The sequence below is a fragment of the Solanum dulcamara genome, chromosome 4 (assembly GCF_947179165.1).
Source record: "Solanum dulcamara chromosome 4, daSolDulc1.2, whole genome shotgun sequence".
In the NCBI taxonomy this organism is placed as follows: Eukaryota; Viridiplantae; Streptophyta; class Magnoliopsida; order Solanales; family Solanaceae; genus Solanum; species Solanum dulcamara.
The window spans coordinates 19,343,222-19,415,310 of record NC_077240.1 but is presented as its reverse complement, the minus strand read 5'-3'; the positions used below and the strand labels follow the sequence as shown (position 1 = coordinate 19,415,310).

General features: G+C 34.1%; 6 protein-coding genes across 6 annotated transcripts; 2 read left to right on the top strand and 4 right to left on the bottom strand.

The window, feature by feature from the left end:
- The first annotated feature begins 16,736 nt into the window (after positions 1–16,736).
- LOC129884819 (uncharacterized) lies at positions 16,737–17,406 on the top strand. Its single transcript, XM_055959097.1, has one exon. The coding sequence runs from the start codon at positions 16,737–16,739 to the stop codon at positions 17,388–17,390; it is 654 nt and encodes a 217-aa protein (XP_055815072.1). The 3' UTR covers positions 17,391–17,406.
- Positions 17,407–30,391: 12,985 nt separating this feature from the next.
- On the bottom strand, positions 30,392–32,826 carry LOC129886807 (probable purine permease 11). The gene is made up of 2 exons (XM_055961659.1): positions 32,631–32,826; positions 30,392–31,686 (listed from the first exon to the last, which is right to left on the bottom strand). Exons 1-2 carry the CDS (start codon positions 32,635–32,637, stop codon positions 30,599–30,601), a joined length of 1,095 nt encoding a protein of 364 aa, XP_055817634.1. The 5' UTR covers positions 32,638–32,826; the 3' UTR covers positions 30,392–30,598.
- Positions 32,827–36,175: 3,349 nt separating this feature from the next.
- On the bottom strand, positions 36,176–44,875 carry LOC129886805 (ras-related protein RABH1b). The gene is made up of 6 exons (XM_055961658.1): positions 44,468–44,875; positions 43,184–43,254; positions 42,283–42,371; positions 42,022–42,133; positions 36,826–36,916; positions 36,176–36,623 (listed from the first exon to the last, which is right to left on the bottom strand). Exons 1-6 carry the CDS (start codon positions 44,582–44,584, stop codon positions 36,477–36,479), a joined length of 627 nt encoding a protein of 208 aa, XP_055817633.1. The 5' UTR covers positions 44,585–44,875; the 3' UTR covers positions 36,176–36,476.
- A 14,780-nt stretch (positions 44,876–59,655) lies between these two features.
- Positions 59,656–63,788, top strand: LOC129886804 (acyl carrier protein 1, mitochondrial). The gene is made up of 2 exons (XM_055961657.1): positions 59,656–59,991; positions 63,394–63,788. The coding sequence occupies exons 1-2, from the start codon at positions 59,800–59,802 to the stop codon at positions 63,568–63,570; spliced, it is 369 nt and encodes a 122-aa protein (XP_055817632.1). The 5' UTR covers positions 59,656–59,799; the 3' UTR covers positions 63,571–63,788.
- Positions 63,789–66,817: 3,029 nt separating this feature from the next.
- Positions 66,818–67,454, bottom strand: LOC129884818 (putative invertase inhibitor). The gene has a single exon (XM_055959096.1). The coding sequence runs from the start codon at positions 67,393–67,395 to the stop codon at positions 66,844–66,846; it is 552 nt and encodes a 183-aa protein (XP_055815071.1). The 5' UTR covers positions 67,396–67,454; the 3' UTR covers positions 66,818–66,843.
- A 2,060-nt stretch (positions 67,455–69,514) lies between these two features.
- Positions 69,515–70,106, bottom strand: LOC129884817 (putative invertase inhibitor). The gene has a single exon (XM_055959095.1). The coding sequence runs from the start codon at positions 70,078–70,080 to the stop codon at positions 69,526–69,528; it is 555 nt and encodes a 184-aa protein (XP_055815070.1). The 5' UTR covers positions 70,081–70,106; the 3' UTR covers positions 69,515–69,525.
- Between the last annotated feature and the right edge of the window lie 1,983 nt (positions 70,107–72,089).

Genomic DNA, 72,089 nt, shown 5'->3' with positions numbered 1-72,089 from the left:
TCTGACACATATATACATAGATCAGGTGTCACGTTCTGACACATATATAGGATCGGGTGTCAAAGTTTGACACATATATAGGATCGGATGTCACGTTCTGACATATATAGTTTGGGTATGAGCTCCATGAGAGAACCAATGTGTGACTATCATCTGTGAATTGATCTTGAGTATATGTGTGATGATAGAAAAACTGATCAGATTATAACTAAGCATGTCTATCCTATGTAATAACTGATATGAAAGGATCGAAGGTCCGAGTATTATCATGTTGACTGTTGTAATTGAGATTTACCTTGTGAAACTGTACATTTTTTCTGAAATGGTAAATTGATAATGTGTTCATGTATATGCCTGATTGAATTATGTTATGGGTGCTAGATGCATCCGTGTAGTAGGTATAAGGTTGTGGGTAAATCAGTGGAAAGCAGTCAGTGTGTTGTTAAGGGAGATTAATGACTTAAAGACAATTATTGTTGATATACTGTAGGCACATGGGTTAAAAAGAGGAGTGAAAAGTTTTCAAAGATTCTGTCTCCGGACAGGCCGCCCTGGCAAGAGGAATCTCGCTGTGGCAAGGCCGCCAGAGCGGTATAGGTCCTGACATAGCGAGACAGTAGCAGTTAGGAGGTGAGCTTTAGTCCCCCTAATGTTGTCCTCTTCCAAGTGTGATGTTAATTATCCTAAGGCCATGTGATGGTGTGAAAATAAATATAGTAGATAGGTTAGACGGTGGAATTGATCGTGACACAAGATAGGAGGTTTTCTTTTCTAATATCACATTGTTAGAAAAGTTGATAGCCGCCTACGTCTTGATTTGAAATACTAATAACTACAAGACGAAGTTAGCTATGACACTCTTCTCTTGAATTCATATATGCTTTCATATCTAATTTTTGTTCTCGATAATTTAACATGATATATATTGCAAAAGATGACGGTTTTCATTGTTTTGATAGCATAAGCAGTGAAGGAATTAAAATTTTCACTAAGAGGGTTCAAAATATCAAAACGCAACACATGAAGTCAAAAGGGATTTAATATTTACTATATATGCATAATTTTTTTTACCATATATGAACAATATAATTTTCAATCAAAAAAAATCCGAATGAACCTCTAAGCCCTATTTGACTCCGCCCTTAACAAAAGACATGTCAGTCCATATTCACAATTTTGATATATTATTGTGGAAGTAGCTATGACACTCATGATATATTAGTGTTGTGAAAGTAGCTATGCCACTCATGATATATTAGTGTTGTGAAATGAACCTTACTCAAAATCATTCAAGTATCATGCTAATTAATTATTATTATTTTGTAACCTTTTCACATTTTTGATTGGTGATATTCTTGGTGGGTAACATATTTTTTTTATTAATTAAAATTAGATTTCGAAGCATAATTTTCTCAAATGTCATATATTTATTGAATACCCCAAGTCGTCGATATTTTTTAAAAGACATGAAAAGTATTAAGTACTAATTATTATGTGTAGTATTTCGTAGAAAATATATGTTAGATTCCAACTCCTCAAGAAAAGTGACCAGAAGTTTAACTGTCACACATAGCAGTAGGGAAAACTTTGAATTTGCCTGTTTAAAGTTCCACATGTATCTGTATTAATATATATAATAAAATGCCCTTCCTTTACATATTACTCCTTCGATATTATCCGCTTTGAATTCGACTAATTCAAATTCACATTAAAAGTTTAAAATTTGAAAATAAAGGGCTTGCTTCTGCTAAAGACAAATACAATTTCAAGTCATTGAACCTGGAAATTTTGATTCAGTTGATAGTTCAATTAATTATTGAAATTTCGAAGCCTATAGTAGCTTATTTGATCAAGCTTCTAAAGCAGTTTATTTTTAAAAACATGTTTTTAAAAGTTCTTTAAAAATATACTTTTTGTAAAAATCTGTTCGTATTTGATCAATAACACTTTTAACAATAATTAATATTTGATCAAATTTTTTAAAAATACCTCTAAGTGTATTTTTTTTTTCAAAACTACTTTAGGGAAAAAGTATTTTTTTCTAGTTTCTGAAAAATAGTTTCTGCCAGTCCCTATAAACACTTATTTCTCCCAGAAACTTAACCAAACATCTTACTTTTAAAGATAAACACTTTTAGCCAAACATGCTATTAATTTTAAAATTACCTAGCAAGAATTGGTAGTTGAAACTTAAAGCGATAATTAATAACCAAAGTAACTTGTTAGTGCAAGGCACATATGTAATTCACTAGTATACTCTGTGGTCCGATATTCCATCATTAGATTTTGCTTAGTTTATTTAAGTAAACTTTACCTAAATCTCATAGTGAAAAGATCCAATTATAATGTATATTTCTTTTTTTTTAAAATTATCCGATTTCTCCTTTTTTAAAAAAAAAATTCTGATACATTACTTACTATGCTGATACATCAGATTTTTGGTGTAAAATAATTAATGATGTTGGGCTATTTATGGGTAGTAACGTAAATCAAGTTATAATTGGTTGTTTCAATCAATTACCGTGCTAATTAAGGCAAAGAATCCTTTAAAAAAAAGAAACAGTTCTCACTAGGAAGGAAACTCAAAAACAGAGCATAAGTTCTAACAACAAATTCAATCCAAATTTCGAGTTTCATCAAGCGAATCAAGATGAATATCGCGATACTACTGAAACATTCTGGAGTTTGGCAATCCGAGGTGACAAATGAACTATACAAAAGTTCTGACTATGAAGAAAAACTCAAAAACAGAGCATAAGTTCTGGGAAAATAATTCAAAATTTTGCTTTCAGAATGTATCAGATACATAACAATCTCTGTGTATCTGATACAGGTTAATATTTTTTTTTATTTTACCTATCATGATACATCATAACATTATGTATATAAGTCAGTTCAATACTTTTCCGAGATATACTGTTGATTTTGTAGAGTTGATTTTCGTTGGTTAATATTCATGATACATACTGATACATACTACGTATTATGTATCAAGTAAAATAATTCAAAAACTTGCTTTCAGAATGTATCAGATAAATAACAATCTCTGTATATCTGATACAGGTTAATATTTTTTTTATTTTACCTATCATGATACATCATAACATTATGTATATAAGTCAGTTTAATACTTTTCCCAGATATACTGTTGATTTTGTAGAGTTAATTTTCGTTGGTTAATATTCATGATACATACTGATACATAGTAAGTATATCTGATACATGTTAACTTTATTTTTAAAAAAATTAATGGATATCACTAAGAAATAAATATGCAAAAATATAATATTTACTTTAAACTATACAAGTTAGTTAAATATATACAAACATCAATGTGTTTAACAGTCCTTATGCCTTAGCCCGAAAGTCATTAAGACTGATTTAGGCAAGTTAAGATTTTCCACCTAAGGCATAAGGGTTGTTACACACATTGATCAGTAATTCAAGAACTGAACGATACTATACCTAAATTTTTGTGTGTGTTTTGATCCATCATCACTAAGACAAGCTAATATTTCCAGAAGTGTGTTAGCATATTCAATTAGTTGAGAGTATTAGTAAATATGGTAATATAACATGTGTAAATGGGTAATTTTTCTTTTATTTAATTATTTTAGGAAAATGACCATTAACCGTCGATGGTTGATGTTACCACATATAAGTATCTTTACTTTTCTCTAAAATAAAATATGGTTTTAATATATTAACATTTGGGATCAGTGTGTTCACAATTTTTTTTTCGCTCGATATTTAGCTTCATATTTGATCTTAATAATATTGGATTTGCGTATTGCAAGATCTATTTTAAAGAGCAACCGCTTTCAATATGATTTTCTTTGTTCTCATAGATTCGAATTCGAGACTTTTGATTAATGATGAAGAAATCTCGACTATTCATAATAACCTATATTAGTTATATACAGACGCTTTTACTATTTCATTAAATACATATTATGTTTTATTAATATAGATATCGAATAACTTTAATTATCAACCTACATACAATTTCAAGAAAATCATTGACCATCCACGATAACTGATATTACTTATATACACATATTTTTATTATTTCATTAAATACAATTACGTTTCATTAATATTATTATCCAATAACTCTGACTATTAACCTATATACAATTTCAAAGAAATCTATTTCACAGTTTTGGATGCCCTATCACTGTAAGTCGGTGACTTTTTCCCATGTCCACAAAGCTAATTTGGCTCACATAATAATAGCAATTTTGCACCATATATGATATATATGAGTCTCTTCTATAAGGGCAAACTGTTAACCACAAACTGCCCATTCATAATATTCAAAGCTGACTTCCTTTTCAACTAATTATTTCATAACTTTTAGTCTTACTTTTCACATTTAGAGTCTTCATTTCAATAATGACAACTCTATTTCGCTTAAACTTTACTCATAAATCATTTTAAAAAAATTATAATCATGATATCTGGATCAACTTAGTACCTCTATCTATTATCTCCCACTAATAAAAAAATTAAATAATTTAAATTTGTCTAACAACACTTAGAAAATTGGAAGAAATCACTTAATTAGAATTTATTTCATCTTTTTAGGATTTGAAACTCCACACAAGCCTTTATTTATTATTTTGTGCAACAATTATTATCCATGCACTTTTAGATTTGTGAATGGAATGCACTTAGAATATTTTTTCTTCCTTTTGTTTATTTTGAGAAATTTAAACCATTAAACGAATAAAATCAAAATTCTTATATAAAAAACACATGAACTTTTTCTAATCCATTTGTTTCTTTCATTATGAAGTATTTATCCTTTTAAAAGTGCCATATAATAAAGCGGAGAAAACCCATTTAGATTAATCAAATCTTTTAGTTAATCTATATAGTTGGTTCAAATCTTGCATAAATTTGCTAGTTCAACTAATTAACATTCTTCTTGTAACGTGTTCCTTAATTAATCATATCTATATTATTCACAACAACCAAACAAGTAGTGGTAATTGAAAAACTTAACCTCAGGATTAGTTACAAATAGTGACTTGGTAGTGCAAGGCACATGGTTTCCATTTAATTTTAATTAAATAAAATGAATTAAGAAAACTTAATTAGTCGTCCAATATTAGGTGCAGCACCCTTAACCTTCCACATAAACACAGTCCACATATATAGATTTTTTTCTTCTATTTTTTTTTCTCCCCTTTAATTTATTTTTTCAAAGATCCTTTGATTCTAAGTTTGCATAATTAATAGGTGACTTTAATTTGTCCCATGTCCACAATGAGTGTTTTTGTCCCATGTCGACTTTCATATTTTGGAACAAACTTTTAACCAATACATGCATTACAACCATAGTTTAGGGATCTTAATATTTTTAACCACCCTAGCTACTACTAATAGAACATTTTTATCAATATAGCCCTATCATACAGATGAGCTTCTTTTATTTGTTACAATTTTGGGACACGTAAAGTCTTTTACACGTATGCTTGACATTACGTATTATAGTCACACCGGTTTTTCTTTTCTTCTAGTGCACATAAAATGATAACGCTAATAGAAACTATATATACACATCATGGCCACGGGCGGTTCCACAATCATCTGAACCCTGGAAAATTTTACTGAATAAATATGATTAAATTTACGATTTACGTATATATAGATTAAATATTGAATTATCTCAACACAAAATTAGTACACAGTGCAGTGATTAAGGCGGTTAAGATCTAACCATAATAACCGAGATTGAATCTTGGTGGAGGGATTTTCATTGTTATTTTTGCTTTCATACCTGATATTTCTTTTTTAATTTAGAACCCGTTTGGATTGACTTAACAAAGTAGTTTTTAAGTCAAAAATAAAAAGTCAAATTTAAATGACTGTTAAGTCAAAATATAAAGAGTAGGGGGAGACCTACTTTTGATTTTTAACTTACTTTAAGTTATTTTTAATTTACTTTAAGTTATTTTATATTTGTCAAACACAAAAACTAACTCAAAAGTAGTTTGTCAACTTTTGTTTTTGAAAGACTTTGTCAACTTTTTCCAATAGCTTTATATTGTAAATTTATGGATTTCTTTAACTTGTTAAATTAATATATAGTAATATTTCAATCAAAAAATTGATTTTCACGTAAATATTATTATATATTTAATAAATTTTTAAATAAAAATTATTAAATTTAAGCTTCGCTCATATACGATTCGACTCTTTTATATCTAAACCGACCCGCTAATTTGTAGCATAACATTAGAAGCCACCCTCTCCTTTCCAACTTAAAGCTCAGAATAACATCCCCCACCCCGACCCCCATTCCCACCCCGTACCCCTACATTTCATATTGGAAGACTTCATAACAAGAAAGTCGAAAATATTTTAGCTTATGCTTTACGCAAAAATAAGAACTTTTATATTCTGTCTATATTATTTGTGCATAGCAGTTGTTGTCCAAATAATTTTAGATTCGTGAACAAGAAATGCACTAATATTCCATTTACTTTGTTTATTCTATTTTGTTTCTAATTTTTTCCAACTTAAAAATCATGTTTTACTATTTCTTTGTCATATATTACAGTTAATAAGAGGTGAAAGTCTTATCACAAATTGTATTCTTTTAATCTCATTTTATAAAATTAAGCATTTAAATTAACATTAATTCTACATACAGAGTAATTAAGTTCCAACATGGGATGGCTAAGTTGAACAGTAATAACCAATAAGCCACCACGTACGATCTTCACAATTGGAAAGTCACGTTTTGATATATTTTTGAATTTTAAACTTAGTACTAGTTTTATTTTTAAAGGGCCGGGCATAGTTCAAAGAAGCTAAGCGAGTCTAGAGTAGCAACCTATTACCTTTACCTTATTCATTTCGTCATCTCAATTTCTTTTCGTGTAAAAAGGTAATTAAGATAGTGCCACAAATTCATTTTTGTGCTCATTTCTTGCTAGTTTGGTTGCACTTGGCCTGAAAACTGACTTTGCAGTCTTAATTTTAATGCTATTAGTATTGCTTCAAATCAAATAGTTGAGATTTTGCCCTTCTTTCTTCTTCTTTTTCAGTAAAGTCGTCGAACCCAGTTACTATAGTAATTACACCATCATAAGCTTTAGAGGTTCTCACTAGAGAGGATGGCAAAATAGATGTTTAAATTATCCCTCAAATCATACAAAATAGTTACCACCTACCATACAATTTTCTAAATCAACTTTCTTTTCTAATTGCTCCTCACTTTGGGACGTTGTCAGCCATTCACAAAAGAGAAAAGACTTGAAAATTTGACTTCGATCAATCAAAATGGATATGGAGTAACACTGTTGATTGCACTTGAATTTTCACCAATATAATATAAAAACTTATTTGACGGTAGAATTTCACCCATCAATCCCATTCCTTTCTTTGGGACCCCTCTTTTAATACTAGCTATTTTATTTCTAGCTAGGAGTCCCTAGAATCAAATTAATAATCAATAGTAGTACCTCACTTTGAAAATGATGTGGTTGACCTTCAAAAATAAAGGCATGAACATTAGGGGCCAGCAAGCAGGCAATTGTATCGAATTAATGCTTCCAAATTCATAATTCAATAAAACCTTTCGTAAAATTAATCATTATGAGCGGGGAATTTTCTTGGCAAAATATTACATTGTATATATAAGGTATTTTAAAGAATTTTTATGTCTATATATTAATTTTTGAACCTCTTGAATAGAAGATTAGAGATTGACTTAGTGGTTTAAGGATTCCAAACTAACTTTGAAGTTTCAAATTCAAATCTTAAATATTATATTTTTTTTTCAAACCTCTTAATAAAAAATTCTGATTCGCCATTGATTATGAGTTCCACTTTTTATTCTATTGGCAGGTCCAATCGAATGGTAACCTCTCCAAACAACTCGTATAGTCATATTCTTTTCTTCTTCTTTTTCTATTTTTTCTTAAAAAACTCATGTATTCATATTCATGCATCCAATTACGCTTTATCAATAAACACAAGAAGAAAGGGTTAAAGCACACCATTTCACGGGTCAATAAAATATAAAAGAATTAGTTAATGGAATATTGAATGCTATTTTGTTTGTCAATTTCTTCACTATCAAGCATGTTCTTCTTCTAAAAATTATACTAAATCAAAAGGTGAGAAATTTGACAAATCACACAATAAAGTAACCACTAATCAATTAATTTCCAAATTCCAGTGCAGTTTTTAAAAAATATTTTCTTCATGTGAATTCGTTAATTAAACCTTAATGCGGAACATTTAAATCAACAATAAACCTAACAACTTAATATAAGTTTTATTAAATGAAAAATTAATCAACAATCATATATCAGGCAAATTAAACTCTATTCAATTGACAAGTGGCTCACGTTTTTTTATGAAAACAGTTGACCTTTTTATATTAATTTTTTTTCATGAGTTGACCTTTTTGTATATTTTTTCATGGGTTGAAATTTTTATATATTTAGACAAATTTCGTCTAGTTGCACATGAATTAGACGTTGTTTTATTAGAATGACTCATTCAATTTTAAAGTGAAAAAATATAGCATAATCGAGCCTACTAACAATATTGACATATTCAGGGTAATATCATAAATGAGGTTTAGAGAAGACAAAGTGTACCTAAACTTTATTACCCCTACTTTAGTGAGGTAGAGGATTGTCCTCTAGTGATAACGTGAAAAATAAAATATTATAAAAGGTTAAAACGTCCAAATATTATCGTACACGTATGTGAGTTTAGCCCATAAATCTATCATGTTGAAACCTCATATTGGTCTCTCTTCTTTGAATCAAACAAACTTAAGCCAAAATTGTACGTGAAAATAATTAAATTAAGAGAAAATCCTTTTAAAATGACAGAGTATAGAAGTGCAAATAGGTCATTTTCACAGTCACGTCAGAATTATAAATTAGAAATATTAGGTATCAACAATTTAATTAAAAAGTGGCTTAAGCTCAAATTTCATAATCAGAATTATTATTGCTGAATCACGGATTAGTTCTATCATCATCACAATTACACTACTTAATTATTCTTTTTGCTGCTTTTATTAGTTATTAACCATCAATCAATGAAATATTTTCTCCATGTACGTTTTTTCTCTTTAATACTAATTATTTTGTAGCTTGACTTAACGCATATCACTATTGCAAATCACAAAGAAATAATATACATTCCATTTATACTGGAATATTAGAAAGTAGGATAAAATAATTTATGCTTAATAAATGACGGAAATATCAAATGATGTTTTAGTTTAATTGGTATAACCTGAAACCTTGAAGAAATGACAAAATGATCCCATATGTTTGGGATATGTTTGAAATAATCCTTTTACTGTTGAATAGTTTGGGACTTTCGAATTTGTAAAAAATGATCTTTTTAGATGTCTCCCCTACACCTTTTCTTCTTTTGAGTCCAATATATAATTTCCATTGAATATTATTCTTTTTCTTCTTATTTATGTGATAATGTCGTATTTAACATAAAATTGAAAATAAATATAATTGTTGATTGATATATAAGATAAATAAATCTGAAGTATCATGATTTGAGTTTGTCAGGATTGAAAAAAGTCAGCTCAGCTCGTGAAGGAAGATGAACTAGTGCAATGTGAAAATAGTGTATATGAATATGTATACATATTTGATATATGTATACATATATATCAATAAATTACGTATACATACAACCCTAAATACAGCCCAATATAGCATGTTTGATTCCCATTTCTGGTCTCTGTTATTAAGTTAGTTATCCTAGAAACAAATGGGGTTGGTTGTAACTACTGTTTACTTTTAAAAAGTCCATAGCATTTTCCCCAACACCTTGAAGGCCCAAATGGCAATCATATTTTAAGAAATTAATAAAGAAAGTCTTTATTATGTTTATCAAATTGTCTTTATTGAAATTATTTTAGGGTAAAATGGGGATGATGTCATTAAATAGTTGTCAAATAAGGAAATATGACATTATTATGGGGACAACCTTAAAATAGGGGTGTCACAAAAAATTGAGATAGAGAAAGTATTTAATTATCTTTTATTTTTTCTTTATTATGACTTCATATAACATGTCAAATAAAAAATATTTTGATAAGGTTTCTTATTAATTGATTTAGGCTAGCTATTAGTTGAACTTTTAGATGAGATAGATTAGTAGGTTAAAATAAATCGAGTTAATAAATTGGCACCCAAACATAAATAGATTGAGCAGGTCATAATTCTAGCTAATTTTACTAAGGATCCTTATGGATGTGTGATGTGAATGATATAATTGGTGTGCTATCCGATCCAGACTTTACTAATTTCCATGAAGAAGGTGTAACGCTTGGTGTGTCCAAGTTAATTAATTACATTACATTACATTACCTATATATATATATATATGTAATACTGTTAATGAATTATTGTGAGGGGAAAATGTCTGAGAGATTATCCCTTCCTTGGCTCCTCCAAATGACTATTTACAATGTGAAAATTGGTGGTGAAAATGTCATTACTAGAGTTGCTGACCGCGAAGCAACAATGAGCCATGGCATCTCCGAACTGAGTGAATTGAAGTCTGATCCAATTGTTGGAACTGACCTTGTCAATTCTGGCGATTTATTGCTCTTCTGCGTGAAAAAAACATTGCCTAATCATTCAATACAATAGTATTTTATCATTGAATGATAAATATCAAGTCCCGAGTTTTCTAGCCTGGTTTTTGCAAGACAAAAAAAATCACGTTTGTTGGTCCTAGACATATTAACAAGAAGTCTTTCACATGGAGTGGCATTTATCAGATATTCGATTTTAAGACAGTGGTGGATGTTGGGTATTTGGTTGCTCAGGTACAAGGTTTCTTACTAGTACACTAGAAGAGTTGATGCTTGAAGTTGATGTTGAAATTATGAGACCAATCATTGGTAATGGCTTATTGCTTCATAAATGGGAATCGTCTGCGGTTCTATCGGAGGAAGAAGTGAAAATTGCAATGTATGAAGTCTATTCATGCTATCAAATTGCAACCAAGCTTACCGAGGTGATGAAGGTTGGCGCAACTATACTTGGCCAGTAACTTGCCATTTTGGAGTTCAATTCTGTTATGATCCTGTATATGTTGTCCTAAACTGTATGTCTTAAATCTTAGTTCTATGATATCATTTAAGGAAATTCTTAGATTGTCTTTGCATAATGTTTTAGATGCTTTTCATTTATAAATGATTGTTTGGCGCAGTCTATTTCTGGACCTGCAGGTGAATACTTCACTTCATGTTTAAACAGTCTAAACTCAGCAAATGATGTTACTGGTGACTGAGAAACTCCTGACTATAGTATGTACTTATCATTTTCATATGTGATGTGAGATCAACCAGTTTCTCTTTTTACTTTTAACAAGTCCATAGCATTTGCCCCTCACACCTTGAAGGCCCAAACACTATTCTTGTAAGGGAATGGCAACCAAAGTAGCTTTTAGCTGAAAAAAATTATTGAAGCAAAGCAGAAAAGTAGTAGAGAACACATCTAGCTAGGTCTGTGTCTACTGTACAGGTAGTAGTAGCTATATAAACCTTTGGTCTCTCGCTAAATGCATGTGATTACAAAATTATGGACTCTTACAAGTCCTAATGTCGTTTGTGTTGGGTGATACGATTACAATAACTACAAGCGTAAAGAGGGAAAAATGACATACTTGAACACTTACACAGTTACACTTGGAAGAATAAGAAAACTCCCTTCTCTTGTCTCTGCATTTTTTGCCTACTTTATTGTTCATATTGTTACTCTTTTAGTTTCGTTTTACAAAATGTTATCAACACAATTTGTGGAAGTTTGTTTATCAATGCGGAAGGCTGAAAATGATGATGTTCAACTAATTGCATGGAAACTATATTTTGCATTTCTGTAAGTTCTATAACTAGTATCACAATGTTTTAATTTATTTGATTTGACATGAAGTTTAAGAAATAAGGCTTTTGATTTTGAATCGCGTGGTCTTAAATTTAAAATGTGTATAATGTACCAAAATGCTCATTAATCTTGTTGTTTTAAATATGTCAAGTTGAAAATTAAAATTAACGAGCTGCCAAAAAAAGAAAAAAGACGACTAAAAAGGAAACCAAACATAAAAAAAATTGAAAAAGAGGAAGTACAATACTTATAAGGAATTTTAAACAGCTGACCTTACATTATAACATCTGATCCTCTCTTGCATAAGGCCTCAAATGGGTAACATCCTCATGCCAAGCTAACTTACATGCACTTTTGGCTTCTGATGGTACTCAGCAATATTTTCATGCTTGTTGGTCAAGTGGCTGCTGTATTCTGGGGAAATTATGACGATGAGATCGGTGGAAAAACTCTTCTGTCCCCCTAAGCAAGATCGATCCACAATACAGGATTTATTTGCTACCAATATTGTCATATTAATTTGCATTTCCATAAACCCGGAAAGTGTTTCTTAAATTAATCATCTCCAGCTCTTCAAATACAAAGGTCAAAATTAGTATAATTGATTCAGCTATGTATGCTGTCTTGTGATCCGATCCCTCATGCAACTTCCATTCCAAAAGATTCTAAAGGAAGAAACACCTTCCGTGGTTTTGGAAATGCAAATTTGTAAATGAATTAAACTCATAGGAGTATCCATCCATAAGACTGCAAGCAGAACCCGAACCAGACAGACAACAAAGTTCTTGCAACAACAAAAACATATCCACTACTGTAATCTCAGAAGTAAGGTCTGAGGAGGTTAGAATGTATGCAGATCTTACCCTACCTTGTAAAGATAGAAAGATTATTTCCAATAGAACCTCGGATTAAATAAAATAGTTTGAGATAGAGACTACAAAAATGAAACCAGCAACAACAACGAAATAAAGTGAAATGGTGAGCGGTACCCAACATAGAACGAACAGTAATGAAAATAAATATATCTGAACTGCTCTGATCCATGGAAATTCCGAACTTAGGCACTAATTGCAATATGCTCAAATGTCCATATCTTCTCTAATATCACATATCCAATAATAACAAATACCTCATACTAGTATAATTTAATTTCATATCTGTCAAAACAAATTCTTTTAACAAGAACAACAGAGCATTTTAGTCAGTATATGATACTGTAACTATTGTTTTAAGCTGAAAATAATCCAAAAGGACAAGGAAAAAGATCTAATTTACCATTTATCCATTTACAGATTTACTCTTTGAGCAAGAAATTAGTCCTAATAACTTTTCTAAAATTTAGGATTATATTCAAGAGAAACAATAATTCATCCGCATGGAAGCAGAAAAAATGAATCTATTCGATCCCCTTATCACAATTAAGTTGTGTGGCAAATAAGCGGGTCGAATCGAATATGAGCAGGTCACAGTCAGGTGAAAACGAATAACAAGATAATCATGTTACAGAAACCAAAAATTCCCATTTTATCAATTTGAAAAAGCCCATCTACCACAAATTAAGAACAAAAAACTCACAAAATATAATCAAAAGCAAATAAAAAGATCATATCTATTTATATGAAGAGAAGAGAGGAACTGAGGAAAAAGTTAGTGCAGATAGACGAGAGGAACTTCACATAAAATACATCAATAAAATTGTGCATTCCTAATTTATATAAGACAACTTTGGATGATGCGGAAATTTATAGATATTTTAAGCACTCGTTTGGCCACAGGAAATTTTCATTTTTCTCACTTTTATATAAAATAACTTTATTTAATTTTTTTTAATTTTAAATCATATTTCATTTTATTTTAAAATGCATTCCAATTATTAATATTTATTATAAAAATGTGATCAAACACAACTCTAACTTTAAAAATTTCTATTAAAATAATTTTTTAAAAATTTTATGATCAATCATTCACTTAATATATCAGTCATACTTTTAATTTAAGATAAAAAGACTCAAAAGTTCTCTTTGAATTCTTAAATTTGGTAATCAAATTGTGACATGAAAACTCATGGTAAAGTTTAAGTATTTCTTCCTTACATTTAATCATATAATTTTATTATGATTAAATAAAAAAATTAAAATAATAATATGTAATCTCTGCATTTTATTTTAGTTGTCATATTTTTATTTTATATGCTTTTAAAAAATATATAAATAAAAGTATTTTTACTAATTTACTCAGAATTTTTTTAATATAGTTAATATTATTTACTTTCAAACAATAAATTTTAAGGGGAAAATAGATTTTTTAAAAGTAATTTCATTTTAATTTTGCAAATTGGCAAGTGTTTTGGGACAAACATTTTTAGTAATGTTGACAAATAATATGGGACAAAGAAAGTACTATTTAATAATGATTTAGCAGCAAAACTGTATATAAAGGCATGAGTCATATATTAATTGGGTTGAACGAACTAAATAGATTTTTACCGTATCTCTTTGGACATGTTTGGTGTAATGGATAAAGCGAGATAATCATGATGATAACTGGAATAATAATTCTTGGAAATACTTCTCCCGAAATAACATAGTTAAAAATGATAAAAATATCTCCTCAAACCTTTAAATACATCATTTTCCACATTATTTACGCTTATTGAGAATATTTTATAAATAAATAACTCATTCTTAGAAAGTATGCAATGTATATTATTTTTTAATACAATAAATCAAACATCACTAAAAAATAATACTAAAATAACTAATTTTAATATAACTAAATTCTAACATAACTAATTCAATAATAATTTATCTTCAAACTAAACAACCCCATCTTTTAATTTTAATTATTAAACTTCAGTCCTTTTTGTCTTGGTTCTCAAATGACATGTAGTGGTTGGTACAACTGAATTTGTTAGGAATTTGTTAGACTGGACCCATCTCTTGTTAGATTCCACCATTTACTTTAAACTAGAAATTAAAACTTCAAATTTTATGTTAGTACTGCCATTTTGAAATTTATAATTGCTGCGATAAAGACATACTCTTAATGGAATCTGATGGAAATAATGATGAAATGTGATTATGAAATTGGTGTTTTCTTAAAGAATTTCATTTTTTTTATAATTATTTAAGGTTTGGATTAATTCCTCTTATGATAGATAAAATACCATTCTTCAATATTGTCAATTAAAATTAGAGAATTTCAGCGAATTCAATAAATAGAGTATATTACACGACACTTACTTTTTATCTATTAAAAGTGACGGCCAAAAAAAAGGAAAAGAAATAGAAGAATTATGTCTGCTTTTAGGAAGAAGAAAAATAATTATGTATTCATATTTTTTCAGTGTGTTAAATGAGGCGAAGCCTCTGAATATATTATAGCCACTAACATGTGCAAAGGGGAAAAGGAGGTGACTATTTCTGTTTTAAAAAAAAATTCTGCAAACTTTAATCAAATAATTTTTGTGGAAATTAACAATTGAAAGAAAATGCATTAGTGAAAAATGAAAAAAAAAATTGTCCAAATTTTCTCTCTTATCAACTTTTTAAGAGCTAAAAAAAATGCTTCTATATATAAGCATAAAAGTTCACCTCTTCACTACCAATGAGGAGAAATGAAGTTTCTTCAAGTTTTATTTTTCCTCCATTTTCTTTTTTTCAATTTCTCAATTCACATTACACCCTATCTTTAAGGCTTAACCTTAAAGAAATCCAACATGTGTTTCCGCATTTTGCAGTTTGTTAGTTTTGACATTCATTCACTAGTAGATGCTAATAATCAGGAGTAGCGGCTTTGATTGAATTTATATGGATCAAAATAAATTGAGTTAATAAATGATATAGTTATTGATCCGTCTAAAGTTTACTTTGGTTGAATTGGGTTGAGATTGAATGGGCTAAAAAGTGAGACATAATCCAACATGGTCAATTTTTACTAAATTTTAGACTTTTTAGAATTTTTTTTTATAAGAAAATAATCTAAAGACCTAATAAAACTATTTTTTATTACGACTATTATAACATACCAAAAAAATTGCAAATAGCTTCTTAAAGTTTTTTGAATTCCATAAAATTATAACAATTTCAAATAGTTTTTCAAAAAAAGTGATAACTATCCATGATCCAATAGTAGATTTCTTAATATATAAGATTTAGATAAAGCTATTGATTTTGGTGAACCGATGCAAGGGCTTCCAGAATATCCACCCCTGTGACAACAAGTGGGTGCACGTTTGATGATATTGTAAGCAAATGACAATCTCACATGATGAATCTTATTTTTTTCCTAAAATAATTGAGCTACTGCTAGTGTGTACCAATTCATTGTGACAAATGAAGAGAAAGCACTAATTAATGCAGATAATGATGATAAAAGCACAAACAAATTAAAAAATGCGCTAACTAATGCCTCTATTTTTCTCCTTATTTAAAAAGCTACACTAAGCTATGAATTTCAAGTCCTCAAGAGATAGTTTAACATACTCGAAAGGAACTTGGTGATGTGAACTTTGGTATTAGAAAAAATTGTCTCATTCAATTTGTGGAGTAGAGTAGTTAATTATATGATGCTAGCTAGTCATGAAGTCTTGTCTAGTGCTTAATTAATGTGTTAATTTTGGGGGCATTTGAGATGAAACTAAATTTTGTATGTACCTTGTAAGTTCAGTGCTATGCAACAACACATACGGTGGGTGAAATAGAATTAGTTACCCAGACTTCAATTTCCAAGAACAAGATCTAACTCGACATATATATGTATATACATATCCAAGTTAATTTACCCTTGCCTATATATAATGCAATACAATGTGATGGATTTACAATGTGATGAGGGAAAATGTCTGAGAGATTACCCCTTCCTTGGCTCCTCCAAATGAGCATTTACAATGTGAAAATTGGTGGTGAAAATGTCATCACTAGAGTTGCTGATCGCGAAGCCACTATGAGCCATGGTATCTCGGAACTAAGGCACGATTTGAAGTCTGATCCAAATCCAATTGTTGGAATTGACGTTGTTAATTCTGGTGATTTATTGCTCTTCTACGTGAAAAAACGTTGCCTAATCATTCAATACAATCGTATTTTATCATTGAATGATAAATATCAAGTCCCAAGTTTTCTAGCCTCGTTTTTGCAAGACAAAAACATCACATTTGTTGGTCCTAGACACATTAACAACAAGTCGTTCACATGGAGTGGCGTTTATCAGAAATTCGATTTTAAGACAGTGGTGGACGTTGGGTATTTGGCTGCTCAGATACGTAAGAAGCCAAGGCTTCTTACTAGTACACTAGAAGAATTGATGCTTGAAGTTGATGTTGAAATTATGAGACCAATTATTGGTAATGGCTCATTGCGTCATAAATGGGAATCGTCTGCGGTTCTATCGGAGGAAGAAGTGAAAGTTGCAATGTATGAAGTCTATTCATGCTATCAAATTGCAACCAAAATTATTGAGGCCATGCAGATTGGGGCAACTACGCGTGGATAGGAGGTGTACTGAATTTGAATGGGTCAAAACGAACTTTGTTAATAAATGGGTTGGTCGTATAACTCAATTTGTCCATCGTTATTTGTTTTTCTGTAATTTGTTTAAGTATGTAATAAAGTTTTTTGTTTTTTATATTGACTACATGACATATGTTAAACAAAAAAAGGCCTTTCTTCAAAATTATTGTGATAAAAGAAAATTTATGGGTTAACTTTGCCTCCCTATGTACGGAAAGTAACTTCCATTTTTTAAAGTTGGTAATTTATAATGATCTATGTTATCCAAAACTATTCTTAAATACAAAGTAATTATTAGATTGTCTTTGCAACAATAATATTCTAGATATAGTGAAATAATGAGGCCGACAAGATATTGTAGCTTCAACACCACTTGGTCTATTTATTGTTTGGGTTAAAATAGCTTAAAAGTACTCTCTCAGATCCAAAATAAATGATGTTTGAGCTTTTTTATTTTATTTCAAAATAAATGGTGTTTACTAATAAATTGAGTTTTACCCCATTAAAGAATTACTTTTTCATCAAAATATTTAATTAGGGATAAATTAGTAAAAGCACTTCTTATTTTCTAGAAATGAACAGTTTCTCAGGGACATGCTGGATCAAGGTTTCACGACATTTAGTGCGTACCAAACACACTCTTTATGCTGACTAATTATTTTTTTACTGTTGTAAAATAAAACTAAATCAATAATAACAGAAGGAGAAAATAAGAGCAATTGACTAAAAATAGAGAAAGAGAGAAGCTGTGTATATTGTTATATCTGTGTATATCTTATTACAGAGAAAATGGCTATATTTATAGCCAGAGATAAGAGTTCAAAATCAAGTGGGAATTTGCCCACTTTGAGTGGGCCCCACTTGGGAAATAGACACCCATTAAATAGACATCAATCATACACCATAATTTAACACTCCCCCTTAGATGTCTAAAAAAAATATACATAGAGTTATTCTTAACACCATAGATGTTGTGTCTCGTTAAAACCTTACTAGTAAAAATCTAGTGGGAAAAATCCTAGTGAAGAAAAAAGAGTACACACATTTGGTAATACGCCTTGAGTGCTGCCTCATTAAAAACCTTACTAGGAAAACCCAGTGAGACAAAACCTTGGTTAAGGAAAAAAAGAGTGCAGCGCGTATTTTACTCCCCCTGATGAAAGCTTCATTTGATATTTTGAAGACGACGCATTCCAACCTTATATCTTAATTTCTCAAAAGTTGATGTTGGTAATGCCTTTGTGAATAAGTCTGCAAGATTATCACTTGAACGAACTTGTTGTACATCAATATCACCATTCTTCTGTAGATCATGTGTGAAAAATAATTTTGGTGAAATATGTTTCGTTCTGTCTCCTTTTATGAAGCCACCTTTCAACTGAGCTATGCACGCGGCATTGTCTTCGAATATAACTGTGGGTACTTTAACATCATTTTCCAGACCACATCTTTCTTTGATGAACTGTACATTCGATCTCAACCACACACATTCTCTACTTATTTCATGAATTGTTATTATTTCAGCATGATTTGAAGAAGTAGCAACAATGGACTGTTTTGTAGATCGCCATGATATAGCGTTCCTCCATGTGTAAATAGATAGCCTATCTGAGATCGAGCTTTATGTGGGTCTGATAAATAACCTGCATCTGCATAACCAATAAGGTCTACGCAACCTTTGTTAGCATAAAACAAACCCATATCAATAGTACCCTTCAGGTATCGCAAAACATGTTTTATACCGTTCCAATGCCTTCGCATTGGGGAAGAACTATACCTTGCTAGCAAATTAACAGAAAATGTTATATCAGGCCTAGTTGCGTTAGCAAGATACATAAGTGCATCAATAGCACTGAGATATGGTACTTCAGGACCAAGAATTTCTTCATCCTCTCCTGGAGGTCGAAATTGATCTTTTTCCACTTCAAGTGATCGAACAACCATTGGAGTACTTAATGGATGTGCTTTGTCCATGTAAAATCTTTTTAAGATTTTCTTAGTGTAGGCAGATTGATGGACAAAAACTCCGTCTGCTAAATGTTTAATTTGCAGACCTAGACAAAGTTTTGTCTTTCCAAAGTCTTTCATCTCAAATTCTTTCTTTAGATATTCAATTGCCTTTTGGACCTCTTCAGGGGTTCCAATGAGATTTATGTCATCAACATAAACGGCGAGTATAACAAACTCTGATTTCGTTTTCTTAATAAAAACACATGGATAAATAACATCATTTATATAGCCATCATTTATTAAGTACTCACTTAGGCGATTATACCACATGCGCCCTGATTATTTCAGACCATATAATGATCTTTGCAGTTTTATTGAGTACATCTCTCGAGATTTATTACATGCTTCAGGCAATTTTAATCCTTCTGGTATTTTCATGTAAATTTCATTATCAAGTGAACCATAAAGGTAAGATGTAACCACATCCATTAGATGTATATCAAGATTTTTGTGAACAGCTAAACTGATGAGATATCTAAATGTTATTCCATCCATAACAGGTGAATATGTTTCTTCATAGTTGACCCCGGGTCTTTGAGAGAATCCTTGTGCAACAAGGCGTGCTTTGTATCTTATAATTTTATTTCTCTCATTTCGTTTTCGCACAAAAACCCATTTATAGCCAACTGGTTTCACACCTTCAGGGGTTTGGACTACAGGTCCAAAAACCTCACGTTTAGCAAGCGAGTCTAATTCTGATTGAATTGTCTTTTGCCATTCTGACCAATCACATCTATGCCGACATTCTTCGACAGATTTAGGCTCAAGACTTTCACTATCTTGCATGAGGTTAATTGCAACATTATATGCAAAAATATTATCAATCGTGATTTTAGATCGATCTAAATTTATCTCATCACCGAAAGAATTTATTGAAAGTTCTTCATTCACTAGAGTCTCGGGTTCACTGATTTCTTCAGAAATATCAGGATTACTCAAATCTTGACCTTCTTCAGGAGGTTCTATTGTAGTATCATCTTTATTATTTCTCACGCTTCTCTTTCTAGGATTTTTATTCTTTGAACCCAAAGGTCTACCACGCTTCTGGCGTGTTTGGGATTCAGAAGCTATGATACTTGTAGATGGTCCTTTTGGGACATCAATCCGGATAGGTACATTCACTGGAGGGATATGTGACTTAGTTATCCATTTCAAATCAGTAAATGCATCTGGCATTTGATTTGCTATTTTCTGTAAGTGGATGATCTTCTGGACCTCTTGTTCACATGTGCGGGTACGTGGATCAAAATGTGATAGTGATGAAACTTTCCACGCAATTTCTTTTTCTTTTTCGGATTCCTTTTTCTCTCCCCCTAATGGCGGGAAAATTATTTCATCAAACCGACAATCAGCAAATCGAGCAGTGAATAAGTCTCCAGTCAACGGTTCAAGGTATCGAATTATGGAGGGTGAGTCAAACCCAACATATATGCCCAACCTTCGTTGAGGGCCCATTTTTGTACGTTGTGGTGGTGCTACAGGCACGTATACCGCACAACCAAAAATTCTTAAATGGGCTATATTTGGTTCATGACCAAATACTAATTGCGACGGAGAGTATTTATTATAATGTGTCGGTCTGAGACGTACAAGTGCTGCTGTATGTAAGATAGCATGACCCCAAACAGTAATTGTCAATTTTGTTTTCATTAGTAAAGGTCTTGCTATCAATTGTAGGCGCTTTATAAATGACTCTGCAAGGCCATTTTGAGTATGAACATGAGCAACAAGATGTTCAATTTTTATCCCAATTGATAAGCAATAATCATTAAATGTTTGGGATGTAAATTCTCCAGCATTATCAAGGCGAATGGCCTTAATTGGATAATCTGGAAATTGCGCTCTCAATCTTATTATTTGTGCTAACAACTTCGCAAACGCCAGGTTGCGAGATGATAACAGGCACACATGAGACCATCTAGATGATGCATCTATTAGGACCATAAAATATTGAAACAATCCACTAGGTGGATGAATAGGTCCACATATATCTCCATGTATACGCTCTAAAAAACTAGGAGATTCGATGCCAACTTTCAGGGTCGATGGTCTGACAATTAATTTGTCTTGATAACAAGCAGCACATGAAAATTCATCATTTGTAAGAATCTTCTGGTTCTTTAACGGATGTCCAGTTGAATTTTCAAAAATTCGTCTCACATTATTGATCCAGGATGACCTATTCGATCATGCCATAGCACAAATGTATTTGGATCGGTAAACTTCTGGTTTACGATTATATGTGCTTCAATTGCACTAATTTTTGCATAATATAAGCCAGATGATAGAGTTGGTAATTTTTTCAAAGTATATTTCTGGCTTGAGACACTCTTGGTTATACCAAGATATTCAATATTCATTTCATTTAGTGTCTCAACATGATATTCATTTCTGCGAATATCTTTAAAACTTAACAAGTTTCTTGGGGATTTAGAAGAAAATAGTGCATCTTCTATAACAATTTTTGTCCCCTTAGGCAGAATTATAGTAGCTCTTTCGGAGCCTTCTATCATTTTTGAATTACCAGAAATTGTAGTAACATTAGCTTTTCTTTTAAGTAAATTGGAAAAATATTTCCCGTCTTTAAAAATAGCATGAGTTGTTCCACTATCAATTACACAAATATCCTCTTGATTTATCATTGATCCAAACAAGATTTGAGGCATTTCCATATTTTCTTCAATAAGAAATAAAATAAGTATTAACACATGGTATATTACACAAATTTTATTTATTTACATTGACTAGGAAAATACAAACATCATATTTAATACAGATAAAAAGAAAAATATTTACATATTATTAGTCTTGTCAATATTCATATTTTCGTCTGGAAAGTTAAAAAAATCAGCTACATCCAGATGCATAGGGTCAATATTATCTTCAGAGATAAAATTTATCTCTGGATTATTTTTTGCCCTTTTCAGAGATGTCTGATATAGCTAAACAAGGCGCTTTGATGACCGGGAAATCAGCGACCAGTGCCCCACATCTCCACATCTATGACATATTGTTTCTGAATTATTCTTCGGTAAATCTTCTGGCTTTTTCCCCTGCCTTTTATATTGCTGGTTATTTCTCGGTGTCAACCGAGCATCATGATTAAAATTTCTTCTTTGACCACGACCACGACTGGGGCCATGGCCTCTTTCTCGTTGGTTAGAATCTGCCCGATTCACTTCAGGGAGTGGCAAAGAACCAACTGGCCGACTATCATGATTTTTCATTAATAGTTCATTATGTCTTTCAGCAATAAGAAGGTGAGAAAGTAATTCAGAATATTTTTTAAATTCTTTTTCGCGATATTGCTGCTGCAGGAGCATATTCGCGGGTGGAAATGTGGAGTATGTCTTTTCAAGTTTATCTTGCTCAGTGATATCTTCTCCGCATAAATTTAACTGAGCTATAATTCTAAATAGAGCAGAATTATATTCAGTTATATTTTTGAAATCCATTAATCTCAGATTTAGCCAATCATGACGAGCTTGTGGAAGCATGACCAACTTCAGGTGGTCATATCTTTCTTTTAAATTTTTCCACAATTTAAGAGGGTCTTTTAATGTAAGATATTGTAATTTTAGCCCCTCGTTAAGATGGTGACGGAGAAATATCATGGCTTTAGCACGGTCTTGATTGGATGCCATATTGTCATCTTTAATGGTGTCTGCCAGACCCATTGATTCTAAATGAATTTCGGCATCAAGTGCCCATGATGAGTAGCCTTTTCCAGAGATATCAAGAGCAGTAAATTCAATTTTTGAAATATTTGCCATTTTATGAAAATAAATTTAAATAAAACTCTTACCACTTTTGTTACCTTGAATAAATAGCAGAGCTTCGTGCTGATAACGTGTTGTAAAATAAAACTAAATCAATAATGACAGAAGGAGAAAATAAGAGCAATTGACTAAAAATAAAGAAAGAGAGAAGCTGTGTATGTTGTTATATCTGTGTATATCTTATTACAGAGAAAATGGCTATATTTATAGCTAGAGATAAGAGTTCAAAATCAAGTGGGAATTTGCCCGCTTTGAGTGGGCCCCGCTTTGAGTGGGCCCCGCTTTGAGTGGGCCCCGCTTTGAGTGGGCCCCGCTTTGAGTGGGCCCCGCTTTGAGTGGGCCCCACTTTGAGTGGGCCCCACTTGAGAAATAGACGACCATTAAATAGACATCCATCATACACCATAATTTAACATTTACTATATTTTATGTCAACAACAATCATGGCAAGTATTCTTACTTTGTGCCTTTGGAAAATGGCACTTCTTTTTTTTTTGGTGCTTCTGTGCTACTACAAAAATCACTAAGCCTAGAATCCAAAGTGTATGGATTGGATTCGACGAAAACGATGATCCAAATGGAGAAGGAAGATGGCAGGACATCGAATATGAAGATGTGCCCCTTTACTGTACTTACTGCAAACACCAAGGTCATACTCCTCTTGCCTGCCCCGTCAACAGAAGAGATACAGAACGAAACAAGGCCAAAGGCAAGGAAGAAGAGCCAAAGAAAGATGTGTCGCCAAAAAACACAGGTATGATCTCTACTCCTATTGTCTTAACTAATGCTGTAAGTTTCAGGCAACAGGTACCACTAGCAGAAACCACCACCTCAACTTAAGAAGGAAGCCGCAAGGCTAAAGAGCACTCAACCAATCAAAACAGGAATGAAGTTGCAAACGACCAATGGGAAACCCAAAAGCGAAGAAAATTCAAAGGTAAGACTCAAGCTGTGCAAAACACCCAAAAGATACAAAGTAACACTCAACAGGTCTATAAACCCACTCAAGCCAAGACTACAGGTATTGACTCAGTACTCCCAGACCCCAGTCCCCATCTTAATTGTGATATTGTTAGTAAAATGCAAACAGGACAAAGCGGTCGACAACCAGGTATTGACTCAATGCTCCCAATCCCCCATGGCTCCCCGAACAATATTTTAACTGTATTGTCTGATTCTGAAGCTGATGGAGGTGAGGATGGTATTCAGGAGAAGCCAACTAACCTGCAGGATGGGGTGTCCAGAGGGGGGGTTTTGTCTCATGTTTTGCATGAGAATCTTTTGGTTGACCCTAGGAATGACTTTAGAGCCCCTGCTACCACTACAAATATGTTTCAGCATCCTTCTTCCCAGCAAAGTGACAAAATGGACCTTATTAATGCTCAAAGAATGGCTTCCAAACTGACCCCTACTGTGAGTGCAGATGTGGGAGCAAATCAGCCCCCAAAACAACCTCAACAGGTTGTTCAGGTGCATGATTTCAGACCTGCTGGTACTGCTATTGAATTTGGTCAAAATGCAGCTTCAGGTTTGGGAGGTTATTCAGCCCATATGCAGTCTCAAAAACTGCAGGTTTTGGGGCATGCCTCAACTGCAGATTTGGAGGAAAATTTGCAGGTTTTGGGTGCTAGTTCAGCCCCTAGTTTGAAAGAAAAAAATGTGCAAGCTATGGCTCCTACACTTGCATCATTTCAGCACCAAAGGCAAAGTTTTGGTCACATTGAGAGGGCTGAAAATGACCAAGCTACTGGCTGCAGTTTCAGCACAATCCTAAGTGACCAAGTGTCTAGTCCTTGCTCCCACCAAGTGCAAGATTCAAACTCCAAACAACAAGACACTTACAACATTAATGATATGAAATTCTCAGCTACCCCTAGCAACTCTAATCAGCATGCTACCTCTAAAACTCTAAGGAGAAAGAGAGCTAGAAAGAAGAAACTAGAAAAGCAACCAGAAGTTGCAGCCTCCACCCCTACAACCACTGTTCATACAAGTGAAAAAGATAACAATGGTGAGGTGGTTTCAACATCTTGCTCACAGTATGTTCTCCTAGATCAGACCACTCCAATAAGAAGTCCAGATTTTGGTTGTGAAGATCCCCTTAATCTTACCCCTTTGAATATTCAGCCAGCTCCTTTTATGCAACCTGAAAATGCCACCAACATACTATGCACTAACAATGAGGCTCAAACTTCAACTCCTGCTAGTGATGATGAATATGGTGTTATTCATTCGGAGGATGAATATGACCAAGACTTTCAAGGTGAGGTTGAATTTGAGGATGAAGGAGAGACTACTGAACAGTCCATTAAAACAGCTGCTCCATCGAAGACCACTACTATGGTCACGAATGACGAGATGAACCAACTAGCTAGTGAGCAAGGCTTATCACCTAGAGGCATTCATCACAATTCAAAATTTACAACTATTCGTGCTTCTATTAGCAGACCAAACACTAGGCTCCACAACCTTAGATCCCATCAATGATTAACACAATTGTATGGAATGCAAGAGGTATCAATACCAAAGGAGTCATAGATAGACTAAACTCTCTCAAACATATCCATCAAACGTCCATAATTTCCATCCTAGAACCTTTTTCTAACAATGCTCATCTACAAAGCTTTAGAATCAACCTTGGTATGGATGGGTCCGCTTGTAATCCTAATGGCAAGATTTGGATCTTCTGGACTCAAGATGTCGATTGTAAAGTTATTGATGTTGACGACCAACAGATCACTTGCGAGGTGAAACACGTAGAGCATCAAAATGCATTTCTTATGACATTTGTTTATGGAAAATGCAAAGATACTCTTAGAAGGCCGCTCTGGGATAGGCTCCTTCACCACGCTCCCACTAACCTTCCTTGGTGCACAGTTGGAGACTTCAATGTCATTACCTCCACTAATGAGAAACTAGGTGGAATCCCTTATAACATGCGAAAAAGCTTCGAGTTTATCAGCGTTATTGAAGCTTGCGGCCTTACAGATTTAGGGTATCATGGCTCAGACTACACTTGGTGTAATCAACGAGATATGCATAAAAGAATTTGGAAGCGACTCGATAGAGCTATGGTGTCCGATAATTGGTTAGCCGTTATGCCTCACACTTCAATTACCCATCTTCCCTCTACTGGTTCTGACCATAACCCTTTACTAATAGAGATGAATGCTAGGCAGGATTCCGCGATTAAATATTTTAAATTCTTGAATTGTTGGGTGGATAACCCTACTTTTCTCGAAACAGTAGAGTCCTGCTGGAGCAGACCCATGACAGGGAATCCAATGTTGTCCTTCCACCATAAAATGAAAAGACTTTCCTCCACCCTTAGCAAATGGTCGCGAGTGGAATTCGGCGACATTTTTGCCAAGGTTAAGGAATATGAAGAATTGGTGAAAAGTGCCGAAGAAAATCTGATAGTGTCCAATAATGAAGAGAACAGAATGCAATTGCATGCTCTCAACGCCGAATATATCAGATTTCTTAAAATTGAAGAGAACATTCTCAAACAAAAAAGTCAGCTACATTGGTTCAAGGATGGAGATGCTAACACCAAGTATTTCCATGCTCTAATCCGTGGTAGGAGAAGGAGACTGTTCATTCACAAGGTTACCAACGAAGAGGGGGAGTGGATTCAAGGCGACGAACACATTGCTAGAGCAGCATGCGATCATTTTCAGAAAATATTTACAGGCGATGAGTCTCCGATTCCGGAGAACATCTTGAATTACGTTCCTAGAATGATCACAGATGCTCAGAATGAAAACCTTCAAGCCACGCCTACCATAGAGGAGTTGAAACAGGTAGTCTTCTCCATGAATCCTAATTCTGCAGCTGGTCCGGATGGTATGAATGGAAAATTCTTCCAAGCTTGTTGGGAGATTATTTCGGAAGACCTACTAGCAGTGGTTACTTCTTTCTTTGGGGGGTATGCTATGCCTAAGTTCTTTTCTCATGCCTGTTTGATCCTGCTCCCAAAGGTATATCACCCCAACACACTCTCTGACTATAGACCCATTAGTCTCAGTAACTTCACCAATAAGATCATATCAAAACTCATTTGCCTCAGGCTTGCTCCAATTCTCCCCGGTCTTATTTCTCCTAATCAGTCCGGGTTTGTAAAAGGAAGAAGCATCTCCGAAAATATCATGCTAGCACAGGAGATTATCCACGATATCCGAAAGCCTGTTATTGGCGACAACGTGGTTATCAAGTTAGACATGGCCAAAGCATATGATAGAGTCTCCTGGTCTTATACTTGTCTGGTACTGAGAAGGATGGGCTTCGGTGAGACCTTTATTGATATGATTTGGCGAATCATGTCTAACAACTGGTACTCTGTTATCGTTAATGGGTCTAGACATGGTTTTTTCCACTCCACCAGAGGGCTCAAACAGGGTGATCCTCTTTCTCCCGCCTTATTTATTTTGGGAGCGGAGGTGCTGTCAAGAATGTTGAATAGTCTTCATTGTTACCACTTCTACCGTGGTTTTCATATGGAGAAAAGAGGCCCACAGATTAATCATTTGAGTTTTGCGGATGACATTATCATCTTTTCCTCCGGAAGGAGGGAAATTCTTCAAATTATCATGAAGACCTTGACTCTGTATGAAAAGACATCGGGGCAGCTTATAAACAAGAATAAGAGCCACTTCATGATGCATCCCAGTGCGCTCCAAGACAATGTGGAAACGGTGAAACAGGTTACAGGTTTCACTCAGAAGCATAGTCTCATTACCTACTTAGGATGCCCTCTGTACATTGGCAGGCAGAGAGTCATGTACTACACGGACATGGTCTCTAAGGTTGTCAACAGAATTAGAGGGTGGCACTCCAAAATCCTCAGCTACGGCGGTAGAGCTACACTCGTGAAATACGTACTTCAGTCGCTCCCCATTCACCTTCTTTCGGCCATTACTCCCCCCCGTACCACTCTCAAACAGATTGAGAGAGTCACCGCTGATTTTTTCTGGGGGTGGAAGGATAACAAAAAAAAATACCATTGGGCTTCATGGAAAAAACTTTGTTACCCTTATGACGAAGGAGGTATTGGGTTAAGGAGAACTATAGATGTGTGCAAATCTCTCCAGTTAAAGCAATGGTGGATCTTTAGAGCTAAACCAACGTTGTGGGGTGAGTTCCTTAGAGCCAAATACTGTCAGAGAGCCAACCCCATCATCAAAAAATTCCATTCTGGACAGTCGCTTGTGTGGAAACACATGATGCACAACAAACACATTGCCGAACCTCACATTCAATGGAGGATTCACTCGGGTTCATGTTGTTTTTGGTGGGACGATTGGCTAGGTATCGGACCCTTAGCCAACTATAGGCAGGAGTTGGGAAGAGCAAGCAATGCTAGGGTGGCTGATTTTCTTATAGATGGACAATGGAACATCGATATGCTAAATCAATTGGCACCAGCGCAACTAGTTCCTCTTATCACTTCTTCCACACTTCAACTGCAAGGAAACACACCGGACCAGGCCATTTGGAAGCTGAATACCAATGGGAACTTCACATGCTCCTCGGCATGGCAGCTTGTGAGGGAACATAGGACCAAGACACTTTCCGACCATTACACTTGGCACAAAAACATCCCCTTTAAATGCTCTTTTTTGCTGTGGAGGGCTTTTAGAGGCAAGCTGCCAACGGAGGAAAAGATCATTGCATTCGGTCAGGTTTCCACTCCATGCTATTGCTGCCACAGTCCAGGTCCAGACACCATAGAGCACATTTTCAGCACGGGCCACTTCGCTAGGAATATTTGGCGCTACTTCTCTGACTCCCTAGGGATAAAGCATGAAGCCACACCCCTCAAACCTCTTGTTATGAGTTGGTGGCTTCACAAGTACCACACAGAAGCTCACAAACTTATCTTTCACTCCACCCCAATATTTATATGTTGGAATTTGTGGAAGAATAGGTGCGCGAGCAAATACGGGGGAAAGATTTCTAGCCTGGCGAGAGTGAAATTTGCAGTTTTCAAAGACATCTCTAATCTACTTAGAATCGCGTACCCCTATATCCATTGGCCTTCAAACTGGATCCACACTATTTCCTACATAGATAAGTGTGCTCATGAAATGAAAATCACCCAAGTCTCGTGGACTAAACCACAACTCGGTTTCGTTAAGCTGAACACTGACGGAAGCGCGTTGGGTAATCCGGGGGCAATTGGGGGGGGTGGCATCTTAAGAGATCATATGGGTAGATTCATCTTCGCCTACGCCATACCGTTAGGGGAGGGAACCAACAATCAAGCCGAACTAGAGGCGGCAGTTTATGGGCTTAAATGATGCATTCAACAGGGCTTTCAGCACGTTATCCTAGAAGTCGACTCGGAGTTGATCACTAAATGGATCAATCATCACACGAAACCTCCGTGGAGCCTTCACCGGATAACTCATGACCTTGTTGATATTTCCGAATTATTTGTTTTCTTTTCTTGCAAGCATGTATACAGGGAGGCAAACTTCACTGCGGATGCTCTCTCCAAGCACAGTCACACTCTTACCACTCCAGGCCACTACACCACCCTCCAACAGCTACCTCGGGGTACACGAGGATACTACATGCTAGATAGAGCCGGCCTACCTAGCTTTAGACGGAGGAAGACCAAAAGGATTAAGAAGCCTCCATGATCTACTACTAGTGTTGCAGCATTGGATTGAGCGCCCAATTGCAGTGTTTGTCTCCATGCTATATTTTTAGCCATGTTATTTGATGATCCTCGTTGACGCTAAAATGTATATAGCTTTTATGAGGATTCATCCCCAGTTTTATTTAGATTTTTCCTTTATTTTATGTAAAGGGCGAGTCTCCCTTATTTATGCTTTCCTAGTTTCTGTGTATCGAGAGGAGTCCTCTTCTTTAGGTGCATAGTTTCTAGGTTTCCTTTTCGTGTGTTTGTATCGGGGATGAGTTGGCTGACCTTAGTAGGATGACCGACTTATGAACCACCATAGGATTGGAGGTTAGGTTTATGTCCCCCTCCGTGTATTTTTCTGTTTTATGTATAATAAGGCTTGGGGGTGTGCGGCTCAACCCCTGGCTGTGCACGAGAGGTGGGAGCCTCGTGTAGGGTCTGTTCCCGTAAAAAAAAAAAAAAAAAAAAAAAAAAAAAAAAAAAAAAAAAATCACAATACAATATTTTCACAGGGAACTTTTGAACCCTTAATCTTACATCTAAGTATGGTAATCAAACCTCTTCTGCCAATGGAACTGTTATTAATGACATGAAAATCAAGATTTTGCTACTAAATTTTCATTGCAGGAATTTGTCATATAACAAATTTTCTAACTAAAAACAAGTATCTAAAGAGTTTTAGCTGTGTGTTCCAGAAACTCTTTTAACAATTCTGTGAAACTATGGCCTATATAATTGTCAGGCCCAAAGACTTCAGCAAGATGTCGACTCGTTTGGAGTATCATCAACGGCGCTTGGTGCTTTGCTTGCCTTAAGATCATCGACGTAATTCTGGTATATGTAAGTAGAAAAGCCCCAAACCGCCATCAGCATGGCAATTATCTTCACGCCGTTCATCTTGTCATGGAGGATCATCACTGAAGCAATAGGGGTAATCGCCAAGGAAAGTGTACTAATGACATTAGAGAACAATGAGGACACCACGAAAACCAAACCAACAACCCCAACTGAGCAAATCTGCCAAGCTATAGCTGTCCAAACCAGAGTCATCACGTACGCAAGTTCTCCAGCAGTAAAACTACCCATTTCCCCTCGCAAAGTCTTCCATTCTCCACTAGCAAAGAGACCCGCTGTAGAGACAGCAGTGGCTACAAGTGCTGTGTAAATTTGCATCTCCAGAACCACGGAAAACGTTTCTTTCTTTAGAACTTTTTGGAATGAAAGCTGCATAAGGGAAAGCAAGAGAGCATACATAGCTGAAGCGGCAAGAGTAACTAGAAATCCAATGACATATTTAGACTTAGTTACGCCTGAAGGCCTATCAGAATCTTCGTTAACAGCAAGAAGAGAGGCAGATAAAGAGAGCACGACAACAGAATTCATAATCAGTGCTGTGAACTTTTGATGGTTTAGGAAGTAAGAAAGAACTGCACTGAAAACTAATTGTGTTGCACAAATAAGGGAATACGTAGAAGCAGAGAGATACAATAGACCGGTTGAATAAAGCATATTATCTCCTGCAACCAGTACACCAATTACAAAATAGACCACGCTAACTGTGGTGATTGAAGGTCGATTGGAACCTTCTGAATGAGTTTGAGGAGAAGAAATGAATAGGTAAGGAATGAAAAGAAGAGGAAAAGCAGCTGTCTGGACTACAGTGGCCATCCATTTACTATTTCCACCCTTCTCATAGTAAAATCTTCCCAAAATTACAGCAGCAGCTTGACCAACGAGAAGGAAAATAATGTTTAGTGCCACCAGAAGCCAAAAGTGCAGACGGTTCATCTTTACCAGTGGATGCTGTGCATTATGTTTTTGCAAAATAGGTTGCTGATTATCTGATGTTAGAACAACCATGGACATACTGAGTATGGTATCAACAAATACAAAGAACACAACCAATCAAGTTATCAAAGACATAACACGCAAGAGAGTTATAGATGGACTGATTACAAGTGATCACTTGTCCTGTCTCCTCTAATATCTCATATATACATGCCCCAAATATTCTTTTAACAAGCACAAGCAGTTATTCACGGCAACTATTGAGAAGTAATCCAAGAACAACAACAACTATTACTAATCTCGTTACCAAACAGAAGCAATCCAACCTTTTCTTAAAATCTCTTACAACAACAACAGCAACCCAGTATAGTCTCAAAAGCAGGGCTTGGGAAATGTAGACCTTACCAATACCTCGAGGAGATGTTTCTTAAATTTTTTAAGGTGTACTAAAGATGTGAGGACTCTATGGCCTAATATGAATTAATTTCATTGGCATTAAAACACCTTAGTGTAATACACACAAAAAAAAAAGAAGTGATTTTTACTTCAGATAAATTATGATTCTTTAAGTGTATGATACAGGAATAGCTCAGAGCTGAAAAAGTAAAAATCTTAAACTCATACTTAACAAAAGGAAAACGAAAAGACCATTATCATTCTTCCTTCTAAATTTGCTGTTTGACCAAGAAAAGGTCACATTTTTTTCCCTCAAATTTATGGATGAAATTCAAAAGCTTCGCTGAAAATCAATTCTTTATTCATAATTAGAGCATCAAAGATGAATCCAATTGATCCCCTTATCATATAACACAACCCACAATACAAATAACTCAAAAACATCATAGTGATCAGAAAGAAAACAAAAAATCATGCCACAGAAACCCCAAGAATCCTTCTTTTTTTTCAAATTGAAACAACCGATTGACCATAAACAAGCGAAAACCCACAAAAGATATATGTTTAGGTAAAAATACAGAAAAAGGGAGAAAGAGAGGACCTGCCATGGTGGAAAAGAAGGGAAATATTGGTCAAGCGGCTACAGGAGCCTTGAGTCGGAGAGAAGAACGGAACTTTAATCAAATACAAACTAAACTGAATACAAATTTAAAGGAGGAGAGAGAGCTTTAGCCGAATTTACTACTACAACCCCCACCCCTACTCAAATTACCCCTACATATTAAAAAAAGCGAAAAAAGAAGAGATTAGTTCTTCAACATGGAAATCGAATATTAAAAAATATATTTTTTAAAAAAATGTATTTATGACTACAACCCCCGACCCTCCATTTACCCCAACTACCCCTAAGCTTGTTTGAATAGTAATTTTTCGTTGTATGGTATGATATAGTTAGTAAGAGAATCACGTGTGTTTTGATTGTTTTTTTAATTATATGATATAATCATGAAAACTTTTATTTTTTGAAACTACCAATTTGATGGTATTCCATTGTTTATCTGTTTTTTTTCAATTATACCCTTAATTTTAAATAATTTTAATTTAATTTTATTCTTTATTAAACGTTATCCTAATATATCTATCGTTTTCATGTCGTATTACTCATTCTCATGCAACAATCTTTGAAACTTCTAGGAATTTCAAATAGAAATTCTCTCTTCAATTGTGCTTGTTATCTCATGTGGAATCACATAAACAAAACGAAAAAAAATAAAACCAACCCCACTTCACAGTGAATCAAAAGAACATAAAACAAACCACATTGAGCTACACCCATTAGCTTAAAATTGAAACAAAGAGTAAAAAAAATACTCATACTTCGGTCAATGAATGGTTAAAGCCATGAAAACTCGAAGAAGAAGGAAATAGTAACATTTTGTGAGATTGTAACAACACCGCATTGGCATTCAGTAATAATTAAGGGCATTTTTCGTAAATTTATTAGTTACGATATAGTACTATACAGTCAAACTAAACAATAAAATTATTATTAAACAACAGTAAACCATACAGTTTATACTATACAATACTATATGAAACTATGAAAACCCACCGTTCAAACATAATATAAATATTTAAAAAAAAATGGACGTTGGAAATTGAAGACGTATTTGGAAAGGTAATCAGATGATGAGCATGAATGGGAAAGAAAGTAGGAGGGAGAAATTGAGGGTGGCTGGGCTTTGTCCAATGGGGAGGGGACATGTGGGGGAGATTATTTAGAGACCCGTGAGGAATATAAATGAAAAGATGATATATTTTGCGCCTCGCGGCACTGTTTGATTAAGAATAAAATTTAAGAAAAAAAAATTAACTTTTTGTTTACGATTATAATAAATTTTAAATATTAGTATAGTTATAAATTATTTTTAACGGATATATATTATGTAAGACCCTACAACATGAGTCATATTTTAGTTAAGGTGTTTGAAGATTATTCTATTTTAAATCTTAGTTTATACCTGAATAAAAAGTAATACATTGAAGAGGCATCTCAAAGAGATTCACATCATCCTAATTTAAAAAATACAACACTAAGATTTATATTTTATTTTATAATTGCAGTATATTTTCATACTTGAGGAAATTTGTGAGAACATAATCAAATGCCCCTTCAACCTATTACCAATTTTACCAACTACACACTTATACTCATAACTATTTTAAGGTGGAATAAATTATCCTTTAAATGCTGAGTTGGCACAGAGAGAGTGCATTACACTCTCTTTGAGAAAGTGAGAAGAAAAAAGCCATGTAAAAAATAATTTTATTACATTTTTGTTATAGTTAAATAATTTATATTTTATTTTTCTATTTATTTATTTTTAAAAAATAAAATGACCTCTAGTTTAATGGAGATAATTACTTTCCCTCACACACTTCCATGGTATAGAAGAAACAACAACCAACATACTTCTATTTCTGATGGATTGACTATGTTAGTGATAGCGAGAAAATAATCAACGCAGAAGAGGAAACCAAAAAACTAAGAAGATGAATTTATCATCAATTTTTTTTCAGCAACTTTTTCATCTTAGTTTACCTCACTTTTCATCTTTTTCATGTATATAAATCAATATTTCAAATTGTCCAAAAAAAAAATATTAGATCTGTAACGTTATTTACACCTAATTTACTATCAGAAAAGAAATAAAAGAAACTCACTTTCTTGTTCATCCTTTGCAAAAAGGTTGATTTTTTTCTTCAACCCATTTGATGAATTTTTATTTTCAGCAACACCCTTCTGTTTGAATTCATCATTAGAAAGAAGATTCTTGACAAGATTTTTAAGAAAATTGACCCTTCTTTTTGCATTTTAGCTATCATTAGAAAATCTTTAATATTATTTTAATGGTGAAAAGATAGTAAAATGTGATTAAAAAAAGAAGAATGAGGAAGAAAGTAAATAAAAAATAAAAATAAATAGAAAATACACATGTTAATTATGGGTTGGTGCATGTATTTCATGCACACAACAAATCTGAATATTGCATTTTAGGGTAAAGTTAATTCCATTTTGAAATAGTTTAGAGGGTAATAGAACCCTCGTGAAGTATAGGTGTGTAGTTGAGAACTCGGTAATAGATTAGGGGGCATTTGGCTATTTTCTCGAAAATTTGTTACAAACACGTATTTAAGAAAAAAAAAACATATAAATTGATATTTATAGAAAGTTGGTGGAGTACTTTTAATGGGATTGGATAAATGTGGTTAGATTCACCATCTTCTAAAGAGAAAAGGCCGAAAGTTACGAGAAACTTTATTTTTTAGTTTTGAATAACAAAAGTGACTGAAGATGTCTCATCTTTAGTTCATTTTGGTCGAGTCTGCCACTCCATTTTGGGGTCTAGGTTTGAACTCCTGTGCTATGTTGGTACAGAAATTAATTGAAAACGGGAACTGAAAAAATAATTTCATCGCCTAGCTGTGTTAATTTTAAACGCATTTCGTATTGGGTTGGGTCATGAGTAGGTTGGGTTAGAATTTTGTGAAATAAATAAAGGTCACGTGTTTGATGAAAATATAATTATTTTGTTAATGGAGGGGCAATTTAAACGTGAAAATAATTCTAGGGGCAAATTTTATTCAATAGGTAGAGAGACTATTTTTGAGTCATTGTTAATATATTAAGGCATGTTTTGATCCAATAGGTAAACGGGGTATTTTTGCGTCAATTCTAATACGTTAAAAATATTTTTAAGAATAAGGTTAGAGTGGACTCCGTGGTGGACAAGAAGAGAAAAGCAAGACTAAGATGATTGAACATGTGACGAGGAGATGCGTGGATGCACCAGTTAGGAGGTGCAGGAGGTTAATTATAGAGGGTACGAGGAGAGGTGGAGAGAGACCGAAAATACGTATAGAATATTTTTGAGTCATTTCTAATACGTTATTATGCACAAACAAAGAGTGCTCCAAGCACCGTTTTCTTAGAAATTTGGCAGACCCAAAGTTTGTGGAACCAAAAGTGTAAAATCTGGCTCTACTAATTTGTGAAACAGAAAAAGAAAAAGAAAAAAAAACTCACACAACTTGCATGCGAGGTACATATAGAGTTTCTCTGCGTTCAACCATTACTCACTCAAGAACGTCCAACCAAAATTTCTGATTACAAAACTGCAATGAATCAGCTGATAACATGCGCTTAAAAGACTTGTTCCATAAGGGGGCTGCTAAATTGCATAGGTCTAGAGACTCATACAAATAAGTGAAACATACTAAGTCTTACTCAACTAGGATGACAACCTCCTGTGTCCAACTTTAACAAACAGCAAAAACAAAAAATTCAAATTTTACGAAAGTCAACAAAGAACTTTACAGAAAATACTTGTTGTCAAAAACAAAATATAAAACTGAGTCGAAAACTATAGAATTGCAAACCATAAGATTAACAAGCACATCCTCCTGATTGTGCCTGTGATTGGGATGCATTTGTGTTGCTTGACTTGAGATTGACATCAACCATGTCCTCTTGCTTAGCTGAAGATAGTGTCTCCATTCCTGGCAATGCTGCTGCAATTTTCCTAAAAAGAGGCTGCAAGAGTTGAATATGCACTATCAGCAATAAAACAGCAAGCGGATGAAAGAATAAGCAGTTGAGAACAATAACTTGACAACATCACAGCACTGAGTTTCTTAGCATGAATGCACAAATGATGGATATTGTTATTTTCCATACGAAAAGATAACACATTTTCACATTTTATTGAAGCAAAGTAGAAGCTAATATCACTTACTTTAATATTGAAGCCAGCCTTTGCACTGGTTTCAATAAACATCACATTTAGTTCGCGAGCTTTCGCTTCTCCTTCCTCAATTGAAACTTGCCTGCAATTTGCCACAGGGCAAAAGAGTACATGAGAATCATGTTTTAGATATAGCAATAATAAGACTACTCATAAGAACACAATACTCCAGTTGTAGACAGCACAACAAAAGCTCACTAATATGTAATCATTACTGGGGCTCGAAGCCACGGACTACTCTTTGCTCGCAGCAAAAGAAGGGTGTACTCCACACAATTCCCTAAGCTTTTTATGTAAATCCAGACGCAGCTTCAACATAATAGACCATCAGATACTCTCGAAATCTCTCTACTATTTCTTTGACATATAATGGAATTTGTAGCACATAAAAAAAGTGGCAATTACTTTATCACTCCATGAGGAAATGTAAATTTCCTCTATTACAGAACAAGATAAGTGAAAAGGCCAAGAATCCTTACACTTGAGCCCCAATGCATTACTAAGGCTCTGCTAAGAAAGTTTCTATTTAGATCAGATAATGCTAAAACTATTCCTACCTAACAAATAGAAGGTGAAATATAGTACGTACATACTGAATGATCATTAACTAATTCCTTGAGGAAGAATCCAAAAGCACCTATACAGGTAGCTAGTCACATAACTACACACCTGTCAACTGACATCTGTGGTCAATGGTAAAACCCAGGACCTTTTAAGTTTTAATACTTTCTTGTAAATCCGCATATGGTTGCACAAAGACATCTACTTCAACCAGACCATATGGGCATCTCAACTACTAATCCCTGAATAAGATCCAGAGCACTAGTGGAAAATAAGAACCTCACTTGCCCTAACAATTTCCCACCCCAGCTTAGTCAAATGCTTCATAGTTCCCGATATAGCTCGATAAACTTAATCTGAATCACTAGTAAGGACAAGTGTTGATAGAATTCATACTGCAAATATAGACAGGTAGCGAATTATGAAAACTAGCAAGTCAGTTCAGTGGCTATATTACACAACTTTCAAGTATTTATAAATTAACTTAGAACAAAAATATTTATAAGAAGAAATCATCGGTCATTTATGGATATTCTTTGACCAATGAATATATCAAGACCCTAATTTTTTCTTTTCCACAATGTCAATTCCTATCTAGATAGCTTTAGTAAGCTTAAGGGGAAAAAAAGATGAATATCCAAGCAAAAAGAACACATGAATGCAACAATAAATACATTCAACTACGCTATGGGTTATGCAATAATAAGATATCTTCAAGCCTCCTTCTGATATAAGAGGGGTTTTCTTCCCTTAGCTTGATGGCCAAGAACTTCAAGCACGGTATCTGTGAGTCAAAGCGCACGTGTTTACTGTACAAGAATTACAACCTTAAGACCCTAGAATTTGGAGCTGCCCATGGCATTATCTTACTTAGATGCTCACATTACATCCTAAAAATCAAAAATAGACAAACTGCTTCAAACCTCTCAATACCTAGAATCTACAACCAAATACTAGTAATCGAACCATTTAAATTCTTTCCCTCACACATTTACCAAACTTCTTATACAAATTGTCAAAGCTTGCTTGAGGCACCTTCAAACTTTGAAGCTATGGACAAACAGGTCAAGCCAGTCGCGTCGCTCAGCTGACACTTCAATTCAAGCATAAAAGAGCTAAGGCGTCCTTCCCGTCACCTATAGGCACTACCTTGAAGAGAACACCACTGGAGCGGGAGAGTCAGAGTCGAAACGAGGATTTCTCACTTCTTTCTCATTCAAAACAAAAAAAAAGAACTACATCACTTAATTTGTATTTTGTTTTAATTCCTATGTCTTGTTTTCCTTGTTTCTCCTCTCTTGTTCTTCTCTCTTAAGCCGAGGGTCTTTCGGAAACAGCTGTCCTACCTTTCAAGGTGGGGGTTAGGTCTGCGTACACTCTACCCTCCCCAGACCCCACATGGTGGGACTATACTGGGTTTGTTGTTGTTGTTGTTGTCATATAGCAATTTTTTGTGTTTACAGGTATTATCCTTGCATTAGATATGTACTCTTTATATTTTTCTCTTCATTTGCATCTTTCTTCGTTAAAGCCTCACTTTATTTGTACTTTGCGCTTGAAGCTCTTACAGGTAGAACTTTTTTGAGAAAAGACAAAGTCACCACTGAAGTTGTCCCGTTTTTTCAAAAAGACACCTTAACTTTGCGGGCGTCCTATGACCCCCCCTAAACAATTTAAAAGTAATATTATTACCTCATTTTTCAGTCAATCCCACTTTTAAGAAAAAAGTAATTTTCACGCACCAATAACTAATTGCCACGTGTTAAAATGTCATAAACCAATTTAAAAATAGAGAAAAAGACTGTTTTTTTATAAATAAAAGAAAAAAAATTATAAAATGACTAAATCATGATGAAGAAGAAGACCCCTTAGTGGAAATACGAAGATGAAGACCACAATTACTAGTAGTACCTATTATCATTGTTGTTGTGATGATTACCTTCATTGTTGTTTCTTGTGCCACTGATATTGAACTCATTGTGGGTATCTTTACTATTATTATTGGAAATTTGGTACTCTTTTTTTCCCAAAAGTGATCTTGTTATTATGCATCCAAATTCTAAGAACCCCTTTTCCAACTCCAATTTCATGACAAAATTCATCAACAACTACTTCATCACATTTCTGTAATTTCCAACATAACTTCTCAGAAAACGAATGCATTTTCTCTTTCTGTTCTTGAGTAAATTTGGTCCTAAATCGCTTTCTCCCATTTGGGTTCTCTGATTTTAAAGTTGTAGAGGTAAGGGGTTGGGGTTGCGACAATGACGGCAACAGGGGCGGAGATAGGGACGGAGATGGAGATGGAGATGGAGAGAATCGCTTAATTGGAAGAAAATCAAAGAATTCAAAATCCACTCAAAGATTGTTGATTGAAATATGTAAAGAACTTGATTTTACATCCTTTGTTTAAAATTTCATCTTCTTTTTCTTCAAGAACATAGGAGAAAGAAAGGAGAAAGAAAAGAAGGAATAGAAAAAGAAACTGGGAAAAAAAATAGAAAATTAAAAAATAAAGTGAAATAAAAAGAGAAAAAGGTTTAAATTCTTTTAATAAGTAAAAATTGTTCTTTTTTCTTAAAATTTAGGTCTCTCACTCTCCTCTAAGAGAATGAGTTACACTCACAATATCAGGTGGCTATAAATGTTATATTAATATCAATAAAAAATTATTCAGGGGGTCATAGGACGTCCGCAAAGTTAAGGTGTCTTTTTGAAAAAATGGAACAACTTCAGTGGTGACTTTATGTCTTTTCTCAACTTTTTTCACGTTTTGCTTTTGATGACATCACTCTTATATTTGTAGTGTTTTTAGCCCCTTCAGGAGCAAATGTTGCTAAAACATCAAAATTCCTGCAGTAGTGATAAATGTAACAGCAGCTGTTGAATCATAGTAGTTTGTTCCTTTACCCCAAAATGCATAACAAACAATTAGTACATAATGTAGAATCCACTTCAAATTATTCAACTTTCAACAATTTAGAGCTCTCAGTTTCTATTGCGAATGCACATAACCAGTGAATAAGATTTTGACATCAATATGATTCCCAATCCCCATTTATTTTCAGCTTGTTCATTCTCATTGAAAAGGCCTATAACAAAGTCCCTAGGGATGTCCTCTGGAGGTGTTTGGAGGCTAAAGGTGTTCCAATGGTTTATATTAGGGCGATCAAGGACATGTACGATGGAGCCAAGACCCGAGTTAGAACGGTGGGAGGAGATTCAGAGCACTTAGATCAGTTCTTAGCTCTTTCCTATTTGCTTTGGTGATGGATGAGTTGACTCGGTCTATTCAGGAGGAGGTTCCATGGTGTATGTTATTTGCGAACTACATTGTACTGATTGATGAGACTCGGGACAGAGTCAATGCTAGGTTGAAGGTTTGGAGACAAACTCTAGAGTCCGAAGGATGCAGGTTAAGCAGGACCAAAACGGAATATCTGGAGTGCAAATTTAGTGGTGTGATGGATGAAGTAGATGTGGAAGTAAGGCTTGCTACACAGACTATTTTCAAGAGAGAAAGTTTTAAATATCTTGGGTCCGTAATTCAGGAAAGTGGTGACATTGATGATGATGTTACACATCACATTAAGGCAGCATGGATGAAATGGAGGCATGCCTCGGGAGTTTTATATGATAAGAAGGTACAACCTAAACTTAAAGGTAAGTTCTACAGAGTGGTGGTTAGACCGTCCTTGTTGTATGGGGTGGAGTGCTGGCCAGTCACGAACTTACATGTTCAGAAGATGCATGTTGCAGAGATGAAGATGTTGAGATGGATGTGTGGACATACTAGAAGGGACAAGTTTAGAAATGAGGTTATTCGGGAGAAGGTGGGAGTGACCTATGTGGTGGGCAAGATGAGGGAAGAGCGTTTGAGATGGTTTGGGCATGTGCGGAGGAGATGGGTCAATGCCACAGTGAGAAGATGCAAGAAGCTGGTTGTAGGGGATGTGCGGAGGGGTAGAGGTAGGCCGAAAAAAGTATTAGGAAGAGGTGATTAGACAGGACATGATGCAACTTCATATTACCGAGGACATGACTTTAGATAGAAAGGAGTGAAAATTACGTATTAGGGTAGAAGGTTAGTAGGGTTAGAGGGCGTGCTTAGGCTTGTTAGTGTTTGTTGTAGTAATAGCCATACACTAGTTTCTTTCTTGTAGACTTTACACTATTGTTGTATTTACTATTATACTTTCTTCATGCTTTTCTTCCTTTATTACTTGGGTTTGATGCACTTGAGCTGGGGTCTTTCAGAAACAGTCTCTCTACCTCAGCTTATCTACCTCCATAAGGTAGTGGTAAAATCTGCGTACACTCTACCTTCCCCAGACCCCACCTAGTGGGATTTAACCAGGTATGTATGTTGTTGTTGTTTACATAGTATCTAGATTTCACCATTTTTTTTTGGGGGGGGGGGGGTAACCATCAAGGAATTCTATTATTAGAAATCTTGACATCACATAACCTAACTGCAGGTTAAGGCCAGAAAATTAAATGAGATGAGGTAAGAGGACAAAAAGTAAGGTGAAAATTTCACATCAACTCAAGGAAAACCTCTCTCACCCTCACGCCCTCCATAAAGGAAAAGGAAAAGGAAAACGATAACGAAAAAGTTACAGCTACCTTTTCTCAACAAGATCAGTTTTGTTACCAACAAGGACAATAATAACATCACTGCCCCTCTCAGTTCGAACCTCCTCAATCCACTTTGAAGTGTTTAAGAAGGACTGCCTGCCTGGAACCAACAAGAAAAAAACAGTGTCACTTCAGTAAGGGATATGTCATTGTAATTCTTTTCCAAGCAAATATCACCAGAAGCAAGGATAAACGGGAAATCGAGTATGATCAGAACAAAGAACTGCACAAAATTAAATTGTGACGTACTTGCAACATCATACACAATGACAGCAACAGAGGAGTCCCTAATATAGCTTGGTATGAGACTCCTAAATCTCTCTTGACCAGCAGTATCCCTGTAAGTATATCATGTAAGACAAATTTTAGAGCACTTGAAAATGTAAATGAATGCTAAACCCAGCATCAAAAGAACCAAACAAGAAACCTGGAAACAGTGAAATGTTTTCCCAATTAGTGAAAACAGGTCAAAGAAAATTTTGTTACCATGACTGATTTGAGAAGAATGTTTGTGTCAGGCCAGGGCATTTGCATAATATGGCAATAAGTATGATAATTACTCATAATCCAATTGGAAGGCATAAAGGAGAAACAAAACCTAGCATTACAAGGCTAGATAAGAATTTTTTTCTATCCCCTTATTTTTCCTACTGAATACAGAGAAAATTTTGTTACCATGACTGATTTGAGAAGAATGTTTGTGTCAGGCCAGGGCATTTGCATAATATGGCAATAAGTATGATAATTACTCATAATCCAATTGGAAAGCATAAAGGAGAAACAAAACCTAGCATTACAAGGCTAGATAGGAATTTTTTTCTATCCCCTTATATTTCCTACTGAATACAGAAGCAAGAGCAATTATATCTGAAGGTATCCACTAAAAAGTCTATTTTAGCAAGAAACTTTAACTGACCGATTCCCATCTTGATATATGTTAACGCCCATAATCAGGGATAGGTACATCAATTTTCCATGAAATAGAGTAAAACAAGGCGTCTCATTGTACCGTTAGTTGTCTTACCTCGAACAGATTAGTGTTGTTACTCCTTAATAACATGGCACAAATGTAACGTATTAAAAATGTTAAACAGTGTTTATGATCAGAGCTCAATGAACAGGCATTGTCTCATCAACAAGTACATCTTACCATAGCTGCAATCTTACTGTACGATCTTCCAGATACATAGTCTTCGACAGGAAGTCAATACCAATTGTGGCCTGAACAAAAATTTAAATAAAATGAGTATGCTTAATAACGTATCTTCTATTTGAATAAATAAATAAAAAGTAAAACGGCTAAAATTTGAACAAGAAGAGGAAGTTGTCTGTTGAAATGAAAATACTTTACTAGAAGAGGGGAAGCAAGGACTAGAAAGTCTAGATTGCAGGCAGTTTCACAATCAAAAAGACATACAAGAACTCTGTTCCATCAAGGCATGGGAACTGAGACTTGATGAAATAATTGTCTAAAAGTCAGCAAATCACGATAAAGCAAGTCATTTACTAACTGCCATGGTTAAGAGTGTGATATACTTCCAGGAAATATTCGAAAGAAGAAGAATGTTACTGTCGGACAAAATAAAACACTCAGTCACAGTAAAAGAAGGTAAGACCAAACACCATCCACAAAAAATAAGGAGAAAAAAATTGAGAATCTATAATAAATTTTCTGGATCAACGTAGGCACAACTTCAAGTATTAAGTCCAGATATATAGTTTGTCGAGAGAAGGGAAGAAAAAATAAGTTGGGAGGCTTAAGGATCCATAACATGGATAAGAGAATATTTTCTAACTATATCTTCTAGAGACTAGTAAGTATAGAGAGCTAGCTTTCCAGGCATTATTTGATGTAACTCATTTACATACATAACACTCCCCAGAAGGTCATGTGGATTATCTTGTCAATAATGTGCAAGGAAGAGGACAAGCAGCTTTCCGGGTTATTAGAGAGTGAGGAGATACAGGATGATAAGCTACAACTTACACCCGCGTCTTTATCTCTCTGCTGAATTGTATAATACAAGCGTCATTACTTCATATTAGATACGCTAACACTTATCAGTTATTAAGGCGACCAACTTCCAGAGAGCAATCTACCACAATCAAAATTCCACAAACAGAAAACTGACCTATGATGACGTAAAATCTGTGTTACACTATAAGCAAATAATATAACCAACAATGCATTGTGAAATATCTATTATCGAATGCATTGCTTCAAACACTTTCTCTCAGTATGAGCAAATTATACCTAAAAGTACAAATAAATGAGCTTTGCAGATAAAGATCTTGAAAAATGATTATTAAGTCCTTATGTAGCAAAACTAAATACTGCTTACAACAAGAAGACGACAAATTTTATTGAGAAACAGATCCGCAGAAACAAAAGGTGAACGAATCACATGAATAACGAATTAAGAGACGTGTATACCTGATAGGTGTTATCAAATTTATCATACATGAATCGCGTGATAATACTGGTCTTTCCGACGGATTGATCTCCTAAGAAGACGAGCTTGTACTTTGCGAGAGCCGAAACCGGAGCCATCTAATCGGATCTTTTGGTATGACAAAGTGAATCCAGTAAAAAGAAGAGATGGAGGATCCGATCAGGATTTTCCGACGGAGTATCAGGGATCTCGCCGGAAAATGATCACGGAGAAAGCAAAGGGAAGCGTGGATTCGTTGGCTTTAGCGAGAAACAGAGAGGGAGTGTGTGTGTGTGTGTATTGGGAGGGTGCGGTGCGCGTGAGGGGTGTTTTTGAAGAGGTTTGGCGAAAAACGGAGTCTGTATTCAGTAATATGGTTGCATTCTGGTGATTTGCTGGCTCTCACATATTTTTTAAACATTTCGTTTTTGGTGCTTTATATATTTTGTACATTTTTCTTTCAGAAAAAAAAGTCACATTTGTGTTGTACTATAAAAAAAAAAGCTTAATTTATCCTTTATTATATTTCTTTGAGTTAAGGTTCAAAAATACATTTAAATTATTTAATTTTTTTGACTTTCATATATAAACTATTGAAATTTTGAGTTTTCTACCACAACTATCAGTCAATCGGTTGTAAAACACATCTCAACTAATTTCTGATGTTGTGTGTATAATCTCTCTTTTGTTTAAAAATCCTGCCACGTAGAAAAATAATTTTATTATGGCAAATCTAAATAAATTAATATAAAGTTAAAGGTTAAAATTATCATCGTATAAATTAATTTATTTCAAACCGTGACATTCACCATCTTCTTCTCCACCTTCTTAATCGTGGTTTTGTCTCGCCTCGTACTTGAAAAGGGAGAGTTTAGAATTTAAAGAAGTCAATTAAAAATATATTAAAATAATAATGTGTCTGAAAATAAAGTTGTTATATATGTCAATTGGACAGAAATTTTATAAACAAATGCACCTACAAGCATTTCTAGACAAAATTTTGGTTTAGTCCACGTCTAAATGTGTTTTCGCTAATTATTAGATGATAATTCAGGTGGTAAACTCATACTCTCGATACTTCAGCTATGAAACTCAAAAAAATGAGATAATCTAGATGTGTTATTCATCCTTAACTCTATTTTTTAATATATATTGTGTTCTTATCTTTCAATTTTTGGCACATATTTGTCTTTGGACTGTTAACTCTCAGTTTCCATTCTTATTATCTTATGTGACATCTACTTTGATATATTTTCATCCCAGTTAATTTTTTCTCTGAATATAATTCTTCTACCCAACTCAACTAGCTCAATAAATCCATTCATATCCCTTTCCATTGCAACTCACATTTTTTTCTTGGATTATTTTCGTGAAATTTATATTTTGCTTGTCACGATCCAACCCCGTGGGCCGTGACGGGTGCTTGAACTGGACACTCACATATACCCTTGCTAGCTATAAGTATACATGTCTCCTATTTGAGTCATAGCGTGCCAACATGCAAGAAAATATATAAGCCGACGAGGCTATCGTAACATATAGGCACAACTGTTCACACATACATATACAACCCACATACATGTATACACAACCCACGTACATGTTCACCGACCTCTAAGAGTAAGAACAGTAACATAAGGTGGGACAAGGCCCCCGCCGTACCCGTAATCACATAAATATATATACATAGAAGGTTTAGTACCAAAACTCGGCTCTGATTCAATGGAGCTTTTTCCAAATTTACTGAGTGGAATTCTAAGCTAGCGGACCCCAAAGCGCACGCCTGTACCTGCGGGCATGAAACGCAGCCCTTCCCCCCCCAGAAAGAGGAGGTCAGTACGACATATGTACTGAGTATGTAAAGTATAAAACATCAAAAGGAGGGCACAACTAACATAGGGATGCAGGGGCAAGTATAACATTCAACAAACCACTGTACCTGCATCTCATAAAATAAAGTCGTACATACTATCATCACATACGGTACCCGGCCCATTCGGGGACCCGGTGTAACAACCACATCACTCTTTTATCATAAGCATCTTTGTGCTATTAGTGTTATCTCATATAATAATGCTGAGGAACGTACGGCCCGATCCATTTATCATATAGTAATGCCGAGGAATGTTCGACCCAATCCATATGTCATATAATAATGCTGAGGAGCGTTCGACCCAATCCATTTATCATATAAGTATATTATAGCCGGTCTGGGACTCAGTGAAAGATGTATCACAATATACACGAGTGGAGTAGTGAGTAACCATATGCAATTTAAACCATTATTGGAGACTTGTTGAAATAATCAAAATGAACTATCACTCAAAAATTAAGACAATAGCCATAACAAGTACCTTTGGAGTGTCCTTGTGGTTTGCATCAAGTAGCACTTTTGGAGTCATCTACTCGTATCAAGGCGTAATAACATATCTTTTGGAAGTCAAGAAAATGGTCATCTTAGTGGCCTTGAGCATGGGGCTTCCTTGGGATCACCCATACTTCGTCTATTTGTTTCATAAAGTTCATACCAAAAAAAAAAGATTAACTTTACCTACTTACTACTTCCCAAGGTATAGAAAAACTTGAGAAGCCATAGTTTAATTATTAGAAGGGTTCTAGCTTAAAGGAGTGAATAAGGGTCATGCTTTATACCACAACCTAAATTATACCAACTTAGGATGGTTGGACACTTTCACATGAATCGAGGCAAAAGGACATACGTTCTAGGGAATTAAAAATGTTAGCCATCTTAGTGTAATTAAGAATAAGACCTTTTTGTAGACTTTGTGCATTCTCCGTCTGTGGCTTTCTATGGGCCATGCCAAAAGAAGAAAGAGAATAAGCTTTACATACCCTCTACTTTCCCTCATAGAGTCATTATATTCATATGTGCCGTGAAACGTACGGTCCGATCCTTAGATAGTAACATATATCATACTTGGACCATTAAGGGACTCGATACCATAAACATATCGTCATAACATCATAACTTACGTCAAGGGCATATCAAGAGGGAAGAAGGGTAGCTCTATTTATTCATGCCAAAGACATGTCAAGAGAAGAAAGGGCTTTACATACCTTTTTCGGGATTAATTGAAATCCGGCTTGCCTTGATATCTCCTTAACCTATTGACATGAAAGTAATACTAAGATTAATAGTCTTTCACTTTCCAATATCCCACTCTACAACCAAGTACTAATAGGAGTCATTTCCTTATCAATTACTCCCGACTAGTTTGTTACTAGTTCAGATGCTACCGAAAATCAGGCAGCATTTCCCCTATAACTTCAACATTTCTGAGATTTCAACTAGGCCACAATGTCAACAACCATACCAACAACAACAACCAGTAGCATATTTACAAGTAATTCACTTCAACTTTACACAATACAAGCTCCAAACTACGATACAAAAATAGAGTTTTTAATCTTTATTTCACAAAATCTTTAACCATACCAAACAGAGGGTCGTGTGGCTGCAACCAGAAGAACCCACACCCTTTTTAAATCAGTTTAAAGCCCTGCAACACGCAACCCCACCAGCTGCACCCGCAGCACCACAACGGCAACACAACACGCGACTTTAATTTAGCTACTACGACTTTAATCTAGTTTGTTTCTATCGTGAAGCATCCTTATGCAATTTTTCTACTTCCAACCTTATTTAATACATGTAATATACCCCATAACATCATCATAACCTCCAGTTCGAAAGAAAAACTTTACCTTACCCGAAACTCGTCAAAACTTGCCGGAACTCGCCTCGAAATTTCCTTTAGCGCAGTTGAAACTTCGGGGCTGTTTGATAACATTTTGGGCTGCTCCAAACCATAAATTTTTCATTACTAACACCTTCATAACATTGTGGTGCACCCTAGATAATTAATTCACAGAACGAAATCGGAGGACTTACCTTTTTTTCTCCCAATTTGTAGCCCTCTTTCTTCTAGCTTAAGGTTTCTTCTTTTTTTTTCTCTAGATCATTCTTGAATGTAGATGAAGTGTATGGATAAAGATGACTTAAAAGTCATCAACATATATATATATATATATATATATATATATATATATATATAGGCTACTTTGCGAATTTTTCTTTTTGCCCTTTGCCTTTCCCAATATTTTTCCACACTATTAATATTCATAACCAACTTGTATTAAAATAAATTTTGGAAGATGGTCATTCCCTTAACTTCACCACGGCTACCTTAAATATCCAACGATATAAAATACAGGATATAACATTGCTTATCTTTGGAAAATTTACCTAATGCTCATTTTTTGTTCAACATATTCACGTAGATGTCACATAAGATAATAAGAGTGGGATTATGAGAGTTAATAATCAACTATTGAAAAATTTAAATAAAATATTAAATTAATTTAATATTATATCAATAAAATATTTTAAATTTTATATGGCAATAGATGATGGTGATTACTAACGATGATGATTGTGTGTGTCAACTTGGAATGATGTTGATCGATGATGGTGATTCGAGGTTGTATTTTATGATATAGTGGTTGATAGTGGTTATTAACTGTAGCATGTGGTTGTTGGTGGTGACGACTGATAATTGGTAAAGATATGATTTTGATATCTAATGATGGCGATGAATGATGTTAGTTAGTGATATATAATATTGACTAATGGTGTTAATTATCAATAGTAATTAGTGAATGTAATAATGATTGTAGGTGATGATTACGAATAAAGGCTAGTGATGATGACGAGTGATTTTGGTGAATATCAATAGTGGTGATTGTTGTTGGGTTGAGGACGGTGATTGTAGATGGTAGGTGTTGATTGATGACGGCGATAGTTATGGTTGAAAATGATGGATGTGGTCATGGATTGGGGAGGGGGATTAAGTAGATGGGTACCAGTGAATGGTTATATTTGTAGAAAATTTTAAATAGATATTTGTAAAGAATTTTAAATAAACATTTTAATAATATCAGGAATTTGTTATGAATTTTAATCATTTAGATCTATTCATAATAATTAAGTGGTTGTAAAAAAAATCAATATGCTTAATGATTATGATTTAAACTTTGAAAATAAATAAATTTAATGACTAAAATCTGAAGATTAAGATTAAGACTTTCATCAAGTTCAAACAAATGAGGCTTACATTCACGAGATAAAAAAAAAAGAACTTAATTAGAGTCTATTTAGATTAACTTTTGACTTATGACTTATTAGTCAAAAATTCTAAATTAAAAATTCTAACTTTATCTAAGCACTAATAAAATATTTTAAAATTATTTTAGCATAAAAACTAGTGAAATAAGCTAATCCAAACATCTGTTAGCTAATTGAAAACAGAAAGAAACTTAACCACAACCGCCGTTGTGTAACTTCTCTATGATAAATACTCATTTAATAAGATTTGACTGAAAAATAGAAGTGTAAAAAGAAGAGTATAGGATATCAACAATAAAAAAATAATTTATCAGGGTTGTGGTTCAGTGGTTGGACAGCTTGACATCGAGTGAAAAATCAAAAAATAAGAAAATTCAAAGAGTACGATTGTTTTAAATCGTAAAAAAAAATATTTGAGTGATCTTGGGTAGGAGTATTTACGGGTCGATTTGTATTGGTTATTGGTCAAAATTAAAATTAAACTAACTTGAATGGTTTTAAAATTCTTAAAATCAAAACAAATCAAATACAATATATACTTATCGATTTGGTTGCTATCGATTTCGATTCAGTTTGGATCAGTTGTTCGATTACTAATCATACACGAGAATATAAAAAATAATTCATTCAAGTGAGAGAAAAAAAACAACAATTCATTCAAAATGAAATGAATTGTTTTCGTGTCATTTTGGATTTTATAATTCTTATACTAGAATCCCTTATGTTTAACTTCCAACTTATATTGTGAGTTAATCAAATTCACTAAACAACATAAACTTACTGAATAATATTGGTGCATAAAAAAAAAGACACATCAAACTTTATTTTTTCTATTAGAGTACTGCATTTTTTTGCATAAAAAATTATTTTAAAACTATATACTATGTATATATAATTATAAAAATGATGTATATAGTTTATTTCTTCGGTTATTAAACAAAACTAAAATCAAATAAAATATTATCGATTTTTATAATAAAACCAAGACAAATAAAAATTTATTTATTTATTTAATCGACTTAGTTTGTTTTTTACCACACCATGAACAATCCTAATCTTGGAATAGGAGTGTGTCATGATCCGAATTCGGGTGTGATTGCACTCATCTCAATCCACCGAGACAAATCAGCCTAATACCCAACGAAAAGTAAATGAGGAAGAAAATGAAATGAATCTAACTATAACTTAATCAAAAACACATAAAATAAACTCAAAATTCTCCAAGATTGGTTGTCACGTATACAAGCTACTAATATATTGTCGAAGTACGAAAGGAAAATACAGTCACAATGTCTTTGTCTCTGCAATATGACTAAAACATAATAAAAGAGTAGGAAGTGTTTGCTAGATAGATGTAACAGTTACCTCAACACTCGAAATGATAGCCTCGGATGTGGTATAAAATACTAGGAGAGCAAGCAGGTCCGGACTCACAACCTACATAAGTGTAGAAGCAAGAGATGAGTGCCAAACAATACGGTACTCAGCAAGTGTACAACTAAAACTAAGCAAAACTCAATAGATATAACTACTCCTTTCATCCCAACCGAACCTCCTTAACTAAAATCTGCATAAAACCAGCCCAACTCTACACTTTGCACAATAATAATAATAGAGTCCACGAATACTCATCATTAGTCTCATCAAGTGAATCATATCAACTCAAGTTCAGCATATACAGAGCAATAAGTGGTAAATATGAATTCACAAATATTAATAAAAAAAATGCGATGCAATGCAATGAAATGATACATGTCTGTTCCATCGGTACACATATGCTGAATCACAGTTCGGAATTTATGGGGGACATTCTCATCCATGTAACCTGCCACGAAGCGTGTGGCCCGTCCCCTCAATATACACATCCTGCTATGGGGCGTGTGGCCCGACCCCTTTATTTCATATCATTTTTCGGTCTTAGCACAACATATCAGAACCAATGCAATCAATTAAGGTTCATATAATTCACAATAATAGTATGATATCAATAATAATTTTCACATCTCATATCAATATAGTCACTTCATATGTCCAAAATAAGTCAATAATCTCATCACATCGATCACACTAATACACGTCATTAGATTGACATCTTATACCCCTCATCTCCATTTTCAAGATCACTCATACAGTCAATAATCCAGTCTAATTCTCATTACTCCCCAACACACATAACAAGAAAGTACTAGCATTTACAAGCTTAAATTAAGGTTTAGAAGTTCGTTTGCCTCAAATAATCAAGCAATCACTCCGGAACTTGAGCTTTCCCCTTCGTTGGGCTTCCAAATCAATGTAATCTAGTCAAATAGATAATCATAATAAGATTTCAAAACTAACAATACCATATTAATATATGTCTAGGTCAGACCCAAAAACTCACACAAATCTATAACTAAGTTTCCAAATCTTGATGCCAATTAATAAATCAAGTCTTATATTTTCTAAATTTCAAGTTTAGGGTTAAGTCTCAATTCCTCCAAATAATATAATTTTAATGGTGTTCATATACCACAATATACCTATGATTTAATATGATTACTAATTTTATCAAAACTTGAATCATAATATGATAATTATAAAAAAAAGATTTGGAATACGAAAAAGAAACATTACGATAACTTTAGGATAAGCACCTATTATAATATAATTAACCTCCACCCATCATCATCTATCAATGGACCAATCAATTGGCAATGATAGCCAATGATTACCAGGGAGACTTGTCCCTTCCACAGAACCGACACAGCACCCACATACAACATTACAACTTCAACATAAAACTTTCTATCTTCATAATCTAACTAATATAATCATAAGAATTTTTTTATGTATTTAGTATCTAGATATAAAGATTGAAGACAAGCTACTAATTAGCCTATTACCTGAATCTGCAAATCCAAAAATTTACCGTACGCGTTCGTCTTCTCATGTAAGTTTTCTACCTCCCTTTCTCTTTTTTTCTAATTAATTAAGTATTAAAAGTGACAAACTTCCACTAACCTATTTTAATATATGGGCTAAGGGATAATGGTATTTAAATAAATTAACAATTTAGTCCACCAATTAATTAATTATAAAAAAGCTTACTCGTCAACTAATTAACTATAGTTATCGAATAGTCTAAGATTTTCAATTTAATTATACGCAAAAGATCTTTTATAAAAAAGAGATGACTCATTTTCGGAATGACCTAACGGGTCATTACATTATCCATCACTAAAAACCATGTTTGTCCTCGAACATAAAGTAAAGAAATATACCTGAAGCCTCAAAAAATGGAGATATCTAGCACGCATATCAACCTCCGTCTCCCAAGTCGCCTCTCCGACAGAATGGTGCTTCCATTGTACCTTCACTGAAGCCATCTCCTTGTCTCTAAGCTTACGAAACTACCTATCTAGAATAGTTATAGGCTCCTCCTCAAATGTCCGGTCTGGACCCAACTCCACTGAATTGAGTGATAACACATGGGACTCATTCGGAACATACTTTTGGAGCATGAAAACATGAAACACGTTATGCACAACCAATAAACTAGGTGGTAAGGTCAATCTATAAGACGCCCCTCCAACTCGCGCCAAAATCTCAAATGGGCCAATGAATCAAGGGTTGAGCTTGCCTTTCCTTCAAATTGCATCAAGCCCTTCATGGACGACACTCGAAGCCAAACATGATCACCCTCCATGAACTTTAATGGTTGAACTCTCCGGTCTGCATAACTCTTCTGCCTACTCTAGGCTGTCAAGAGTCTATCCTGAATCATACGAACCTGCTCCATAGCATTTCTATGCAAGTCTGTGTCTAAAGAGTCCATCTCAGCTAAATCAAATCACCCAATAGAAGACCGACACCGCCTACCATATATAGCCTCAAATAGGACCATTTGGATACTGGAGTGATAACTGTTGTTGTAGGCAAACTCCGTTAAAGACAAGTATTGATCCGATCTAGAACCAAAATCAATAACACAAGCTCGAAGCATGTCCTCCAACACCTGAATCGTCCACTTGGACTGACCATCGATCTATGGGTGAAAAGTTGTACTCATATCAAGTTTAGTACCCAAACCATGCTGCAATGCCTGCTAAAAGTGCAAAGTAAATACTGAACCCTGATCTGAAATAATGGATACTGGAATACCATGAAGGCGAACGATTTGACTAATATACAACTCGGCTAGCTGATCCGCTGTGTACCTCACCTTAACTGGAATAAAATGGGCGGACTTGGTCAGTCTATCGACAACCACCCATATAGAATCATAACCACCCACGATGGGAGGTAAATCCATAACGAAGTCCATAGTGATCATTTTCCACTTCCAAGTGGGAATAAACATCCTCTAACTCATACCCCAAGCCGTTGGTGCTCACACTTTACCTGCTGGCAAGACAAACACTTGGATACGAACTCTGCAATGTCCTTCTTCATCCCACACCACAAATAGTACTAGCTTAGATCATGATACATCTTGGCTGCTCCCGAATAGATAGAATACCTCGAACAATGAGCCTATTCCAAAATAAGTCTAGTCAGGTCACCCATCTTAGGCGCACAAATTCTGCCGCCAATCCTCAATACACCTTCTGAATCAAGTACCGCCTTCTTAGCTTTACCTCTCAATACCTTGTCTAGAATGATACATAACTTTTCATCCTCAAACTGCCTCTCCCGAATCTGTCAACCAAGAAAGAACGTGCCTCCACAAAGGCAAGAACACCACCATCTTCTGAAATCTGCAATCGGACAAGGCTATTAGCCAGCCTCTGAACATCTCTAGCCAATGGTCGTTCCTCAATTCGAATCGCGTCAAGACTCTTCATACTAGAGGACTTCCTACTCAAGGCATTAGCCACCACATTGGCTTTTTCTAGGTGATATAAGATAGTCATGTCGTAGTCCTTTAGCAACTCAAGCCACCTATGTTGTCTTAAGTTCAGATCCCTCTGACTGAATATGCATTGAAGACTCCTATGATCGGTGAAAACCTCGCAATGCACGTATAGGTAATGACACCACAACTTAAGCACGGAGACCATGACCGCTAACTCCAAATCATGAGTAGGATAGTTTTTCTCATGGGCCTTCAACTGTCTCGAAGCATATGCAATCACTTTTCCCTTTTACATCAACATATCGCCTAACCCAACATCAAAAGCATCATAGTATACAGGAAAGCCCACACCCTTCTCGGGTAGCGTCAAAATTGGAGCCACAGTCAATAAAGTCTTCTTTTGGAAGCTCGCCTCATACATGCCGGACCAATGAAAATCCACAGTCTTCTGAGTCAATCTAGTCAATGGAGTTGCAATAGTGGAGAACCATCTGTAGTAACCGGCTAACCCCACAAAACTATGAATCTCAGTAGGCCTTGTCCAACCTCTAATTGCCTCAATCTTAGATGGATCCACTCTAATCCCCTCTTTGGACACCATATGTCTCAAGAATGTCACAGAATCAAGTCAAAACTCACACTTGGAGAACTTTGCATATAACTTTTCTTCTCTCAACTTCTGAGGTACCAACCTCAAATGACGGACATAATCTGCCTTAGTCTTGGAATACACCAAGATGTCATCATTGAATAATATCACAAAAGAATCTAAGTACGGGCGAAACACCCCATTTATCAACTCCATGAATGTTGTAGGGACATTGGTCAACGCAAATGACATCACTAAGAACTCATAGTGGCCATAACGAGTCGGAAAAGCTGTCTTAGGGATATTTGATGCCCTAATCTTCAACTGATGATAATCAGACCTTAAGTCTATTTTAGAAAATAATGTCGCTCCCTAAAGTTGATCAAATAAATCATCAATACGGGGAATGGGATACTTGTTCTTAACAGTTACCTTGTTCAACTGCTTATAATCAATGTACATCCTCATAGTCCCATTTTTCTTCCTTACAAATAGAACCGGTGCACTCCAAGGCGACACATTAGGGTGAATAAACCCTTTACTCAATAAGTCTTACAACTGATCCTTCAACTCAGCTAGAGCCATGCGATATGGAGGAATAGAAATGGGTTGTGCCAGGCTCTAAGTCAATAGTAAAATCAATGTCCCTATCCGAAGGAACACCAGGAAGATCAGTAGAAAATACATCAAAAAACTCCTTAACCACCAAAATAGTCTCCATAGGAGGTGACTCAATACTGGTATCCTGAATAAAGGCTAAATAAGACATACACCCTTTATCAAACAATCTCTGAGCATGAATATATGAGATAACCTTACTAGGATAGGATTCATTAGTACCCTTCCACTCAATCTTCGGGGCATCAGGTATCGCTAAGGTAACAGTCTTAGCATAATAATCAAGAATAACACGATAGGGAGAAAGTAAATCCATACCCAATATCACATCAAAATCTACCAACCTTAGAATAATCATATCTACCCAAGTATCATACCCGGCCAAGGAAATAAGACATGATCGATACATTTGATCCATCACTAAGGGCTCATCCACGGGTGTAGAAATATGAATAGGCACGGGTATACGATCACATGTCAAATCAAATCCAGATACAAAATAGACAAACACATAGGAAAATATAGACCCTGGATCAAATAACACAGATGCAGGTCGATGGAAGACTGGGACGATACCTGTGATAACTGCGTCAGAAGCCTCAGCCTTAGATCTCCCCAGAAAAGCATAACACTGAGCTCCCCTACCACCTACGGCCTGCACAACACCTCTACCTCCTCTTTGAGGGACTATAGCACCACCAGCACCCCTACCAGGTGTGCGACCACCTCTACTAGTTTGGGCTCTACCTCGACCTCTGACCAGCGACGTTGGTCCTCTAACTGAAACTGAAGAACTAGGTTGGGTTCCTCCTTAACCCTGAGATGTACACTGCCATAAAAGATGATCCGGGTCTCCACAAGTATAACATGCTCTCCCATGCGAAAATCTCTATGATGAGGCTAAGGAACTTGTATAACTACCCCGACTCACCAGCCTTTGTTGTGACCCCTGGTAACTCTGGCTTGTACTGTAGGACCCATGCATTGTCTGACCATCCTTAGAAGCCGGCATAGATGCATGAACTAGTCCTCTACGCTGGAAAGAACCACCTTCTCTATAGCTCTACCTTCAAATGAGGTACCCGAAAACTGACCAGAAGCACGGGCCCTCTTGGGATCCCTGAACTCCTCTCTCTCTATCAACTTCGCCTCCTTGGCGGCACCGACGATGGACTGGAAGGAAGCACCCTCATGGCAGGTCGAAACACTGCTGTACGAATAAAATAGTTCAGTCCTCGCACAAATCTGCAAATTCGCTTTGTCTCATCAGGAAAGACAGCCATGGCATGTCTGGACAACTAGTAGAAACGAGTCTCATATTCAACAACTGTAAAACCCTCCTACCTCAAACCCTTGAACCGTAATCGGCGCTCTTTCTTCACACTTTAGGAGATGAAACGGTCATAAAAGGCACTAGCAAACTCATCCTAAGTCACCTGGTGTGACCCAACTGGCCTGGAACTCAGATACACTCTCCATCACTCTCTGGCTGGCCCACGTAACAGGAGTGTAATATAATGAACTCCGTGAGTCTCAGCTAACCCCACTGTCTCCAACAACTCTCGGCAAATGGTCAGGAACTCGTGTGCATCCTCAGTCTTCCCACCTTGAAACTGCGGTGGGTCCATTTTTCGGAACCTCTCATATCGACGTTGTTCGTCGTCAGTCAACATGACTACAGGTGCACCCTGAGCTCCCCCTACCTGTAGTGGGTGTTCAGTTTTTCTATTCGGTTTTAGCAATTTTCAATTTGATTCTTCGGTGTTTGATTTTGAAAAAGTGTGCATTGAATATTGAATCAAATTAATTTGATTCGATTTTTTCAACTTCAATTCGATTTAATTCGATGTTTTAAAATTTAATGCTAGTGAAAACAAAATTATCAAAATATTTAACTCATAAACTTAACGTGAAAATTGAAATAAATACAACCATCACAATTACCAATTGACAACTTGCCAACATTAACAATCTAATAATTTCTAGCCTAGCACTCTTGCCATATATATTATGTTTATTTTTATTTTTATCATTTTTTTTCATCACGCTCTTCTCAGCTTAGCAGCCTGTTATCAGCATTCAACATCTAAGTAGCACTTAGCAGGCAGCACCGCAGCAGGCAGACAAGCAACAACCAGCTGGAGGTTGTGGTCTGTGAGGGCTTTAGTTTTTGCGTTTGGTTTTAGGAATTAGGGCTTCAAATGTAAATTGGTTAATAGAGCCAAAATCTGAAATAGATTGGGTTAAAAATAAAATATTTTGGGTCAAAATATATAATTAATATAATTTAAAGTAAGAATAATTTTAGAGACCTTCACTTATATTTAATTTTATTACAGTGAGTCAGTGACCTCCCTTATGATTTATTATATTAAGCTTATCTCTCTTTTTTTTTTTTATAACATTTCTATAAATTATATATCATTAATGAAAAAATATTGTAAGCTGACTAATTTACCCTTACTTTATTTCATAGACATCATTTTAAAAGAATCAATTTCCATTCTTTGATCTGTTACTTCGAAAATTGAAAGAGGTTTTCTAAAATTGTTGAAATTCAATTTTTATCTTCACATGGCTACCATCTATGGATATATCATAATCCCTTTCAGAGAAACCTTTAACATATGCATATTTACAGATTATCATCATTTTTTTCTCATTCAATTGAACGAACAACCAAAGATATTTTGGAGATAAGATTTCAAATTTGAATCTCCATGTGAATGGTTAATTTACTAATATAATTATCAAATGAAAATAAATTCGAAAACAGAAATGAGAAATCACGTCTAAATTTAAGAATTAATAAATAATGAAACAACAAAATTATAATTGATAGTCCACTCACATAGATTGTGGTACAGTGGTGGAATTGCTTCACTCTTAACTAGAGGTCTCGGGTTTGAGCCTTGGTGTGGAAAAAAAATCCTGTTATGAGTGCTTCCCTGAAGTGTGCGATCCAAATTTAGCGGGCTTCGAACACCGGATGAAAAACTAAAAATAAAATAAAATTGATAGTCCTCTTTGCTAATCGCTAGGCTGATTCCGGGTGATATCCGATCTCGTAAATTCAATTTCTGTTATCTCAAAATTTAATTAATCTTTGCACTGTATTTTCTTAAACCAAAGGTTGCCACCAATGGTTGCTAATATTAGCAGTATCAAATGATGATGAAGGGGGAAGCATCGGTACATAAGCATGATGAGGAGAAAGTTTTACTTCTAAATGAAAAAAGATGCTCCTAAGTCCTAAGCAAAATGAAATCGAATTTGTAAATTTTAGTGAAGATGGAAAATATTTTATCCTAAAACAATTAAATGAAATGCTTACAAAATTAATTGAATAAAAATTATATGAAAAGGGGCAAATAAGTCATATTATAATTTTTTTATTTAATAATAAACAGATTAAAAGAATTGTTACAAAAAAATTAAAATAAGGAAGGTAAGTGTAATATCGTAAATAACAAGGGAGGTCACTGTGATGAAGCTAATCGTAAGGAGAAGTTCTGAAATTATCCTTTTAAAATATTACTTTAAATTTATATTGAAGAATAGTTGAAAAATCGAATTAGTATGGTTCGATTCGATTTTTTGATATTTAAGCTCATCCCTATCTTGACATATATATTTCAAAAATGTATAAACTTATTATCACCTTTGAAAAAAATAAAAATATTATTCATTATAAAGTAAAATATAATTTCGAAGATTGAAATAAAAAAAAAATCCATAAAGAAAGAAGTTGAGTCTTGGATTCTCTTAAATAGAAATTGAAAAAACAACACTTTCTTCCATTCGATTTATGTGACATATTTTTTTTATTAATTTATCTAATTTTTTATTTATAATTAAAAATAATTTAATTTTTAAAATTCTCCTTTGATCAACCACACAAATACTTATGTTTATTTTCAATCACTACATTTTTCCTTCAAATTTTGTACAAGTCAAATATACAATAACCAAAAGTCCCTTTTATTTTTTCAGTAAGTACTTCTGAACCGGGGCTCACTTATCCGGTCCAAGGGATCACGATTGAAAATACCGAACTAATCATCAAAAACCTCAGTCTAATTCAACACTTTTTTTCAGTCGCAACAAGCTAAACAGAAGAGGGAGAGCAAAGAATACGATAACAACAATGGCGTCGGCGTTGAGATCTGCTATACTCCGACACATCCGGGTTCCGGCAACCCAAGCCCTATCTGCAAATGGATCGAGGCTAACAGCTGTCAGATTGATGTCGTCGCACGATGACCATATCACCAAAGATGAAATCATCAACAGAGTCCTTGATGTCGTCAAATGCTTCCCAAAAGTCGACCCTTCCAAGGTCTTTTTTTCTCGTTCATTTTGATTTATTTCGTATATGCATTTAACGATTTGAATTAGATCTGAGAAATCCGTCTACAAATTCAATCAATGTTCCCCTTGCGGAAAAATTATACTATTTATACATGCTTAAAATATTTTTTTATATATAAATAATAGATATCCAACCCTTTGGCTATTTCGTGTGTATACTTTTTCGAATTTTGAACCTCTTATTAACAGCCCTGGTTGGGACATAATATGATATTCACTGGCAAATTGATTCTTATTTAGGGTTTCGTTCTTTTTGAGCTTCGAGAATTCGTGAAAATATGTACATGTTTACCAAAATTATATGGGTATCTATTTACCTGATATGAAACAAAATGTAAAGAAATTAGTATATGCTTCATGTTATCAAATGGCATGGTTACCTATTTAACGCCAAAAGTAAGATTATATAGGTATTGGTTTATACCAATAACAACAACATCAGTATGAAGGTAATCGGGTCACCTACATGAATCCACATTGTCATATTTATCAAATTATATAGCTATTATCTCCTAACACAGAAAAAATAGAAGGAGAATCTAGAAAGTAAATATTGGTGTCGATTGCAATTTTAGTGTAACATTGTCACTCAATATGCTTAATTGTGTGATCTTTGTCTGAGCTGCTTGAGAATGGAACTATAAGTTGATTCATTTTCTTATTTTTCCAGCTCTTGTAAGAATGGATGGCCAATGTTTATATATAGCTCTAGGTGACTTTAAGACTGGGAAACAAGTAACCGAGAAATTTCTGTAGTCACATGCTGAATGCTATGTTGAACTTAAACTTAAAGAATCATTTACTTTTCATGAATTTTAATCAATAGTGTAGTTTGATTCTGTAGAAAAGAACTCATCTACCTATAAGATGGTCTTTGCTCTGAAAAGTTAGGTTACGAGACCTTTTGCTGCCCATTCATTTTCAAGATTACTCATTTAGTTGGTTTCATGAAAGAAATTAAGGGGAATTTAGGTTTATAATTAAAAAAAGGTAGAATTAACAGCAGAGGATGCACATAAATTTCATAGTATCACCAACCAGGAAAGCTTCCACACCGTAGTTTTTGTTTAGTATATTTAAGATTAAATTTGGGAACAAATTGCAGTTAACCTGGAAATGTTTTGGGTCCCAATGGACTATAATTTTGTTCATTGAAGTTTGTTCCATTAGGAATTTATCTGAAAAAAGACTATGATGCTTTTAGAGCTCTATTGTGAGATGGATTGGGGGTAAATGTCTGTCAAGGACTCCAAAATTAGGTCCAGGAATGTTTCAGCAGGCGCTTATGCTGGCATGATATCAAAATTTATTCTACTGCTTTCTTTGCGGGTTTGTTAAGTTTGTTGCTTACTGGAAAATGCTGTTGCTGGCCATCATTTCGCTCTCGTATGATGGACAATGTCAAGTTGGTTCAGTAGAATTTGCACCCGACCCTGGGTTTGCCACCTATTTTTGTAGTCTTGTTGAGTGTTTGTTGGTGATAATGCGTATTTCTTGTTCTAAAGGGAGGCTATGCAGAAGCCATTGTATGGAACTTGACAGATATGACTTACCGTTTCGATGCCTTTTGGGCTTTGGCATCTCTGATCTCTATAACCATTTCGAAGTCCCTATACAACATTTCAAGATTTAGTATCTTTAGAGTTCCATGCCTGGGATACAGAGTTTGCTAATGTGATCAATGTGGTGAGAAGCTATAGGCCTCTTTCATCATCATGACTTGACTGATTTTTTGACGAGACTAGAGATCTCTATTTACTTTCTATATTCAGTTTAGCTCGAGGAAACCTAGTACTCTTCTCTTTACCATCCGTACCTATAAATTAAGTGTCTTATCTATCTCCCGCAAAACAAAGGAAAAAAAGAGGAACTAATAATAACAACATGATGTGCATTCGGTACACCAAAATTTTCTATAACAAGTGATTTCATATGTGTTTGGTCTGTCTTTACCTGATAATAGTAGTTTATAATAAAAAAGTAAAAAACATGTTTGGTATTGGAGGAATTCTGAGGAGGAACTGCCAGTGAGTATATTGTTTGTAGTGGCGTTGAGCGAAGGTGAGGGACAGAGAAGGGTCAAGCTTTGGGGTTCATATGATGACGGATAGAGATAAAAGAAAAGAAAGGGAATCATGGGAGTGCAAGGGATGGGTTTGGCGGATTGGTGAAGTCGGGGTGAGAGCGGAGAAGTGCCGCAGAGGTGCAGCTTCATTACAAATGACTTCTCTCTCTCTCTCTCTCTCGGTAGAAGGGTCTTCTTCTCGAAAGACAAAAGTAGAAGAAAACCAAACTATTATCATATAGTTTCTTCAAATTCTAAGCTAAAAATAATAGATAAAAAATGTTTTCTGTTACTAAAAGAGCATCAACTTTGACATTCTACTATCCTAATCACTGTTATAAGTTACTTGGTCTGTGTAAGAATCCAGCAACGTAGTGTCTTACCCTAGACGTGCTAGATCCTAAATATTAATATGACATTTTTGTATATATTTTTGATTTCATAGGTATGTGAACTTTAACGAGTATTCATGAAACAACTGCCTAAGATATGATGGAGTATGATCTGTAGAAAAGAGAGAGAACAAATAGCAATTTGTAAAGGAAAGGCATCCATTCTGGAAAGATCTTGCTTCTACGACAAAAATTTGACATGTTTACTACAGTATGAATTGCCTTGGATATCTTTATTTAAGAGAACCAAATGTTTTGTTGTATTCTGCTGTAGATTGCTGCTTATTAGGAACAAAATATGCACCTAACTTAATTTAACGTAAATATAACCTTTTAGTTTATAATCATTCGACCTCTTTACTGTTCTTCTCTGCATGAAATGGAGTTAAGTATATGCCAACAGGTGTTTCACTTGGGTGTTTGCAGTTCTTCTTGCACCAACCTTTTAGTGTGATGATGGACTACAGACAATAGTTAGGTTTACCTGCAGGCTTTTGGAGTAGGTAAAAAGAGTAGGATAATGCAGCTTCTTCTTCTTGTTCAAAAAGAGAAAGTAACGTGCCAGAAGACAACTGAGTCAATCAGAATGTAGGTTAAGCATTTGATTTTAGTGAAACCCATCCCCATCTCCCCCCAAACAACACTTCATCTCTTTCTCTATCGCCAGTTGGTGTTGTCACAGAAACAGTATCAGAAGAGTTAACGTTGTTGATATATTTTGTTGGTGGCATTTGTTGGCTCAATTGATTCGACACTAAGTCAAATGCAATTTTGTCTTTCCATTTTTCCTTTGTTTGGGCAATACATGAGCTGTGGAGTTAAAACAATTTATGCTTGAAAAAATAAGTGGATAGTCACTCATTATGCAGGCGGTCATTATGTACTTTATGGTTTACGGTAATCTTTTATACAGGTGACCCCTGAAGTCCACTTTGAGAAGGATTTGGGCTTAGACAGCTTAGATACGGTAGAGATTGTAATGGCTCTGGAGGAAGAGTTCAAACTGGAGATTCCAGACAAGGAAGCTGTCAGGATAGAGTCCTGCGAACAGGCTATTGAGTATGTTTATAATCATCCAATGTCGAGTTAAACTCGATACACCTTTGTTGGTTTGAATTTGTTCATCAAAATCAAAGGTACACTTGCCCCTTGTCATTTGACTAGTTCAAGGTTGTAGAATTCTGTGATTCTCTTTGGGAGAGGCAATAATCAGACTCTTATAAAGACAAGTCGTGCAAGCTTTTCAGTTAAAGAACATATAATCCTTTGTTGCTTTTCTTTAAAACACGAAATTAAGTGTTTACTTTATTGCTGTCTTTTTCGTCTTTAAAATATTTTACATGCCACAAAAATTTCAAGCTTGCTTCAGTTGCCCTGATTTGAAGAATCTAGCCAGGTTACCTGTAAAGGTAATGCTAAATGTTGGTAACTCTGAAATTTCTCCGGCTTATTATGAGTGTAAGTTATCATTTTCAGTAATACTTCAAGAATTGGAGTGGATTAGACCTCTGTCACTATATCTATTTGGTTATCGATGATTGTGTTTTCTTTCAAAGACTATTTCCGTAAGGTGCTCAGACACTATAATTATTTAGGGTTTAATTGGTAACATAAGCAGTAAAGATACAAATCGCAGCATTTTCAACTTCCAAATCCCATAAGAAGGATAAATCATCTATTTGAGCTAGTTTGGAGTAGTTTTATGCTGCCTTTTTTAATGGTGAAGGAAATAGGACGATGAATTGTGATACCATTATATTCATAGATCATATTTTAAACTCCGTAGGCTCTAATAAAAGCCATTGTTACCTTGGTATTTTCTTTTTGTTTTGTCTTTATTTATTATTTAATAGTCTTATTTTATTTACTATCCTATTTTTTTTATAGTAGCTCTATTCTGTTCTTTATTTTACTTTATTTGTAGGTTTATCATTTAAATTGTGATATGTGATATTATGTGACGATGAACAACGAAACAATCTATTCAAACTTTATATTTATTAAAATAATATAATATGATAATAACTATCCAAATCCGAGTGTAAAGATGACAGTTATCTTGCATAAGAATGGTTTGCAGCAACTGTCTTCAATATATTTAGTTTTGACGTAAACATATTCCTACACGAAATCGATAAAAGGAAAAAACAAACTGAAATTAAAAAGTATTGCGAAAAAGCTATTTAAAGGGAACAGACAAGCTGACAATTAGGTTGTACCAAAAAGAAATTTATGCCTCTTTTGACTCTTATCAATTCCAAATATTTCTACTGTGATTAAAAAGTATATTTTTGTACATACTTATCCCTAATATTAGACTATCTATTTAAATTTTTTATGTTACTTGTTTTTTTTCTTTAAAAATTCTATCTTTGCCTCCATAAATTTATATTCTGAGTTTCTGATTAATCAAGGGGACCTACTGCTCATTTTCTATTTATTTTTAAAGTAGAGATCATGATTCATGGGATCTTGATAAATTATCAAGCCAGTCATCCCCGTGATAAAATTGGATATTTTATTTCTAGTAACTAACCAAAAATATTACTACCAATATAAATTGTTTCTTTTTTCAGCTGGATTTTGCATCAGCAAATAAAATTTAATTAGGGATTTCAATATTTTTCTTAACTTTTCCTTTGACCATTACTTCAAATGACCCGTGAAGCTAAAGATGTTTGAACTGATGATAATATTAAGTTGTATTTTTACTTTTACCTACCTTTTATATTTTTATTTAACTGACATAAGAATGTCATGCTATAAGATTCTGTCTGTTTAATTAGTTCTTTACAGATTAATTATTTTTTTTTGGCTACATCCAAATCTGAAAAGCAAATGAACGAGATATGATTATATCCAGAATTAAAAAGAAGAAAAAAAATACTGTAGTATGGTCTATGCCATGACCTCTTCTTTTATTTTTCTTTCTTTTGTTCTTGTGCTTATTGGATGATTGGTTAGGGGTGGGAGATTGTCATTTCAAATAAAAGCAAAAGCACTAAAGAATAAGAACATTGAGACAGGAAAAACACTAAATTTATCGTGGCCAAATAGGGTCTGGACACGTGTCATCCCCGCAAGTTTCGACGAGTTTGACGAGTTTCGGACAAGGTAAGGGCTTCCCTTTCAAATTGGAGTTTATAATGTTGTTATGAGGTATATTACATGTCTTGAACAAGGTTGGAAGTGGAAAATTAACTTAATACTTCACTTTAATCTTTAAGCTCAAATACCACCTTACTATCTCGAAAAACTGGCAAAATCGCCTAATTTCTGTTGCGTCGCTAATAAAATGCTCCTAAACCCCTCTAAAGCATCGCCAGGGATAACAGAGTTGTTTCCCAGGTCGTTAAATTTTTATAAAATGACCATTTTACCCCCCCCCCCCCCTTAGTTGTCCCGAGTCGTTTCTGATTAGTATCGGGTGTTGATTTATATATTAACAATATAAAGTATATTTACAGTATATTCTTTTTAATTTAATATGTTATGGCACAAATGATCCATACTTATTATATAGATGTAATTACTTTTTAAAGTAGTTTAATTGTGCAAATATTATAGAATAATTAATGAGAAACACTGGACATGCATAGTACCTATGGAACTCTTTTGAAACCTGGTCCACAAGTTACGGGTATCATTATCAAATAGAAGCGGATCCAAAATTTAACAGGACGGTGTTACTATAGAAATTTGAACAAGTTGCTCAACCATTGTCCCCCCTCCACAGCTAAAGGCTATCAGGAATCAGAGTGCGAATTTAAGATTTCTATTGTGGTTTATGGGATTCGGTGACCTCTCAATGTTGAGAGTAGGTCCGCCTTTGCGTGAATAAACAAATATGATTTTTTACCTTTAATTAAAGATCTTAAATTTTAATAGGGAGAGATTTCCCTTTTAAATGACATTACGTTGAGTGAATTAAATTAATTGAAGTCTCAATAAGATATCGGATATCGAATTTAAAATAAACAATTATTTATTTTTTTATTTTATTACAGAAGTACGTATAGTTTTGATATAATGAAAATTTGAATCCAAAATAACGGGCAAATTTACTGTTGTGGAAGAAAAGGTCAATAAGCTAGGAAGTAGATGTAGGAATTTTCCACTAGTTTATCTACATGATAATTAGGCCAACTAACAAAGGTTTCAGTTCCCATCAAATCAAACTCAACAAGATATATCAAGTTTTGTAATTCCAAGATCATACTATTATATATGACATTGACGCCTTAATTAATTTATATCAAAATTCCCTTTGATCTGTACGTTGAAAATTAAAAATTTAATAAATACACGAAGAAGTTGTAATAATGATATTTGTTTTGTTGATCAATATCGATCGACTTCCAATCTACCCATTATTATTCTTTATAAGATTCATAATAGAAAGTGCTATTGCAGATAATTGAAAAGTATTTTCATTTCTCTTTGTTAATGGTGATACAACACCCTCTTTCTCCTTAAATTGATCTTCACATGTCGTAGCGGCAGCTATAATTGCACTTATTTGTATGTTTGCATCATAATATTTCTTTGAATTGTAATTCTTCATAGCAAGTTTGATAGTTGGGATCGCGTCTGAATAAAGATCAGAACAATCTTTCAAGCATCTCCTAACATAAGGATCCAAATTCTTGTCCTTAAATAGTATCTTAACGTGACACCTCGTGTCAGTAACGTTGTATCGAATTAGTCTAATCGAAATCATCCCAAGCCCACGGAGAGTAGCACATTGACTCGCCGGAGCAGCTTGTAGAGATGAAGTGCAAAAGCCATACTTAATATTTGGTTCATCTTTTGAACATGTTTTGCAAGTGTTTTGGATTAAATTCTGGCCTGTTGAACCATGGAATGTTAGGTTAAATAAAGAGAGAAGTAGGAAGAAAGAGGAAAGCGACTTCATGTTTTTGGTATGACGTGTCCTTTAATTTCTTGTTAGAGGCTATATATTTATAGTTTTGAAGGGGAAGAAAAATAGAGTAAAGAAAAGTATAGGGGTGACATAATTAGCTAATGAAAATATGATTCATTTAATCCGTTCAAGTTTGAACGAGTTAAATGATCGGCTTATTTATTTTTTAAGAATATTTTGATTTGTCCAATTCAAACCATCTAAAATTGGACATGCTTTAATTTTGCATCGACGAGTGAATTTTGCAGTCAGATCCGCTTGTCAAGACACTTGAAGGATTTCCTTTTTTAATTTTCTTCCCTTCCTTTTTCACTTTAATTTGTCAGTCAAAAAATTAAGGTGATGTCCATTTTGGGGGGGGGGGGGGGGGGGGAAGAGACACAGAATTGAAAAATGGTAATCGAAAATGTAAAATTTAAGGAAATTATTGTATGGAATTAAACGGATATTTTAGCATTTTTAATATTCAATGGTGGAAAAACTTGTGTGTTATACTGTATATAGTTGATTCTTTAGTATGGTTTATTCCTACCACATGCAATGCTTGTTTTGAAACCTAACGTTCAAAATCTAAAAAATGATAATACTATTTTCGTCCTATTCCGTGTGATACTGTTTGATTTGATACGATATTCAAGATTATTTTTTTAAAAATTTATAGTTTAAAATAATTCTTAGATATATGTTTAAGGATAAACTTGTAAAAGTTTGATTCTCTCCCAATGATTGATTTTATTGGAACCTTACATGTACTATAATTTTGCCTTTAGAAAAGTTAGTTGAGAAACTCTTGAGGAAGTGGACATAAGCAAACAAACAAATTAAATGTCAAGAAGATATGGTGAGCCTTTAATTTGTTAGGAAAACTACTACACACATATCATCATGACTTGATAGTTATTTTTACATGTAATAATTAATTTTGTGCCCATTCTTTTTGAAGTTGTGAAGCTAATATATACTCCTGTTAATTAATTAAGATGGATGGGTCAGATTTGGTGTGTTGTGAATCGCGTAAAAAAGATTTTGTACAAATTTATACATATATATATATATATATATATATATATATATATAAAAAGTGAAAACATCTACCTACTTGTCTTCAAGCTTATTCATGAAGAGGACATATAACGTTATTTTTAAGAGCTATTATCGAGGATTGCAAATATTTTTATAAGCTGGTAGCTATGTACCAAACCTATAATTAAGCATATTTGCAATGTGCCAATTTTTGGCAAACGTGCGAAAGACAGACCAAGCGAGCTACCCTTCAACCATTATTTTCGAGTGGCCCAAATTAAGCCTCATGAGTCCAAAATTTGTACTCTCTCCGTTTTAATATTTTTCTTTAGTTCATTTTAAAAGAATGTCTCATTTCCTTTTTAATAATTTTTTAATTTCAATTTTTGTCTCGATATGTTTAAGATTCCAAGATTGAAAGACATTTCGATATATTTAATTTTTACTACAAAATTTAAAAGTATTAGCAATATTTACTTTCTTAAAATACGTGCCAAATTAAAACAAGATAAATAAATTGAGACTAAAGTATACAAGGGTATGATGCCCACACTGTCTATACCTTTGTCCTTTCTTTTTTACTATATTTACTTTTGAATTTGAGGCTCTGCTACCGATTGAACTTCATATATATCACCAAAATTAAAGCATGTCTAAAGAATTTTGGGAATATATAATAGGAGTATCATGAGTCTGATACTGAATATTGAACTTAAATTGAATGCTTTCATGAGTAGCATATTTGGGATTACTTTTAATATGAATTTATTCATAAAATCTTAAAATAACTAATAACGAGATAGGTTATCGTGACCTTGTCCATCATATCATCAAAGGCCTACAATTAGAAATAAGATCATGAAAGCAGAGATCAATTGTATTTTATATCATATTGTGTATCTAAAAGAGTCTCAATTTGGGTGGGTGGGTGGGGGTGAGGAGCAATACTTTAAAACAAAAGGAAAATAAATAAATTTACCAAGGTTAGCTTATTGCATTTAATTCCAAACTAAGGTAAAATACATATATAATAATATAATAGAATATCAACAATTACTACAAATTAAGATGGAATACCTTAGATCAATATCAACCAATTTACCCATTATTATTCTTAATAAGATTCATCATAGAAAGTGCCATTGCAGACAACTGAAAAGTAATTTCATTTCTCTGTGTTAGTGGTGACACAACACCCTTTTTCTCCTTAAATCCATCTTCACATGTCGTAGCGGCATCCATAATTGAACTTATTTGTATGTTCGCATCATAATATTTTTTCGAATTGTAACTCTTCATAGCAAGCTTGATAGATATGATCGCGTCTGAATAAAGATCAAAACAATCCTTCAAGCAATTCCTAACATAAGGATCCAAATCCTTGTCCTTCAATAGTATTTTAACGTGGCATCTCGTATCAGTAACGTTGTATCGAATTAATCTAATCGAAATCATGCCGAGTCCACGGAGAGTAGCACATTGACTAGCCGGAGCAGCTTGTAGAGATGAAGTGCAAAAGCCATACTTAATATTTGGATCATCTTTTGAACATGTTTTACAAGTGTTTTGGATTAAATTCTGGCCTGTTGAGCCATGGAAAAATAAGGAGAGGAATAGGGAAAGAGAAAGGAAGAAAGAGGAAAGAGGCTTCATTTTTTTGGTATGACATGTCTTTTCTTGTTAAGGGGTATATATTTATAGTTTTGAAAGGGAAGAAATAGAGTATAGCAAAGTATAAGGGTGTCAAATTTGCTTATGAAACATGACTCGTAAAGTTTTGATTAGGTTAATGGCCCTTTATTTTATTACCTCAACAATTTGAGAATCGTCTAATTCAGTCCATCTAAAAAATGAAGTCTTATTTTACTACCTCACAACTTGAGAATCGTCTTTTTCAGTCCATCTAAAAAATGGAGTGATTTAGGATAAATATGTAATCCAAATTGATCAATGAGAAACTATGTCAAAATATATGTAAGAAAAAAAGTGTTACTATATTAGGTAATTAATTAAATTATAAGAAAACAAATATATATATTCAAACTTCGTAAAAGTTAGACAAGTTGGGGTACAACTTATTGTTTATCCCACTTGACTCAACTCATCTCAACTCAAGTAACTTTTGAACAAATTAATGACCCACATATTTATTAATTCAACTCATTTTTACTTATCAAAATTTAATTCAATCTGTTCATTTGATACCATTAATTACAAGTTCTTTGGTTTATTGAATAAAATGGAGAAGGATGTGATTTATTTATGGAATGGAATAACCGGTTAATCATGAAATTATTCTTAATTCACGTTTTCTGACATTGTCATAAGTCTTTTTTTTTTGAAATTCCAGAATAACTCGCAGTTGCTACAATCTCTACCATAGCTTCTGTCCTTTGAATGAACACTCTATGATAAGCATTTTGTACGCATTGGATAAATCCCACTGTGTTTTAATTGTTGCAATCTTGAGCTGTTGAGAAGTCATTTTCTTTGGATTAGTACTCTCCTATCTTCTTAGAACTCTTGATGCTTAAGCCTAAATCTCATTCTTATTGTTTGTCACATTCTTTTCATCATTACTATTAACTCTAATGGAAATGTTAATTCCACACGTCATTTATATATTAGTATACTAGTTTTAGCCAAGAAAAAAAGAAGTACTAGTAATTAGTTGGCTTTGTGGTCATTTGTCTAAGGATGGTCCTTGGAATTGAGGCGTAAGTGGTTGCGCCCACGTATATATGTACTAGATATTTTCACTCGAACTATCAAATCACCAAGGTCGACTTTTGTTCTTGTTCGATGAGTGAATTTTGCTTTCACTTGTGCTTGTTCAGGCACTAGAAGAATTCCCTCTCAAGCTTTTTACTTTTTAACTTTTTGTTACTAAAATGTTGATTTTGGGTCAAATATAGATAGGGAATCAAAAGTGGTCACTAAAAATGTAAAATTAAGGAAATTCTTGTATGACAAAAAAAGACTCTTTAGCATTTAATTCAATGGTGGAAATATACTTGTATATATATATATATATATATATATATATATATATATATATATATGCTTGTCTTGAAACCAGCACATTGGGGGATCTAGGGTACTCAATGCGGGTTAATTATCAAATATTCAGTAAATTTTACGTTATTTCAATATTTATTAAACATATAAGAAATATTTGTTGAAAAGTTAGTAACAAAGAAATTACCTGATTTAATTTAATGGAATATAATTTGCATTTAGGAAAGTTTGTTGAGAAAGAAGATCTACATAAGCAAACTAGCAAGAATATATGGTCTCTTTGTTAGGAAAACTACTACATACATATCATCATCATGAATTGCTAGTTGCATGAGATGCTGTGCCCCATTCTTTTGAAGTTGTCACCTTATTTTCTCAATTCAATCAATATATCATCACTTTTGAGACTTTAGGGTGTGTTTGGTACGTTCTATATTTTAAAAAGATATGAATTATTTATTTATTTTTTTGTGTTCGATATATAAGTAAAAAAAGATTTATTTTCAAAAATATTTGTACATATAATCTAGATAAATACTATGAAAAGTGAGTAGGGGCCATGTGGGGTGGTAAGAATTGGGACTACATGGTTTAGGGTGAAGATGAGGTGTGTTGATGGGTAGAGAGAAGACAATCAATATGAA

Excerpts from the sequence above, each read along its gene's own strand:
- LOC129884819 (XM_055959097.1), top strand. The coding sequence starts at position 16,737 with ATGTCTGAGAGATTACCCCTTCCTTGGCTCCTCCAAATGAGCATTTAC.
- LOC129886805 (XM_055961658.1), bottom strand. The coding sequence starts at position 44,584 with ATGGCTCCGGTTTCGGCTCTCGCAAAGTACAAGCTCGTCTTCTTAGGA. Across the intron at positions 43,255-44,467 it reads AATTTGATAACACCTATCAG|GCCACAATTGGTATTGACTT; the intron begins GTATACACGTCT and ends ATTTTTGTTCAG. Across the intron at positions 36,917-42,021 it reads ACTGATCTTGTTGAGAAAAG|GCAAGTTTCAATTGAGGAAG; the intron begins GTAGCTGTAACT and ends GGCAAATTGCAG.
- LOC129886804 (XM_055961657.1), top strand. The coding sequence starts at position 59,800 with ATGGCGTCGGCGTTGAGATCTGCTATACTCCGACACATCCGGGTTCCG. Across the intron at positions 59,992-63,393 it reads CAAAAGTCGACCCTTCCAAG|GTGACCCCTGAAGTCCACTT; the intron begins GTCTTTTTTTCT and ends TCTTTTATACAG.
- LOC129884818 (XM_055959096.1), bottom strand. The coding sequence starts at position 67,395 with ATGAAGTCGCTTTCCTCTTTCTTCCTACTTCTCTCTTTATTTAACCTA.
- LOC129884817 (XM_055959095.1), bottom strand. The coding sequence starts at position 70,080 with ATGAAGCCTCTTTCCTCTTTCTTCCTTTCTCTTTCCCTATTCCTCTCC.